Source organism: Gobius niger (assembly GCF_951799975.1).
Source record: "Gobius niger genome assembly, chromosome: 13".
Classification (NCBI taxonomy): domain Eukaryota; kingdom Metazoa; phylum Chordata; class Actinopteri; order Gobiiformes; family Gobiidae; genus Gobius; species Gobius niger.
The window spans coordinates 16,863,386-16,933,542 of record NC_136864.1 but is presented as its reverse complement, the minus strand read 5'-3'; the positions used below and the strand labels follow the sequence as shown (position 1 = coordinate 16,933,542).

The window sequence follows — 70,157 nt, the reverse complement described above, 5'->3', positions numbered from 1 at the left end:
TAACTGTCTGGTAGCTAACTAACAGATTATTTTATTGTGACATGAGACAATGACAATGAGACAATCAAACTTTATTTATAAAGTGCTTTTCATACCGAAAGGCATCACAAAGTGCTTTACAGATTACAACATGTAAAACAAAGCAACTAAGGAAGATAGAAATACATATAAAAATATCACTTATAATCACTTATATATTATAAATTATCAAATCATTAAGACATTTTAAAAAAAAAACATTAAAAGAACTTTAAAAATCGATCCTGAAACACAAAGGGAGCCAAACTACATAATTTACTGTAGTTTGGGTAAAAGTTTCTCTCTCTGGGCCTCAGGACCGATGACTAAATCTTTACTGTTGTCCTGGTTAAGATGGAGAAAGTTTTCTGCAATCCAGGATTTGATATCTAAAATGCAGTAGAAAAGTGCATCCATTGGCTTGCTGTCATCAGGAGACATGGAGATGTAAAAGTGTGTATCATCAGCAAACTATGAAAGTTGACTCCATGTCTCCTGATGACACTGCCAAGAGGGAGCAAATACAGGTTAAAAAGCACTGGGCCTAAAATCGAACCCTGGGGCACACCACATGTAGTTTTATGGGCCATAGAGGAGCAGACATCAACATACGTAACATAAAATTGTGCCAGCCCATTGCAGATTCAGATCTTGCGACTACGGTATATTCATGTTGACGGTGGGATACAGTTAAGAGCCATTTTTCCAAGGATACACTTAGAGGCAAACTACTCACTATCACTAAGTGTCCTGAAAGCAATCCGCCACAATGAACACCCTTGAAATGCTACTTAACCTTATTGAAAAAGAAAATTGACTAAACATCTTCAGTGGTGCGTCAGTCGCTCCCCCTCCCAGCTCTGAGCCATGTATTTATAACAATGACGTGACCTTTTCATTTACAAATCAATCAAATCAATTAGCTGATGCGCAGAATCAGACTCAACTCATTTGCCTGTACAGTGTTTAATGCAGTTCGCCGCTGCACTCTCGCCCATACTTTCTGCTCAATTACTATCCGACGTAAGGGCCTCAAGAACGCAATTTACATTATTGCCTGCACCCAATAATGTATGCAGCTTTTAATTTCCATAAAAATGTGGAAAATCGGGGAGCAGAGCCATCCAGCCAGCCAACCTCTCATTCAAAGTGACAGTCCGTGTGCACACCGAGAGTGATTTTCTGCTCTGTGTCATCATCACTGCTGCAGGAGGATGTCACCTGCACATACAATAATGCCACCGAGAATGCGCCGGGAATGTCACATATTAATATTTCAGAAATATATGGGCATTTTTGAAGATATACAGCGCACTCCTCAAACCTTCTGAAGCAGATAGTACAGAATATGGAGTACGAAGGAGGAAGACATTCATCTCGTTTCACTTCAGTCCACTTCCCCGTGTTCGGTCACACAATGGAAACGGGAGGAGTGGGTCTGTCGATAAAGGGTTTTGTCAGGAAGCGTCTGTTATAAAAATGACCCGCCTCCAAGTCTCTAGGATGAGTCTTTTCTGTGTGAAAATGAATAAAAATACTCTTCGTAAGAGCAGTACTGTACATATACACTAAATGAGAAAAACAGACATGACTTTTTTTCAAGTTAATACTCCATACATTTATGTTTGACCAGGATCATCATTGATTCTTTGGTCCTCACAGGTGTAGGTTTGACCGTTTTATTAGTTGGTTTTAAAGCAGTACTAAGTAACTCATGCCCCAGAGGCCATAAGCGCCATTTCAGGTGTCGTGGAATTTGTTTTACTCATTAACTGTCCGTGACAGTAAATACTTTGCTGACAGAAAAGACAAAGGGAGAGAGGGATATTGTCCATCCAATTACAGAATGGTGATACATTTTTTCACTCAACCTTGGCTGTAAATACTGTTTAAGTGGCGCTTGCCCCACTTAGCTTTGCCCGTTAGCCTGTTAGCTTCTTCTTCGTGATTCAATTTGTGTGTGTTGGTGACTCTGACCTGGTGCAGGGAAAGTTGCAAGGGTGGTTTTCTGACCAGAGACATAAGGGGGAGATGAAAGACCCCTCAATCATCCCATTTATTAAGGTAAACAAGTTACTTAGTACTGCTTGAAGTAGCCACACATTTTTATTTTTTTTTGACAGTGGACGTAATGAAACCGAATTTGTATACACTGGAACAAATTTGAAAAACTGCAAAAGTGTTTGCATCATTGGGGGTCCATTTTTCTTCACAATGTCACATAGTCATATGAAATCGACATATATAAAAATCTATTTATACATTTAGTTATTTTGGTGGTTAATAAGGTCAAACTGAACTTTGGCCTGTCCCCAAATGAACTAGAGCACCCTTGTTTTACATGAAGTAGGACATTTCGTCCTCTGGTGGTATCCCAGATTAGAATAAGGCAAACATAGTTAGGGACCAGGGCTTTCTGCTGAAGAGGTCTTAACATTAATTTCCCCAAAGCACCTCTAATGATCTCCTCCTGATCCTCGTACATACAGCAGTACCAAAACCAATATCCCACGCAGCTCTGGTCCACACCAAATTATGATCTTCACAAAGTAAATTAGACTCTGCAGCAGCCGACACTTCCACCTCTAAAAGAGATCAGAGTCAGCATATGCCCTTCACCTTCAAACACTTCAAACACAAAGGAGTTGTGATGAAAATGGTTCTTCAAACTAATACCTCGAAGCAAAGAGGCCAATCCATTACTCAGTTAACTTACATTAAAGTTGCCATTTTTTAATTGGTCTTCTACGAAGCAACACCTTGAAGTAACATGGATCATAGACACATAGGCAAGGTAATTGTGTAGTGTTAAAAGAACTTAATATGCCTTACAGCAACACCGAAACAACATTTAAAAATCAATACAGTAAAATACCAATTAAAGATATAGAACAAAGATTAAAAACAGCAATAAAAATGTACTAATGAGGCTCTAGCATAACCTTTGTGCTAAACAAAGGAGAGAGATGTAAAGTCTATTCTCTGTACTACAGGAAGCCAGTGTAGTGACCTAAGCACTGAACTATTATGTTCATATTTCCTGGTTCTTGTCAGGACTCAAGCTGCATTTGCATTGCAACACTCTGCAGCTGTCTTATACTGCTCAGTTAGAGAGGCCAGGCTGTTACAGTAGTTCAATCTGCTAGAGACAAATACAGTGTACAGTGTAAATACAGAGTGTCTCTAGCAAAATAGGCTTCCACAGAAACAGCAGGGTCAGAGAGATGTTCACTTTTTTTTATTTCTTAAAGGGATATTTCAGGATTTTTGACATATAGGGCATGATTTCCTAGTTATCCAGAGTTTTGTTGATTTCTGGAGATTTTTATTTTTTATTTTTATTCATGCAGTTCTTATTTGAAGAGATTAGTGGTGCTAGGCTAGTGCTAGTGCATGTCTAGGGTAACTAAGCCTGCATTAAAAACGTCTGACCCAAGCAAAGTGCAACTGAGGCAAATCACTTATAACACCAGACTGCCGATATAAATGTCTGTGTTGACTGAATAATTTTTGAAATAAAACCATTTTGCATTTAAAATATCTTATATTTGAGCAGCATCAGCTTCCTGGTTGTAAGTTACGGCAGCAGAGTGATCTGCTTAGCTACCTGATCTACAGTAGTTTACCTGCGGCCGGCATTACTACACGTGGAACTTTCTACAAATCAGATATGGCAACGTTTGGCAGACTACCCCATGATTTTGAAGAGGTTTATAATGCAGGCTACTAGTTACCATATACATGCACTAGCCTAGCACTAGCCTAGCGCCACTAAACTCTTCAAATATAAGGACTTCATGAATGAAAAAACAAACAAAAAATCTCCAGAAATCAACAACACTCTGGATAACGAGGAAATGAGAATCCCTTTTGTGGTAAGACGGGCTTTGGAGGTCTGTGCTGGGTGTGCTCTTACCTGTCGCTCCATCGCGCTGGCTTGGTGGACTATATAAGCGCTCCCATTCTCGTTTGCACCTCTTTGCCCCACACGCTCTTCCGGGTTCTCAGTGTTGGCCGCCTGCGAGTATATTTTTCCTAGGATAATTGGTAGATCAACCAGTCACAACAAGTCATGAGAGTGAAACGTCACACATACATCAACCAATCAGCTTAACCATGACCCTGCCCAAGCCACTAATCTTGAGGATAGTGGGCTGGTTTTTAAAATAAAAACACTTTTTACTTTTAACTTTTAATCACCAGAGCTCCTTTTAAACAAAAGGTATTCTAATAATAAACAATTGTAAAGGAAATCAACGATTGTAAATGCATTGAATACAAATGAAATGAACTGAGAAGACATGTTTTCTACTAATGCAAAATAAAAGTTTGTAAACTAAATGGAACTGGTGCCTTGAACTCTCAATATACTTACTTGTGAGCCTCTAAGCTGTAATACTTTATTTTCCCCAGAAAGTCTGGGGTGGCGTCAGTGCTTAATTTGATCCCCTGTTTGGGGGAACGCATTCCCCCAATTAAATTTTTTTCAGGGTAAAGGATCCGGGAAATATTTAGGAGGATCCGGCAAAAAATGTATCTGATATAATGGTGTCTAATGAGAGTGTTCCAGCAAATGTTTTGGCCTGTTCCCCCATCCTCCATCACATCAGACCAAAAGTGTTCCTGAAAATACTCATTTACAAATTAAGCACTGGGTGGCGTTGTTGGAAAGTCGAGAACTGTTTAAGATTATAATTCGAATTTATAGTTTGTTAACCCCTCAGCTGCCACAGTTTCATATTGTTACAACAAGACTTAGCCATTGGACACATTCATGCATTTAGAGTTTCTGCAGCATGTCCTGATCAATTTGTTCCATTGTGTGTAAGGACCATTATTGTCACCTTGTCAGTCCATGCACCTTCTCCCTATGGTACGTGGGTCAGATAGATGCAGTTCTAACAATCCAAATTGCTTTATTCTCTGCAACTATTTATAGCATTTAATCCAACCAGAACCATCAGCCAATTGAGGCATTCATAGATTATCTCTCGACACAAAACCTATGCCACAATTTCCTCAAAATGACTGCACACAATGGGGGTGGATGATTGTGGTGAAAAGACCGAGGCCAGCTGTTGCTTCACAAACCCCACCCCAAAGCCCTTTTAATGTGGTAACATAAGCGGAAACCAACATGTGCTCCATCTCCCATAATAACCACCGGGCTATTTTCTGCGCCTCGGCTGCGTGTTATGTGTGTGGTAGAGAACGGGAGGATAAGCTGGAGGGCAGGTTATTACCCCAATGAGTCGTATTCTGGGATTTCTATGTGTGTCTGTCACTATGCGTGGGCACCGTGGCTATAGATATACAGTAAGTGGGGGCTAATCCAATATCTCTCTGCAGGGAACACTTCTTTTTTTTTTTCTTAGCCGTGTCACTTTCTTGGGATATTGGTAAAATGGCCTTTGGTAGCAATCACTATCTGGGCGCATGTTATAGCCCGCAGGACCACTGGACCGTACCAGCTGGGAGTACACAGCCACAGCCCTAAATAGTTGGCAATTCTCAACTGTTAAAGCTTCAGCCCGAGATGACACAAAGTCGCTTCGAAAATCACTTTTGATGAATGCCTTCTCTATATAGGCCCCCGAAGAAACCAATTGTCTCCTTTCTCTTTCTAAAGCATGGGGCCGACACATCTGAGAGAGAAATCCTTTTTTTAAATCACAGCATTGGGTTAATTGCGCTATTCAACCTGTCCGCCCCATCTGCACCTTCTTGCAAAGCGCGACTATCGATTTGTTCCGTCCTGCCTGTGTGTGTAACTTTACTTGCCCATTAGTAAACTTAGAAACTCAATTTGTAAAGCTGAGTGATCGACACGAAAAGGCCTCCCGCCCCCCTTTTCACGTCAAATCAATGGCACCAAGCACTAAGAGAAAGCGTTTAATCATCAGCAATCATGCATTGATTTTAAAACAGAAAGAAAAATATAGTGTTTACATTGCAAGAGTTAACAGGGAAAATCTGATCTCTTTGCCCTTTGTCCCATCTGATTTTTTTTTTTTTTCCCCGAGCCAGTCTTTTGCATAAGTCACGGTGATGAATGGTTTTATCCTTGCTCCTTACTGTCACCGTCCAGCCTATACATTATGTGCAAACAGAAGCCCTTTCATTTCCTCACTGCCAGCCCCCTCGATTCAGGTGAATTTTCATGATATGGTAAAATAAATGGGAGGTTGATGAATGGCTCTGTGCAGCTTTGATGACCTTAGGGAGCTGTCCACGCCACCTACACTGTCGCTGCTGTATGTAGAGTGTGGCTCAGATGACACGCCTGGCCTTATCTTCTGTACGGAAACTGAGGGCAAGACAATCTGTTTAGACTTTCCCTGTTTCACATCATTGCTTTTCTGTAGAGTTATTACAGACTGCAGTGTTTGTGACTTAATTCAATGCTGCCTGCAACTCAAAACTAGAGTAGATAGGGCTGTGCAATTAATCGAAATTCAATTACGATTTCGATTATTACACTAAACGATTACAATAATAGCAAAATCGGAAAATAAACTATATATTATTATATATTTTATTATTATTCAAAAAGACAAACAAAGAATACATAACATTTTCAACAGTTACAATACATTTGACAAACTAACACCAAGCCAGGATTACAAAACAGCACAAATACAGTAAACTGTCTTGACTAGACAGACAACACAGCACTTCAGCACAATGCATTCCAAAAGAATATATATATATATAAAAAAAATACTAGTAGCTTTAGTAAATGTTTTGTTGATGATGAGGATGTTCATCCCTTTAACTTATTATAGAACAAAACAGTTATTAAGGATGCCCTCCCGCTTGTCCATCCGAAGCAATCTCACGAAGCAAAGCAAACTTGCATTATTTCATGCCACTGGGATTATTTTCCCCTCGCATTTCACGTGCCATGGCTCATACTATTGCCTGACATGAAAACAAACAGCGCTGTGTGATGATGTCACCAGGCTTCGCTGCTCCGTTTACTTGCGCAGGTGTGAGGGCGGCACGGTAGCACAGCGGTTAGTGCTCGTGCTTCACAGCTAGAAGGGTTCGATTCCCGGGGGTCTTTCTGTGTGGAGTTTGCATGTTCTCCCCGTGTCTGCATAGGCTTCCTCGGGGTACTCGAGTTTTCCCTACCACTAAAAACATGTACAATAGGTTGATAGACTTTTTTTTAAAGGCAACAGTTTCAATAATTGAGCAGCCATACATGTAGATACTCCTGACCAAGCTCCTGGAGATGCACACTTAAAGATGCCCATTGCTAAGGCACTATTCACCTTATTCCACCCCGCCCACTTTTGCCCCTTTTTTGCGTTGTCTCGGCACTTCCGTTGTCCAGACACTTACGGTCGAGCGCGAAGCCCGTTCATTTTAACGGAGAACGAGGGAAAATATTCTCCGCTCAAATCTGATGTTTAGTCGATTGATTTGTGTAAAATGGTCATTGTTCATTTGCACCAACATGTCAACACTGCACCGTTTCTCTGCGCGGCTGAAATACGGCTTTGTTTTCGTGTAGTGACTGATTTTATGTGGACTTCTCCAGTCCCATGTTAACACATAGGAGAAAAGGGGCGGGCACAATTCATGGCGGCGCCCACGCGAACCTCCGTAATAAGGTGAATACTCCAAACAGGTTTCCCACAGGCACTGGTTAGGACGGGTCACATGATCATATCCTACAAGGATAAATATAGGACAAAAGTTATTTGTGGGACAATAATCTCTTTTTTGACTAACCTCTTGGATAAACTTTATATTATTTTTCTAAACATGCGACTATTTTTCTCAATCTCGATGTAAACGTAAAACATTCTTTTTGAATTGAAAAGGTATCTCATTTCACAAAGGTCCGATTGCTAATGTGCAAGATGTCCTCTATGGTGCAGATCCCTAAGGTGACCCAGAGCCATGCATTTAGACATGAGTGTGCGGGGCCAACAGGAAAGGTGAAATTAAAGGTTAAATTCTCCACAGCTTCATGTCCAATGTTCTGTTTCTCTCATTGGCCATGTTTTTCTTTATTCCTATTTGATTTTTCCTGGATGATTTCCCAGAGGATACGGTCACCTATAGCAAAAACAACCTGCCCACAAAAAACGCAGGCCTTTTCCATTTTGATAATTGTGCTTCAGTGTGCAAACTGTGCGCATCTCCTTATAGTACAGTATCAAGCACAGCACCTTTAAATCCCACCATGAAACGTCTGTAGAGGGGAAATAAATGGGCTATCATAAAGAATTTTCTGCCTTAAGGTAATATTGACTTATGGTCCAAGCTCCTATATTTAAATGTGAGTTGGGAAAATATCGTTGCACACTAACAAATAAATGTCTGGGGATATGAGGGGTCACAGTAGGGCTCATTCACACTCTAGAATTGGATAGTGTCGTAATCACTGATGGCGAGCAGGGGCCAGTGTAACTCTATGGGAGAGGCACGAAAATACACGTTTAACCTGATCTTTATTTGGTCGGGATCAGGTTCAAATTCTTTTCATCTGACCAGCTTGACACAACATATGTCTTTGAATATTTTCACCACTTCTGGAGATTACAATAATAATTTAAAAAATAATAATCTAACAGAGACCTTTCTGCCAGTATGTGTTTCATGTGGATGTAACACAACCACAAACCAAGAGGGCAAAAAAGGGAATATTGCCGGTTATCACAGTAACCATCTTAAACCATGCTTGTTGCTTTAGAATGGCGTAATGTGACAGGAATCTATGAGCAAATGATAAAGACTGCAGAGAGGAAATGTAATTTTGGATAAATATCTGACAAAACTATGAAGTCTGTACCTGAACTGAAATGCATTCTAAGTTTAGCAGATCATATTTTGTTCTTTCACATTTTGATTCTCCTTAAAATTAACTGCAGAAATCACAAACACTGTTGCAGAACAGAAAAAGCGTAATCATTACACAACACTACACGACACTTGCAATGATGTGCCCTGATTTTGTCTTTGAAGAAAATAATCTGATATGACCCTTTCTGGCTGTAGTATATACAGGCATCAATGGCTTCAAATTCTTAAGTATTACAACAGTAAACATGAGTTTGGAGCATAAGATTCTTGTTACACCAACATGGATTTTTTATTTTGTATGAATTAAGCTTTGGCAATCATTTTACAAAATGGGGAGGAGTTGGCAGAGCGAAAACTGTAACCGCCGATGTTGTAATGACTTCCTGTCTCACCATGAATTTTGTGATAAATCATTCTTAAGATGCCAATATAGCCTGTGAAGACCATGCTCCTATTGAAAGCTCTTTATTACTTCTTGTGTTCAATGATTCAGCGAGCAAGGTCGGAGGTCATCTTCAGGATGTACCGAGACGTCAGCCGTGCCGACAATGAGCAGTCTTCATGTCTACACAACTCGTCAATAAGCATATTTGTTTCCATGCAACAGTGCTACAATGGATTGCGTTTTAAAATAGAAGAAGAGTTTCAATTATATACTTCCTGAAAATGATTTATCACAGGGGCTGAGTCATGGTTGCAGCCTGTTGCTAAGTTTAATTTGTTATACAATTTTAGGTACTAATTTATTTTCAAACCAATAGTGGCTGAAAAATGCCCCAGAACACTAATGCAGTCTGTTATATTAAAAGAACAAAACAGTATGTCTTTTTTTAATTCCTGTTCTCATCCATTTGTCTTATGCTAACGTGAATTGACAAATCTTTTTGCTATAGACCAAATACGTGTTTTAGTATTGAGATTGAATATCTAGTAATTGTTCAAATTTAGTTTCCAAGTTTTAGTGACTTTTTACTACTGACACATTGTCCAAGCTGAAATGTAAACTGCCACAAGGTTGTTTCGAGCAATGGGCAGACTGAGGACATGCACAGGTCCCACGAGACACGACTGGCCCCACATATAAAAGAGCTGTAGATTTCTTCCACCGTCGCTTTCTCCAGGATCACTTTTACTATTACTATTTGACATTTTGCTTATTAAAACTTCTATCTATCTAAAACTAAGGTATGGCTTGGGTCGTATAGTTCTCATTAATGTTGCCTGGTTTCACAGTCCATCCACCTCCAAATCTAGACAATCAAGATCAAGACCATCAGCAATACAAACAAGCTCTGTCACATAAATATACCGTCTACGCTCATCTCATTCACTCAGGCTCAGGCAACTCCAAATCATAAACAGTCTCCTAATCCCCATGGAAAACGGTCCACCACCGATCCACAATTCTGGGTTTGACACTCATCATTATGACTTTCTGTTGGGCTTCTATTTTCTAAATGGTGGAAAAGGGCCTCCATACTTTGGAGACAATACATCTCCCAAAAAACAACTGTTAAGAACATTATTGTGTCTAAAGATAGTGTTTCCTCCTGTGACAATACTGAGGGAAGTATCATATTTTCCACCACGCTGGTTTTTGTGCTGTATATATATATTGTTAAAGTTAGAGCCTTGGTCTTTGTTTGACAGGTCCTGGAGAACAGTGGAGGCTCTGCCCGCCCCGTGAGGGCACTGCTTCTCGCCTTTTTGCCCTTTGTAACAACATATAGGGGGAAACTGAGCTACCACAATGGATTCTCTCCCAATTGTATTTAATGCCGTGAATGGGGAGGAGTCATCAATAGAGACAGTATTTTATGCTCCAGAGACCTCGAGACCTGGCGAGACAAGGCTTTGTCCATTGCTGCCCCTAAACCTTCAGGAACTGCCTGCCCAAACCCAATCTTTTCAAAACGGCCTGCAAATAACTGCATTCATTGTTTGATTTTACGTTTGCTTTATTTTTTTCACCTTTTTATTCTGCTCTCGACATCCTTCAACAGCATCGTCTCTCAATCTTTTCCATTCCGCTTCTGTTGTGGTGTGGTCCTTGCCAGTGAATTACTATCATTAATAACTCGAAGGTCAGCGATTTGAATCCAGCTCTGACTGTGAGGCATTATTATGATTAGCCCTGTATTGCCTCATGGCCAAAACTTCAACTTATAATGGAAATTGGTTGATAAAATACATGTTGAGGCCAACCAAAAAGTCCTCTTTAAACATTGAGGGGGGTTTACTTAACATAATGCTGTATTTTGTTGCTAATATTATGCAACAGCATGAATAATAGATGATACCTGCTACTGTTCCCCATTTTATAAAATGCACATGGGATAGCAATTCTTCTGTAAAATCTACATGGCACTGGCCAGTAGTTTCTGTGGTAAATTATATGCACCATTTTTGTACTCCACCTTGCATTAATCGGATGTTGTGAGTGGAATAAAATGTACCTAATTTAAATACTTCCATAAGTCTCCACAGTTCATAAAGTTCTCCAAAGTTATGTTTCCACAGCAGAGGGGCCACAGACTGTTTTCAGTTAACACATTTTCTAAAACTTCCTTGATAACGCACTCATAATATCATGTCTGCAGTAATCAGCTCTCAGCAGTTCTGCTCAGAAAGAGAACAAAGCCGTGGCTATGACAACTGCCCTGGCCCGCACAAGCAATTATTCAATCAAGTATTCAGGAAATCTATGAGAAGAGCATCAACTTTGTCCACAATGGGTTTATTAATATGAATATCATATATGGTATGAAAAATAATTGTGTAATACTCAAATGGAATTTAACAAGCAGAAAACTGAAATGCAAAAGACCAAATGTTCCGATGGTGTAAGAGACAGTTTTTCCAGTATTAGACAGAGCACAAAACAAGATAAGCAAGACGTACCAGATGGCAATAAAACATTTGGGCTATAAGATAAAGACAAAGTCAGATATTGTATCATGAGACTAAAGTCGGAGATGCACTAGAGGAGTTTGAGCCTAATTTTGAGTCTGATTTGCCTTTCCCTGAGTTTGGAAAGGCAAAGCCAGAGTAACGCTTCTCCCATGAATGGACATGCAAATAGACACAAGTCAATTATAGCGTCATATGTAAAGTAATTCAAGGCAAAACGTATTACCGCTCTATTCAATGAAGTAATCAAAGTTTATTCACGCAGCATTTTACTGCAAAAACTGCCTAATGACTAAAAGGAGCCTCAAAAGAACAGAAGCATTTTTATTGATCTCTAAAGAAAGTCAGGATTGAAAACCAATGTAGCGCAGGGTGCAAATTGCCCCGCACATAGTTGCAGTGGAAGCTTACGGTCAGCAGTGAAAGACGTGCCCCACAAGGACATCTCCAGCGGGGTAATTAACAGACTTATACCTCTGTGCAGTGGAGCAAAGACAGCACTGAGTCTGCCTATAGGTACTTTATCATGATCAGGACAACTTAAGTCAGCAGCACATACAGCAAAGGACTAGCCCAATGAGACCCTTATGGAGTACACTCAGGATAATGGTATTCTCGAAGTCTTTTTATTGTTATGGGAAGTACAGCGCTTTGTGGAACTTGTGCTCAAAAAGATAAAATGTCATACTTGTCTGGAAAAGCAAGAGGCTCCTTTACAAACTGATTTAACCCAGGAGAGACTTGTTATTGAGCAATGAGCCATCTATTTAATAAGCACTATAACATGCTGATTTTTGGGCACTGTGCCACAATACATTTGTGCTTAAATCGTCTGTGATGCAATGAAGTGAGTAAAAAAAGAGTGGTGGTGTAAAAGCGTAATACCGGTATCCACTGCCTAACCTACAGTGGGAGGAAAATGTATGTGAAAGCTTAGGAATTTCTGCCTAAATTGGTCATAAATGTGGTCTGATCTTCATCAAAATCATAAGAATAAATAAACAGTGTCTGCTTAAACTAATACCACCCAAACAATTACACAATTACATGTGTTATCATACTTTTAATGGCCATAATATACAAAACATTGACAGGACAGGGAGGAAAAATTAAGTGAATCAAGGAATCTCGCTGAACTTATTGCTGCAAAAGAAGGTTCAACCAGCTATTAAATACAAGGGATCACGTACTTATTCCACACTGTTGTGAATGCAAATGTGTTTTCTGCAAAATAACTTGATAAACTTGTGAATTCATTTTTCCATTGATGATAAGTTGTCCAGGCCCTGAGGCAACAAAACAGCCCCACACCATGATTCTCCTGCACCATATGTCACAGTGGGGATGGGGTTTTAAGTTGATGTGCTGTTCCATTTTCCTCCACACATGACACATGTTGTGTGTTCCTCCCAAACTATTCAACTTTGGGTTAATCAGTCCACAGAATATTTTGCCAGTAGTGCAGTGGAGCATCCAAACCAAAGTCCTGTGAATGTTTACATATTATGGCCATTAAGAATATGATAAAATGTAAATGTTTGGGTGGTATTAGTTTAAGCGGACACTGTTTATTCATTCTTATGATTTTGGTGAAGATCAAACCACATTTTATGACCCATTGAGGCAGAAATGTTAGAAATTCCAAAGCGTTCAGACATTCTTCGTCACACTGTTCTTCATTCAGTGTTTAGGCTTTTAAGGTTTTACAGGACACACTTTATTTATCCCACTGTTAGTTAAACACAGACCTTCAGCTCTGGTGCTCGTATTGAAGAGTGTGGGGTGGTGCATGCCACAGAAACATGATCAAAACACAAGCACATGTCGTTGGGCCCCCACCTCGACACCACAAGTATGTGGAAAATAAATATTCAAGTCTGTGCAGTTTAGATTTCATAGAGTGCCCCCATCCGCATCAAAGTCTAGTCTATGCCCTGCGTTTAGAGACACAAGATTGGGCCCAATGTGTTGCTGAACTTAGACCCCTCCATCTGCAGCGACTCCAGATCATAAAAAATGTGTTTGGTCAGGCAGTGTATCTGTGTTTCAACTTTTATTGATCTATCAGTCAAGACTGGAAGTTCAAAAAGCATAGCTGCCGATCAAATATGTCCAAAATCCTTGAAAAACTCTTAGATGAACAAAGCAAACGCTATGATATCATCTATAGGCAGAAAAGGCCCTACGGATATTACCTGCTGGCCTCGTGCTTCTTTGCTGTCCCATCCCATCTCTCAGTGAAGGCATCACTGTCAAAGCCTGCTACATAATGAACGCGGGGGTTCCTGTCTCTCACCCCTCCACCCGTCCCCTTGTCTCCCAAATCTTAATCAGGAAGTAAACCTATGGGGACGCAGTGTTTTTGTGAAAGCGTTATTCGAGCTGACAGGGAAGGTCGTAATCCCTGTCAGTCAAATGTAGATACACGCACTGGCCTCTGCCAAAACTGTACATGAAATCAGGCTTGGACGAAGCACTGTTAAAATAGCTCTTGAGACATACCACCATTTACATGTGAGGTGGTTTAGGGCAGGGTAATATGACGCTAAAAACACTTATAAATCCATCTTCATCATGCTCCCAGTAAGTAACTTTTAAACCAATAATCGCAATATAAAGATATACATTGCACTGGAACAGGTTATTATGTAACAGGTTATTATGTTCATGAGTCTGATACAGAGGTATTTGGGTCTTGTTTTTGTTCATGAGTCTGATAAGAAAAAACTGTTCATGTGGCGGGAGGTATGGGTCTGAGTGGACCGTAGCCTCCTTCCTGAGGGGAGGGGTTAATAGTCCGTGTCCAGGGTGAGAAGGGTCTGCCAATCCTTCTCCTTCTCAGCAGCACAATGCAATGCAGTCAATGCTTGTCCTGGTCTGTTGCGCTGGGGTACCACACGGTGATGGAGGAGGTGAGGATTGACTCAATGATGGCCGTGTAGAACTACACCAGTATCTTGGTCGGCAGCTTAAGTTTCTTCAGCTGAAACTGAAAGAGTCCATGATGGAGATGGGGGTCTACTGTCTACTAGGCGTTTAGCTTCAGGTTGTTATGGCTGCACCAGGACGCCAGCCGGTCCACCTCTTCTTCTTCACCGTCCAAGATGAGCCCAATGTGGGGGGGGTCGTCTGCAAACTTGAGCAGTTTTACAGACTGGTTACTGGAGGTGCAGCCTTTTGTGTACAGGGGGTGAAGAGCAAGGGGGAAAGTACACAGCCCTGAGGAGTTCCAGTGTTTGTGGGCCCGAATGTCCAAGACGATCTTCCCCAGCCACACATTCTGCCTCTGGTTACATCAGGAAGTCAGTGATCCACCTGCAGAGGAAGTCGGGCACGCTGAGCTGGTAGAGCTTGTCTCGTAGCAGTCCAAGGAGGATCACTACACTGACGTCTGTCAGTGTAGTGACCTAATGTAATCTAGGCTCAAATCATGATATGAATTTATTATATATTATATTATATATATATAGGGTAGCAGGAGTTGACAAGCACAATGCAAATAGGAACTGAGGAGATTTATGAATGAATGAAGGAAAACTTGAAGTTGTTCTGGGAAAAGAGCCAGAAAAATTTAGGGTTCGATGGATGGAGACAATCATGAGTGAGAAATTTAGAATATTGTGTATTGCCTTTCTTTTATATACTCAATAAAATGCCTTTTGTTTCTTGGTAAAAACAAAATCACTCTAATGTCTTATTCCACTGCACTCCAAGATGTTCATTCATTGCTCATCGATCCATCCGTCTTCCAAATCCAATTGTTCTCAAAGTGGAATTCGTGAACCCCGCTTGTGTCGGTGAAGTACTGCAGGTTTTTCGTCAATAGCTGTCTCCACATCAAGCTCCTAAAATGAAATTGCCCTTGTTAAAACACACTAAAACATCTTTCTTTTGCCAACTTTCATCGTGATTTGAAAGAGGGCCTCCTTGCAACTCTATTGTCTACACTCTTCACTCACACCTTTGTCCTGCCTTAATCTCTGGACCCCTTGATCCATAGTGGGCGTCTTGGCTCGTCCACTAACCCCTGATCTAGAGACTAATATTTATGTAGAGGTTTGCTCACCTGAGAAAAGTAAATGTTCCTCTCCTGCTGCTCTGTCGTAGCACACATGATTGGGCAAGTTAATTAAAGCCGTTTCAGTCTGTTTCTTTTTATATCTCCATCCGCTGCCCCGAAAGCCATCAGATAGAGAAAGCACTATTCAGAGATCCCTGCAGAGTTACCAAGATGATACCCTCTCTTCTGTATGCAATCGGCGTTGTGCATATGATATTCAATGCTTTGCACAGAAACATATGGGAGACAGACAAACAGTGCCCTACTTTACCCCCCCCCCATTTGTTTAACTGTGTATTGTGTGTGTGGTGCTGCTAAAATTAGAAATGGAAAAATGAACGCTGAAGTTTTAACTTATCAACACGTGACAGGAGTCCGCCCTTTCCTAGAGCTTACTGCCCCAAATTAATTCTAAAGATTTATATATGTGATGCCATAAAGTCTTGTTCCACCACCTGTTTACCTAATGACTGTCTTTTTCTTCAAGCTTTTCTGTCTGTTTTTTCCCCCCCAGTCCAAGACTACCGGGGTTTGTCCCAAAGGAAGTGATTAGACGTGTCTGGAGTCCCGGTGGGAAATCACCAGTGTGGATCTCTTGGTATGTCGGTAGTGACAGATTTGGCCTATAGGACACACTGGCTGCTAAATTACTCTACAGAGATGACCAGGACCAAGGGAGGAGACGGGACGGTGGGAGGAGATGGATGGGAACATGTGGTAAATGCACGGGAGAGGTGAGCAGTAACAGGCTGGGGGTACGGGACAATCGTACAATAGAAGAACAGAGGCATGTTGAATAATGTCCACAGACTGACAGGCACACACTGTTATTACACACATAAGGAAAGTGAGATCTTTTATCACATGTCAGAATAAAGCATGAAAATCCAACCATTATACATTTGATATAGAAATGCATGTGATGCAGACGCAACAAGTCACTTTCTATGTCCAAAGCCTGAAGATAATGTGACTTTTTAATCAAGGAAATAGCGGGAAAACATGTGCGGTCTGAATCTAAAATGAACAAATGTTTGCTTGAAGATGATAATATTGTATGTTGAGCACAATGTGCAGGATCAATGTACCAAACTGTATAAGCGCACATCAAAATATCAGGAAAACTACCACCTTTGATAAATAGTACAATCCCCAGACTCAAAACCAAATTTTCAACAATGCCTAAGTTGAGCTTGAGTTGATTTCACTCATCCGTTCGACGATTACTGTGGCAGAGCTGTAAACCCGGGAAGACTGTGTGTGGAAACCAATTGCTGTACTGTGTGACTGTTGATAAGATGACATTTAGTCAAAACATGTGTAATTATGGCATACAATAACTCCTTGTTCCCAAATGTCTAGTTAAAAATGAATGAAAGAATGGTCTCATCAAGAATGTATATTGCATATTGCATATTTCTCTGTTCTCTACTCGGTAAACCCCATGAATGGAGATGTTTCGGGCATATGGGGAGGACGTTGGTGTGTGGTTAGTCAAGCTCATTGTGTTTGTAGTCAATTTATTAATAGAAATCTCAAGGGTTTTGAGGTTATTTTATCTGTTGGATTTTAAAGTCACACATTTTCTATTGGGTACAGCAATTGTTACCAATGTTTAATGCCTTGTGCATTAGAGGAGACAGTTGGTCCCTTAACACCTGGCTGTTCAGATTCATGTCATGATTCCTGTATGTCTCACACTGTGTGTTTTGTCTCCTGCTGTGCATTGTCTCTGACAGCATTTGGGGTTTGGCTAAATGCCTTTGACACATTTGTTTGTTTGCCTTTAAGTATAAAGTATGTGGCCCTCTGTTCTTTTATCATAAGTCCATTCATCTCGGCAGCCTGTCGTACTGAGACCTCCCCAGACAAATCACTTCATTCATTTGTTTCCACATAACAAAGCCGCGCTGCCTGTTACTCCACACTCTCCAATAAACGCTGTGTGTATTAAACAGCAGACGCACTCCCTCGAGCAACATGATGGGTAATTGCATCACATCACAGATTTGTGCTTCTTCAGCCTGTCACTTTGAAAACTAATGTTGATATCTGATGTTAGGAAGAGCAGACAGGGGAACCTGGCCCTGCCTATTAATGCTTCCTACACTCACAGCTTTTCATCCTGCCAAATAATGGCTCCAAATGAAAAGATCATTCTCAACTCGCGTCGGCCGTCCAGCCTAAAGTATGTATGACAGATTGGACTATGCTATTTAGTTTGAGAATTTCCTTTCTTTGCTTTACACTCTTTGTTTTACAGAATTGCCCAAATGGAAATTTTTGTTTCAGTTTTTTTGTCCAAACACTGCTGCTCTTCAGGTCTTACAATCTGTGTCCTTGGCCAATCAGGAGGTACTATGTTGTAACAACAAAACCTTCTCTATCCCTGTCATCTCTATGAGGATTACCAAATGTTGTTGTTTTTCTATATAAAAGAAACAGCCTTCAAATATGACTCTGACAATTATGCTTGGAGGCTAATGTTGTTTAAATTAATTATTGGAAATGGGCACAGACATAAGTGACATAAGAAGAAAACAAATAATCCATAAATGTCACGATACTGTACATGAGGGGCTTGAGTGAGTCCCTTTTCAATCCCCTGGAAAATGGAAATCTCCCTCTCTCTATGGTCCTTCGAAAAGAAAACTTTCAACTTTTCTTCCTAAATTGCCCATTTATCTGCTGATGATTTAAGTCTAAGTCATAAATGGAAAAATGTGGAGACCTGTTCTATACACTATGCACTCAAAAGAGAAGGCACTCCCACACAAACACACGACATTGATTCCCTGCTTTTAATGATGGTATCATTTCACTCAAGATGGGAAAATATGAGTGTCCTGTGATGTGCGGCAAGCTGAGTGTGCACAAGTAACCGTGGGTTTATTGACAGAGGCCAAAGTCGTCCCGTGATCATGTTACTCCTGATTGAACTTGTGTGTCAGCTGTCTCTACGTTTCAAACTATACAGCAAACCAACCCAGGCACATTTCTGTACACATGTTGTTTTTCACTTTTTCACAGTTCCAGCACTTTGCATTTTCAATGCCACCGCAACAGAAAGAACAGCAACCATATGGCCCATTGGCGCCTGGCTGTAAAAGCACTTCCCACCACGACACGTTAGCTTAAAGTACACAGACAATGAACAACGCGCCACTGAGTTTATTATAGAGCTGATGGACCTGGCAGGGACACACATGGGGGCACAGGGGAAAGGAAAGGTTCTACAACACAGGTGGTGACGGATTGAGTTATACAGCAGCTTCAGAGAGTTCTCAGTCACGTATAATATGATGATATACAGTGCATTTCTTTCCTGTTGCTAAACATCTGACACTTTACAATGATAGCTGCATAGATGTATTCAGTTTGTTGAATGAATACTTAAAAAAGTGAGTTTAGGTCTGAACATAGAAAAATGCATTAAACTCTAGATAGATGGTACATTATTTGGGAATAATTAAAAAACTTAAATACATTATAAAAACATATGAATAAATAGAGACTAAACTCACTGTAAGTTGAGCTGCAGTGGGATGTGGTTTCATAGGTGACGGAAAAATGACTGTGGATTCTGAGCTTGTAATGATGTTGATGAGATGGGTGAGGCTCAACTCAAAGCAACGTGTCTCTCTGTTTGCAGTTTGCATGCCCCACCCCCCAAGACACTGATGCGACGAATAAGATGGAGGCGGCTAATACAGGCGGGCCGGGTCAGAGATGAGGGCAACATGATGGTTTTATTGCAGATTGTAAAACAAACGCTCACATTTATAGAGCGATTTACTACCTCCATGGGGCAGTCAAAGTGCTTCACATCGAGGAACCGCTCATCCATTTACACACACATTCATCAGTGTATGCAGACATTGGAAGGCAAGGTGCAGTTAAGTGTTTTGCCCAAGTACACAACAGCAGCATACAGAGCCTGGGATCGAGTCGCCAACCTTTGGATCATGCTTTATTTTGAGCCGCTGGAGGGGAAGATGCATCAGCCGGGTTGATGATGGGACCGAGGTGAGACGGCTCGACTGCTGAGGTGGTGATGGACTGTATTTTTATAGCCGCAGTGCCAAAGACACATTTCCGTCTCTTGTCAGGGTGGATAATAAAAAATGAGATCTTATTAAATATGGAGGGGCACAATTTTTCTGAGGTTGAAGAATGATTCTGGGTGAACAAATGCACAATTGAGAAGAGCAAGATGAGTGTCGATGAAATAAGGCAGGGTGCTGCTGCGTTGGTGACGGGGCCGAGGATAATGGTGTGGTCATTTCTGGTCTTTGCTGAGCACTGAGCCTTTTTATGGGTCTTTTATGTGCTTTGTCACATATCCATAAACTTAATACAAGCTCAAGACAGACACACTGCTTCGCCAGCACTGTTCTCCTGGCGTAAAACACACAACTGCTCTGGTGGTGTAAAAATTATAACATGAGGAATTTTGCATGACCAATTCCAAACAGCGAGCAATTACATCCTTTCAGCTGAACCTGAAAATGTATTGTAAATTGATTTTAAACTGGCTGCTAACGTCGCGCTGCTACAGTAAAACTCATTGCATTTGCACCATGTTTCAATTTTGTCAGAGGTAACATTGCTGTGCATTTACATACAAAAGTGTGCTATCTTGAAAAACACAGCGCTCCTTGAATCTGAGACCAGACGGAGGGGTGCTTGTAGCTGATGAAAATACGCCGAAACACTGATTAAACTTAAAGCTTAATTATGCAGACTTATTAACATGCCGCCATCGCTGAAGCTGTTTATGTTTCTACATCTGGCTCTTTACAGGAACACAAACAACAGAGGAAGTGTTGTTTTTAACACATCACTGCAGTCACCCATCAAACACTGTGACATTGCTCCTATAAGAAAATAATGCCATGGGGATTGTTTCGGATTTATATCTTGGAGACATATTTAGTCAAATTAGATTTCCACCTCTTTCTATTTTGTCTGTTTAGTGTGACATTTAAATTCTTTGTAGCTTAACATTTGCAAAGTTTTATATGAAAATGGCACTTCTGGAGTCACCGAAAGAGTGAAGCAGATGTAATTCATCAAAATATGATGTGGTCGACAAAATAAGTTGATTTGCAGCACAACTCTGAACCAGTGGAGGTGTCTATGTAGGTTTTCGCATATGCTTTAGTCTTTGTGACTTTGTAACTGAACACACACATGCTTTTATAATTTTGCTCTGCCTTGTGCCTTAAGGTTTTCCTTTTATTTTTACTTTTAAGTGGCTTACTTGACTAAATTGTTAATTGTTTTCTTTCATGATGGGCAGCACTTAGGTCTTTTGTTGATGGAAAACGCTTTATAAATAAACTTTGATGGATTGATATCACTTATATAATAATCTGTTTGAATTAAGTGAAGGAACGTGTCTTCAAACAGCTTTCATCTAACAATATGAAAGGTTCATGCATTTCTATTCTCTACATTTCTATTTACAGCAATACTAAGTAACTTGTTTACCTTTCCGTAGTCCCTCTGGGGGTAATACAAGTGTTAATGGGATGATTAGGGGGTCTTTCATCTCCCCCTGGTGTCTCTGGCCAGAAAACCACAATTGCGACTTGACTGTCACCGGGTTGGAGCCACCAATACACACTAATGGAATCACGAAGAAGAAGCTAACAGGCTAACAGGCAAAGCTAACTGCGGGCTAGCACCACTTAAACAGTATTTACATTTTTTGTGGAAAAAAAAAAAGATCTCCATTGTGTAACTGAATGTACAATATCCCTCTCTCCCTTTATCTTTTCTGTCAGCGTAGCATTTACTCTCACGGACATTAATGAGTAAAAAAACGCAACATGCTACAACATCTGCAGTGGCGCTTATGGCCTCTAGGGGCATTCAATCTGGAAAACATATCTGCAGTGGTGAAGAGGTCTGGGCTAATTCTACACCGTAGGACATTGCTGGAACATGTAGGTGGAGGAAAATACATAATTTTAAACTCCATATAGTCCCTTTAAGCCCCTCTGTTCACTGGCTCGTTCGTTTCCCATCTGTGCTGCGACCCTCCTCCGCCCCTCCTCTGCCTGGCCTCTCCTCTACTCTGTTTATCATCCACTGGCCATGTCCTTTACCACCACCAGTGTCCAGACTCAGGGGGGAAGACTTCTCCTTCCTTCCTTCATTCATCATGCTCATGTATATTATTCAGTTTATCCACAGTCAGTCGGTCTGGCAGTCTTTTCAGGTTGAAATATATTTTTGTGTGAAGAGCGACATGTATTTCAGTGCAGAACTGCTTAAGTCTCACTCACTTTTCTAGGATCTTTAAATGCATCATCAACCAGTTCTCCATTCATGTCAGAGCAACGTAAACAAGAGTTTATTTCTCTTGAGTGGCATCTGAAAGTGTGTTTTTTTTATATTTGGTACAGTATGACGAAGCTTTGAACATTTACCAAGATGGAAGGTTGCTTGCCGTTCTCTCAGTATTTGAGGATGAAGTGACGCTGCCGTCTCTGCGGTTTGTATTCAACACTTCATATGATCTTTGACCATGATTAGTCTACAAAATACTGTTGGAAAATTGTTCAAAAGTTGAATTCTTTGGAAAAACTCATCATAAATTTGAATCCATGCTACAACGTAAAGTTTCCCTGTAATTCAATAGTGGGCTCTCAAAAACTTGTCTGTCAAACCCCTGTGTCAGGTCAGTCATAACTGAAGCCAATTATTTTTTAATACAGACTTAACTGACCGGACGACGAGACCTTATTATATTTAAACAAGAAAATTGGTTTCTGTGTCATGATGAATTGCTTTTAGTGTGACGTGGGATTCAGATGTAAAATGTGCCACTTGAATGGATGGTCTTTGTGTCAGAAGCCGAAAGATGATTTGATGGTATGGTAATTGGTTTGCGGCCTTGTGGAGAGAGACAGGGGGGTCTTTAGTGACAGAAGACACTGTGCCCTAACGCATCCGGGTCACCTCATTCAGACGGCACCTCGATGAGACAGCAATTAGACGCTCTAAAATCACACAAGATTCTTGACAGTGGAGGAAGTCACACTGTTATGTTACAAGAGGCCATAGAACACAGTTTATTTGTGCTGCAGGAAAACTAATAACTCACCGACATGATTTGACCTGTGAACAGCTTTGTCAATCTTTACTCTGTTGCCACTCTCAGAGAAAACACTGCTTCTTACACAGACTCTTTGTTCGCCTTTAAAGCATAGATTTTGAAGGGCAATCTTTTGAGCCCCTGAGAATGCAGGAGGACTGACTTCCAATATTGAGACAGAGGGGTATAATTTCATCCCGGTTAATTGAAAAACCTCAGCTCTGGCACAAATATGTGAGTAGAGCCATGTGAAAATGATTCAAATATAAAGGCTTCCATTCTCATACACATGCATACATATATCACGAGCAGCATAATTGAATTGAATAGATTTTAATGGAAGGAAGCGTTTCTATGCTGCTCATACTCATGAAGAAAGTTTGGAAACTTGGCAGGAGGAAGGAGTAGTTGAGGTACAAACATAAAAAGGCTCTTTTTATCATTGAAAACCGATTTACTCAGCTCTAAGGAAAAACGTGTACTTTTCGTGGGCAAATTCTTCTGCCAAATTTCATTTTTGGGATTAGTGAGTAAAAATAAGCTTAACACGATGTTACCAACATGCATAAAAAGACAACCAGCAGATGATTTTCCCCCAGGTTTGTTTTTTACCACTTGACAGTCTTTTAAAATCATGTTTCTAAGTAAACTTGGTGGTGAAGTCCACTTTTTGCCTGTAGCTGATATGCTGAAGCTAACGGGACATTCAACTTGACGCATGCTGTTAATTTGACACCTATCCATCAGACTCACAGAGCATTTCCCTTCACCCCTCCCGTCCACCGTCCCATATATATTCCACCAGTGCATCACATCTTGACAGGCAATGCGTCAAACATTTAAAACATAGGTTCGGGTGGCACTAGGGAGCTGATAAGTAGTATGCTGCGGTGGTTCCTACTAATGATGCATCAATATGAGCCACTGGTGCTCCCCGTTAAAGCTCTTCTTAAAAGCTCTGGTTGCACTATGTTGCACAGTGATGTGTTAGAAGAGACCGTCTAATGAGGTCAATGTCACATGTGGGTCAGAAGTGGCCTGCTGCAATATTTAGTATGACTGATGAATGCAAATGCCAAGTGTAACCAAGATTAGTTTGTCTATCTTTGTCTTTGTACTGGATGTCATGGATTTTAGTTTGGTCTTGGTTAGAGTTAGTGAGACTATATTACAAACTGCTAAAGACTCAAATAGTTTGAAATATAAAGGATTTCTTCTGTCATCTTCTTAAGAAATTTGCCTCAGACCTCAAAAACGTACCTATTTTTGTTGATATCACTCTCAAATGGGGGGAAAAGTCTCTGTTGCCGTTCTCCTATTGAGCAGCATGTGTGACTTATGGGCAGGGGTGGTCCAAAACAGGAGTGTGATGGGAAAAACAGCAAAACATTTGTTTAGCACAACCAAGCAGCTCATGTCTGTTGACCTTTTGTTGCTGTTTTTGAAGGGGCTCTCTCCGGAGAAGCCGGTGCGCTCCTTCATTCTGGGAGCTGACATTATGTTTCCTGTTGCTGACAATCTGACAACCAGGCCACTACTTGCACACAAAGTTCTGCTGCGTGTGCTCCTCACGGGCTGTCTTTAGATGCAGCGTTGAGCTGACACCTTTCACCTTGAGCTCCACACCTCTCCAAAAGCAGTGTAAAAATACCAATGTGACATGTTCCCATAATTCCTTGCAGGACAGGGGGAAACAATGCACGTAGTTCATTCCAGTCTTGTTGTTTTTCAAGTTAAGATAGTATTTCCCACAATATCCATGAACTAAAATCCTCCTCATGGTTTTGAACATGCAGAAGAGGTATTCTCTTTAAGAGTGATGAATATCAAGTACTTGCATAATCTTGAATATATTAAACCATGCAAAGGCTACATGAGGTGATATTCTATTATAAACCATCTGCATCTCAATGCCATAGGTAACCTACCTGCATGTGAAGAACCTAATTCAAAAGCAGAAAAAGTACTGGATAATGTCCTTGCTTGGGAAAGACTTTTCATCAATAGAAGAGTTTGTTTGGACTCAAGAGTTTGTTTGGACTCAAGACCAAACAGGTGTGAAAATGATCAAAATCAATCAATGTCTGGCCACAGACATTATATTAAAGGAACATGCCACTGTTTTTCCACACTGACGACCTGTATGGTCTTGCGCTCAGTCACGCAAAAAGACATTATAACACCTTAGGCGTCCACACAGGAATATCTTTACTTTACTTCATGAACATCGAAGAGCTCCTAAGATGTTATTACGCCTTAACATATACCCCTTTTTGTGTTACTAGACTTGTAGACTACGTAACCGTATTTAATTAGAGAAAATATGACCAGACACAGAAAGTAAGAACACAAGTCGGTTCTGGAGCATTTTGAGCTATTCACAGATTATGAAAGTGTACTCTCCAAGCTTTCCAAAGATGTGTAACACATGGAAATCTGATCATATTTGGAGAACCTGTGAACATTTGAAGCTAACCTCGCAGGATATTTCTAAGCAGAAAAATCGGCCTCTAAACTTTTGGGCAGTTCTCACCTCTCTCTGCTGTTCAGAGTGACAAAAGGGCTCATTTACATCTCATTTAGCTAAGCCATACCCACTCCCCCCTGTAACAATGTAATGCACAGGGGAGAGAAACAGGTAATATATAAATAAATATCTCTTGCATAAGTTCACTTCCCATAGAGCCAACCTCTACAGCAACTAGCAACACAATGACAATGAGCAACATTATCCCAACACACACATATTTGACCAGAGGGAAAGAAGAACGCACACAGGGTCATGGTGCCACGGACAACGACTACATTATATTATCCGTGACCTGCACACAGCTTACAACCAAAAAACCACAGCTTGCAACCAAAAACAAAACAAAACACATCCAATGAACTGAACACATCACGTTAGCTTACAGCACAACAATGGCCTCATCAAAAAGCAAACAGACACGATGGGACAGCGACCACAAGCGGAAAAAAAGCTTGGTCCCTTAACTTCATCCCCGTTTGGCTAAATGCTAATAGCATCTTTGGTCTTTTTGCGTGACTGAGCACACACACAAAGCCCAGACAGGTACACATCAACTCGTCTAAGCTCAGGTAAGAACATATCTCAGTATGCAGAAACGGTGGCCTGTTCCTTTAAGCCAGGGGTGTCAAACTCAAATACACAGTGGGCCAAAATGTAAAACTTGAACAAAGTCGCGGGCCACCATTGAACAAATGAACCTTTTAATATGGACCCAAACAAGATTTGCTTTAACATTGAATATGGAACAAGCAACACTTATTACTATACAATATATAACTTTATAGTCCAGATATGCAAAATCTGAAAAAAAAATGTATAATACCGGTGGGCCAGCTCGAGTAGTCATTTGGTATAACCTCGCGACCCCAGAGTTTGACACCTATGCTTTAAGCACACAACACTATAGCGATTTTTTACCACTTGATAGTCCTGTGTCTGATTTTTGAAGAATGGCAACATGGTTGTTAATTTACCTGTGTTTTATAATCATTTGCTCTTGTGACAAAGCGACCGCATAACCTTCAATGTTCCCGCCGAGGGGCTTTGAAAGTCGGTGGTGCAGGAGGTCATGAGTTCGGCTTCCACAGCACCTGAACTCCAGTCTCAAAAACATGAAGGGGTATTTATCAGTAACTGCCACAGCGTTGCCCGCAGTGACCCCTGTTAGAAAGGCTGTTTCTGAAAGCGATTTTTGACATTTACTCCCAAGATTAGGCCATTAAGTTTTAAGGGCAAACCGAAAAGCAAACCGGAAAACCCACAATGAGCTGAAGACATGATGAAACTTGAACACTGTTTCCTGTTTCCTGTTCCCGTATTTTGGGTTGTATTAAACTAATATGTTTTACATTCCTCCGGGGAAACGTAAACCACTGTCTGACAAAAGCGAGAGGGTCAAACGCTGATATCCTCAAGAGCCTTAACCTTCAAATCAGATATATCTCTCGCTTTGTCCCTCGCCTTTTTCTCAGTGCCACAGTCTATTTACTTCAGCGGGTCCCCTCAGTGTCTTGTACCCTTTTCCTGACCCGCTCCAAACTTCTTTTTTAGACTCTCACTCATTGTCGCACTCTCGTTCTGACAAAAAGCCTCTTTTTTTTTTTTTTGCTCTCCAAGACCAATTGAGCGTATATCCAACCCTCAGTCTTCTTTCCTTCAGTCCTTAATACATGGCTATAGCAGAGACAGCCATGTACGAGCACCGGAAAACTGTTGAGTGTCTTGCATGCAGCCATCTTAGACGATTATAGACAACAAAAACATCTGCATTACAGGAAAATTACACATATTCTCGAGATGGCTTTTTAGCCCCATTTGCACTTTTTCTTCCCTGATATATTCCCAGTGCAGTCTACAAGTTGACCTGGAAATACCAAGTGACCAGTCCCTCTGAAATCACTTCCAAGGCCAGGTATTCAGATGTCTTAATTCAGCCCAATTAGAAGTCTGTGTTGGGAAGATGCTGTCAGGCTAAATGCCACTGGATACCTTTTTTCACGGGTAATTACCTCGAACCCGTCTGATCAGTTTGGCGGCAGGGAATTCACATTATGTTGTTGAAGGAGTTTCCGTCTCGTGCTCTAACCTTCCATCCGTGCGCAAAGTCAAGTGCATATTGTTGCAGGGGCATGCAGTTCAGATGATTTTGCTTTTTTTGCTTTATTGAGACTGTGGCGTAATTAGTTTTTTGACTGTTGAGGAGCTCGCCCTCTCGAGAGGTCCACATGTGTGTCTAGACTTTTACACCTCATCAGTCTTGACAAGAACAAAACCAATTTCCCGAATATCTACTTTCAAGTGAAGTTTTATGAAACTGAGTTTAAATGTAGTGCCTTAATAGATCACTGGAGATTACGACATCGGGTAGATTTCCAAGATTATTTTCTTTATGCTTTATTCGTGTCATCTAAAAAAGATAAGAAAATGCTGGTCATAGTTATAGTTGGAAAGACTAAAACAAAGTGAACATGAACCTGGTTATAATGTCATGAATGAAACAAACACACAGTTTGATAAACCGAGTAATCAAAGAAATCAGATAATAACCTGTTTTGATACGGAACATTTTGGATTGAATTGTAATATCATTCAGAGTGCATTTTACATTCACATTGCTGCCACCCTCTTTGCTGCAGTGTTGGGCAACTTACTTTGAAATTGTAATATATTCTATATTATTAGTTACAGCGGTTTGTATTACATATTACTGTTTCAAAAATGTAGCTGGGTTGCACTACTTTGAGATACTTTTGAGTTACTGTTGGCAAAATATAATCTGAAAATAGTGATAATGCTACTGGGCAAAAGGGTGTTTTGTTTTGACGACGTTTGCTAAACACAACTGCAGATCTTTTACGCCAATGTGCAACTTGATTTGGTGCTTCATTTTATCTGGGGGGAGTTTGGCAGTCCTCCATTCATACATCAAACTATTTAAATGTACTTTTAACTTAAGTTACTTGAATTGCAATGACATTTATTTCCACATTTTGTTTAACAAATATGTTTCTTAGTTACTGAAAAAAGTAATATATTTTTGTAACTGGTTACTTTTGTAGTAAGTTACCCCCAAACACTGGCAAGCTGCTTATTTAACCATTCCCTTCCCTTAGGTGGACTATTGCACACCAAAACTTTGGCAACAGTCCCTTTTACCTCTAAGCAATCGCACACACGCACAGTCATGGTTTGGCAAACTGGGTGGTCAATAATAACAACATCTACAACTAAGCTACTGCTGCCCCCAAGCAAAAACCTTTACGCAAATACTCAACTAAAATGTAAAGAAGAATGTAAGACTGTGTGCACTTCCAGAAACACCACCAACGCTGTTCTAGGAAAGATAATTTGATCCCCAGGGAAGACAGTTGGGAAGACAGTCAATAACGTGTCAGTTAAAGCATTTACCGTATAGACATCAAGCACGTTCAAGTGGAGGGGCCGACACCGGAGCAAAAAAGGCAGTATGAATGGGAATCAATTTGTAACATATAACAACCATGCACTAATGGGATTCTCTGGACAATAGAAATCTTTTCATTATAAAGGGTTCGCACTTACATCGTTCTCGGTGTCAAAACAAATGATGACACATTTCATAATTAAAAATTGACACTCATTTAGTTTCTGATGCTATGCAGTTGCCATGTTGCGACCTCATTTGCATACCATTTGTAACATTCCAGGCAGAGGGAAGATGTTTAAAAAAATGCTCTAATCCATGCCCTTAACAGACAAAAGTCATGTGACCAAAACTCGCTAATCGACAAATACAGAAGCGACATCCTCCACAGAAAGCCCATATATGTGCCAGTTTACAGTGAACCCAAACGCATACAAAGTAGATAACAGGCTGTTGTGTGATTGGTGGGGTGTCCAGGGTTCACAGTGGCAGCAGCTGAGTGCTCTCCGCAAACAAGGAGGCGCACAGCTCCCCCTCCTGCTGCAGCACAATGTATGGACACGTAACGGTGGATGTGTGACACTTAGCATTTCCCTGTTCCTCATTATTCCAGCCTCCCCAGAGCTCCTGCTTTCAGCGCCGGAGTGCAGACAGGCTGGGAAAATGGTGATTACATTTTGCGAATGGAAAGAAGAAAAAAAAAAAGCAGAGAAAGGGATAAGAAAAACGCAGGAAAATATGCTTGAATTTTGTCTTTGGAGAGGACTGTGCAACCAGACCAATGTGTAAATATTTGCAGGCTCATTGACAACCACAATCGCCTGCTGGGTTTGGTGGTGTCATCACTGGTGCTGCATATTTGTATTCACAAGTCTAGAAATATCTTGGCATGAGTCAGTGCACAATTTCCTTAATTCAATCGCCATAAGAAAGGACACAATATTCTAAAGTGAATAATAAACTTTTAGCAGTTCTCGTTAAACTGGTTTTCAGTACTTAAATATATAAAGAATTAAATAGATCAATAGAAAAGGTCTAATAAATTGAGACATCTTGATTCAATGGACTTTTATTTTATCTGCCTGCATGTGTTTTTTACATCTTTTTATATGGTTTAAACATGAATCATTGCAAATTATACATCCAGGTCTACCTTCTGTTCCAGTGCCTCAAGATATATTTTGAACTTGAAATATTCTTAGACTGAGACATCAAATCTGTGGAAATAATGTGCGATAATCAAGTAGACAAATGAACAGACATTTGAGAATGATCCTGATTCCAGTAAAGTTGGCAAACACACGGTGACCTCTTTGTACACTTTATTCACAGATTTGTGCTCTTTGTCTGAAGTCTGTGTTTATTTAGGCTTTTGCTTCTCTGTTGGGAGGGCGTGACAAGTACAGCACTGCGGGAGATCTTAAAGCTCATGCAGTTTTCCAATGTTTCCAACCATGTTTCCGCATTTCTCATGGAAGGAGCCGCTAGTTCAGTACCACGGACAGCTACTTTCAGCCGCACGCGCTCATTGGATGCGCGTAAAAGCGCACAAAGAAGAGTATCCGAAAGTTCGAGGGAGATTGAAACGAGCAGCGGTTGGCTTTTACGCAGCGCGGGGCTGAGCCACATGATGATGAAGATGATGAGGAGGAGGATAATGCTCGGTGCTTAATATACAAACTGAAGACCATCGCGGAGTGCGTAAGTGATTTAAAGCAGGACTGAGACAGTGGCGGACAAGTCCAAACTCTTGCCTGTATCGTTTAGTTTCCACAACACAACAACTTCACCAGAGTCCGCACGTGGTGACGAGCTTTATGTTTCTACTCACTCACGCGCTAGACACATGGCAGTCACAAATTATTAAGCACCTTTCCGTGCAGCCATTCATCCAGGACTGCTATGATCCTGTCCAACCTGAGCGACTGTGCGCGGCTCAACAGCGCGCTGTGCTCCGGAGTTGGAGCCTGGGACGCGGACGAGTTGGACGCAGTCCCCGGGGAAGAGCAGTCGCAGCGGAGTACCCTCAGTCCCACAGGACACCTGGTGGTGGCCGTGTGCTTGGGTTTCATCGGCACGTTCGGGCTCGTGAACAACGTGCTGGTGCTGCTGCTGTTCTGCCGCTACAAGATGCTGCGCTCGCCCATCAACCTGCTGCTCGTCAACATCTCCGTCAGCGACCTGCTCGTGTGCACACTTGGAACACCGTTCAGCTTCGCCGCCAGCACGCAGGGACGCTGGCTGATTGGGAAAGGAGGATGTATGTGGTACGGGTTCGCCAACTCCCTCTTTGGTAAGTAGTCGATATAGTAACATCATGTGTTTGTTTTTGAGTGATAGCGCTGATGTGATATTGTGCAGGCGTTTGGATTGTAGCAGCTTTAGTGCTGGGTGGACTAAACGCGGGATTTCAAAGCGGTAATTCCGGCGGGCTTGTTCCGTGAGTGTATAGAAAAGGTTTACAATAGCCTGCACGGTGCTGATAGTACAACCAGCGTGCGTGTTCGCCTCGGGTGAGTCTGGTCTCACTATAGGTGCATGGGTATACGCACAGTACTTGTCCTAGTAATGACTTGTTAAAACATCGTGGGGCAGCGCTGGTGCAATAGTGGCTGGTCCGACCAGGCGTGGACCGTGTGGAGGTGAATCGTGCTATGCGAACCTGCTCCAAACAACTCCAAAGTTTATAGCCTGAGAGATCGTGGCTGAAACCCATAACCCCAACGCAATATGGCAAAAGAGGACTTTTTCATTTAGCCAATAATATGCACATACATATTAAAGGGGGGGAAAGAAGGAAAAAACAAGGAATCAAAATTCTTTCTTTACATTTTGTCTTAAGAACACTGCTAATTGATTCAAAAAGTCTTTCTGTGATGGATACCAGCAATGTTTCCACCTATAAAATAACAGGCTATTGGCTACTGTAACCTGCTGATTTTCCTGCTGACATCCCTAACCCAGATAAGTAATCCTGGTGATCATTTATTTGGGGAAATATGAGAAGAATTCAGATTTAAACTACATCCAGGTCTAATTGTAGAACGTCTCTGCTTTTTTTGGCACCCGTCCATTGGGTCTGGCTGCTTGTTAGTGAACACATGAGTGGCCACGCCTGGGGCCAGCACAGCGCCATCTCTGCTCATTTTGGCTCAATGTGGAATCATTGCAACTCATTTGGCGGGACGGTGCACACAGGGGAGACATTCGGTCGCAGTCAGTGAGCATGCACCTGCAGGTACATCCGTGTTAGGAACAGAATAGCAAATCACCCGCGGGATGTGTGTAATGAGAGAGGGCTCCGCAGGGCTGATAAACATGCAAATGGACCAAAATGACGGTCAGGTTTGGGGTGACGTCAAGCTTGAGAGCCAAAAGCATAAGTTCTCGCTGGGAATCGTGTTATCAAGCCTTCATTCTCATGAGCAAAGCATCTCATACCTTCATTCAATATTGTCAGAAGAATCGCCTAATCATTTGTGAATATAAGGCTGTGTGATCGTCTTTGTATGATACAAATCATTCTAGCTTGGAAACTTTCCCCCGTACAAAACTGTCCAAGTCGTTTCAGCTGATGAAAAACAACTACAGCTTGATGAGTATTGAGCGCTTCTCAAACATCTATGATCCACACCAGAGCACACGGCAGGCTGTCAGTCCACAGCCAACAACCTTATCCTCCTCTGATCAACTTTGTTTGATGCAATAATAAATGTTTTACTATGGCCTCCCTCTGTCTCGCTGCGTCCAACGCCTCTCATCTCCTCAAACAACTGCACTCACTCATCCTGAAAAGAGCCTCTGGGTACTTCACACACGCACATACAGGTGAAGGAGAGTCCTGCCACAGATGGAAAGTCTGATATTTGAGAGAAGAATGCCGTGCATACAGTTATTACATCTGAATAACCTATAGGATTAACACTGATAGCAAAGTCTTAAAGGAACAGGCCACCGTTTTTCCAGACTGAGATATGTTCTTACCTGAGCTTAGACGAGTTGATACGTACCTGTCTGGTCTTTGTGCGTGCTCATGGAGGAGTGTGGTAGCTTCCAACGTCACCCCCGTTTGAAGCCATAGGAATACATTGGGAGAGGCCAAATGCTAACAACATCTTTAGTTGTTTTGCGTGACTGAGCGCACGCACAAAGACCAGACAGTTACACATCAACTCGTCTAAGCTCAGGTAGGAACATATCTCAGTATGGGAAAAACGGTGGCCTGTTCCTTTAAATCTATGAAAACACTACTTGGATAATTATGCAAAGAATGTGGAGAAGTTCACTTTGCCATGACCTCGCCCACTCTTTTTGAGCTTGTCTCTCATTATACTGTATATGATAATGCATTTGGAAATTTGTAATTGGAGGTGCAATAATATCATAGCGTACTTTTGAATGACCCTACGGAACTGCAGCACCGGAGTGGGGAAATGTACTGTAAATGCAGTGACATCACACCAGTTTCTCTGTGAATCCATCTCAGCTATTGTTAAACGTTTTGCTGTGTGCCTCCAACTTAATCAAACTGAAATGCCTCTCTCTCTCTCTCTCTCTCTCTCTCTCTCTCTCTTAGAGTCAGTCAAAAGTTTTTCAATACAGAAATACTCCAGAGCCCGCCTTTTTCAAATTACAAAGTGGGATAGGCTTGTAATTTCCAAAACAAAATGACTGTGAATAGAGCAAGCCTGTAATAACTTGTGTATCCGAATGTGGTCTTGCTGTCTCGTTAACTCAAGTGTTATGCTGCGATTAAGCACGATCTGGAGATGTGAAACACTGTTGTCCACAAGGAGCCAATTTATAAAACTCTCTCTGACAGGGCTTGGCTTGTAAGCGCAGAAACCGGCTGCATACGTGTGAGGGATAGAAGCAATAGCTCACGGACATCATTAGAGCGTTCATTGGTTATGGATGAGTAATTCCTGAATGGGATCATAAAGAAACAAGGCGCAGGCAGAGCGAGGGAGGGTCAGGGAACGGGGAAAAGAGAAAGCCATTGTTTGGTGGAATAATGACTGAGATCAGCCTGAGAGGGAACGACACCATCTCTGACATTGCTTTGAAACTTTGCTAACGTGTTTAAGTGCGAGGAAGTCTGGAATTAATGATAAAAGAGTGCGTCGCTGTGGCACGGCGCCGATAATTGCCTCTTTTAGTCAAAACATCCGACGCTTGTCAATGTCAGATGTGGACTTGACATTGACTTTTGTATCAAATCGAAGGTGACTTGTTTCCTTTTCAGATGTTGAATGAGTAACTTGAGAAAGAATCTCTTTAAGGTTGAAACTTAAAGCGAAAAGACGAGTAGATTATGACGCAAAAGATGAAAAAGTATTCAGGGAGGGCACGCTTTTAATATTGCTATTTTCCAAAGGTTATGTGAACTGGTTAGCATTCAACTGATAGAAAGTTTCCCGCTGTAAGACAGAAGAGAGAGAGAAACTGCCAAAAAAGTTCAACGTCTTCTCTTTCAACAAAAGGAGGAAGAGAAATTATCATTTGAGTCATATTTAGGGCTGGGTGCCGTTAAACGATACCAGTCAGGTCGCAAAGAAAAAAGGTTTAGGTACTAACTGGTATCAAAAAGTAAAAGTATTGAAAGCAGGAACTGAAAAGAAATTTAAAATCTTTATTTTCAAGCTTTGATGCTGTTGTTTCATCAAAATTTAAAAGATTTTTTTTTTTTTTGGAATAAATGGATAAAAAAAAAATATGGAGAAAAAATTGGGACAATTTGGGGCAAAAGAAAAAAGAAAAAAAGTTGGAAAAAAATGAAAATGTGAGAACATTTTGGGGGAAACATTTGGAAAAATTAGAGAAAAACAGTTTTTTATTACATTTTTTTGTTTTGAAAAAATATGGAACATTTGGAGGAAAAAAACATGAAAAAAAAAGTTTAAAAGGTGGCAAATATGTGTGTGAAAATGTGTTTTTTTCAAATGATACAAATGCAAAAGAAATTAAATTGAAGGAAAATTAATAAATTAACATTATTCACTTGTTTTATGGTTCTATATGACTAATAATATAGTATAGGTGTCAAAAAAGTATTGTTCAGGTATCGGTGTCGAAAACCAAGTATCGTTAAACTACTGGTATCAAAAAAAAAATTAACGGTTTCCAGCCCTAGCCATAATATTCAAAACTGGGGGAATTATGTATTCACACAGACATGATTGTTGTCATATTAAAGGGATTAAGGGGGCGACATTGGTGCAGATGGTAGAGCGGGTCGTCTCATGATCGGAAAGTCGGGGGTTTGAATCCCACTGAAAGTGCACACTGTCGTTGTGTCCTTGGGCAAGACACTTCACCCACATTGCCCCCAGTGTCTGCGTACATTGGTGTATGAATGAGAGTATGAATGGGTGAGTGGATCCTTGCTGTAAAGCACTTTGAGTGCCTAATGTAGGTGGAAAAGCGCTATATAAGTTGAGACCATTTACCATTATTATTGATCAGTTCAGTTGTCCAGATCCACACCTACAGCATTTTGACTGACACCACTTTCCCCCCTCGAGTGGAACGTCTGCATCACCAGTGGATTAACCTCGCACCCCGCTCAGCCTCTTATTCCTCCCTGAGATCACGCTCCTCGCTATAATTGAGAATATGCTCGTGCGCGGGGGGAAATTGTAGATGGTCTTGGCAACACCTGGCCCGGTTGAAGTTAATTCGTCATGAGCGGTGGAGGCAGTTGGGAGAAAGAATGAGGAACAATAGTTTACTGGCAGAAAGGTCAGTCAGATAATGAGCCTGTCTCATAAATAAGCAAGTGCTACCTGTATGCCAGATGCATGTCTACTTTGATTACTCCTCCATTGCAAAGCAGGGCTTCAATATTCCAAATGTGACGTACGTATAGTCATGTGTCACACAGAGCAATCCTATAGGTGTTGGATTTGAGGATTTTTTATGAATGGTATATTTTATACAGAAAACGGCACTGCCCGAATCCGTGGACTGTTTTTTTCCCCCGCGTAAATCCTGAAAAACCGCCCAAACTGGCAACCTGCCTACAGATAGTGATTAGGAAGATAGTGATGGTGCAGCGGGGAGGATGGATCTACTCCTGAGGTGGGGATTCGGGCGAATATACAGCGAGGTCGTTCTTCTGCTGAGGTGTTACTGCGGTAGTGTATGGGAGTTGTTTCAATACCTGGGATTTATCTATCGAGTTTTGTCAGCTTTGCAATTATGTTTTATAATCAATATTCAGACAGAGTACATGACAGACAAGTCCAGGAGCTTCATCATTTGAGAGGAGACTGAAATACTCTAGGAGCTGATGCACAAGCCTTTCAGAACATGTTTGTAAAGTTCTGACCGACAGGGTTTTATGTGATAATGGTTGAGAATGAGAGCTCCAAATCAAGTCAGTGGCTGAATTGGTGAACGGCTGCTTTTCGTGGCTCGGGCCCTCTTTCAAAGCTCCACGTACATTTGTTGAAGGAAGAAGTGGGATTGAGTGAGACGACTTTGTTTCACCTCATGTTTCATTCACACAGTGTTTTCCTGGATGTACTGTAACAGACAGGGCATAGTCTGTGCCATGGAACCGAACAGCTCTTTCTGATTCCAGACATTATCAGATCAGAAAAGGTTTCTCTTGGGAATATTAAATTCTGTTGCTTCCTTTGATCCTGCTCCAAAACGGCTACACCAGTGCTGGCTTTTCCGCGTGTATGGCTTTGTATCAGTGTTGAATGGTGAATGAGAACACAATCTAAAAGGTTACAGTTGTGGAATATTAAGTTTATTTCCTCATGATGGCTTTGTATAAGAGTCCCTCGAAGAGAGCTGTTAATTAGCTTTGCAATTTCAAGCGACAGTAATTTGATTTGGATCGTCTTTCAGAGGCAGATAATAGGCGCCAGAGACAGCGGGAAAACATCAGCAATCTCAGAGATGCCTATCAATGCTTCACCTGAACCCACTCAGGGGTTTATATAAAAATCCACTGACTGTCACATCCATGCATCTTAATGACTGCCCTGTGGATACTGTAAAATGCTACCTTGCTGTAATGACCACTTTGGTGTGTGTATGGCATTTATTATAAGAGTACTGCAAAGATTTTGGTCAATCACGGGAAGGGAACGTTGACCATGATGGAGAGGCTTTGATAAGCGGCAGGTTCAGATGTCTCAAACTGCAGCGTGTGTGGCGTCTGCAGTGGTCAATATCTATAGAAGAAATGGTGAACCAGGACCAATGATGTGCAATATAACATGAAGCTAAGCCGATGTCATCTAAAAATCCGGTCGTGGAACATCATCACAACATCCTTGCAATAATCACACTGAAAAAGTCAGAAAACATGGCTTTAGTCTGTTAAAAAGGCTGATGGCTTGATCATTATTTCAGCTTTGTAGGATTATATAATGCCTCAATCAACAAGGAAAATACAATATTTTATGTCATGGATAACACGTCCAGTTCCTATTTTGGGTCGCATCTTATCCCATGGTGACGAGGAGACCTGCAAACCATTACTGTTGAGAACCACAGATCTAAAACAGCAGAAATACAAGCTGTATATCTGAATCTTAAAGCTTGACCTTTGTTGAAACTTAAATACTGAACAGTTATATAGATTTTGTTTTTTTAATAACATCATCCAACGCTGACTAAAAATATTGGCAGTCATGAAGTATTTTGAATAAAAGAATGTAAATCTTCTTAGTGCACACCTACAGTTTTGTCAGATTAACTTCTTTCACTTCAGGCATTAAGCACAACTGCTATATCCCAAGCCCCCTCCTCCTTCACCGCGCTTTATTTCACATTATTGCACTACAACAAGCCAAACATGTGGCAGGCCGTGGACCACCTGTTGTGAAGAAACAGCCGTAGGAGAAATCCCTCACACAGAATGACTAAAAGAACATAAAAGGGCCGAACGAGAGCGGGAGCCACTGAGCCGAAATCTCGGCCGTGTTTGTTGTTGGGGATTGGTTGCCAACAGTGATTGTGTCCGGATCAAACACGACCACATGGAGGTGGTCGTAAACGGGTGTTGACATTTTTATATTGCTCAAACCAACTCATAAAAGGCCAAATCTCAGCAGTCTGTCCGCCAGAACATTGCAACGTAAATGCGGTATCTGGAAGCAATTGAAAATATGGCAGTGGGCTGATGAAAAGTGGGAAAATCCTCCCGAGGACACCAACGTGTATTAAGTTGTTGAGCTTACAGCTGTATATACGTAATATGCTTGTTCCTAGAGAGATTTAAACTGGAACTGAAGGGTTATGAAAAACTAGATAACATTTACAAGCAGTATTTACATGGTAAATGGTGGTTGGGCTGAATTTTGTTTTTGTTTTTTTTGCAATATTTTGCAATTGCAATATTTTTAAGGTCGGTCACCAATAGATATTGAAATAGAGAATATACTTCAATCTAATTAGAGAAAATAGAAAATCATGTTTGGCTTTTTGGCTATGGGGTCAATTCAAGCAAGTAATTTGAATCTTCCAGACCAGTGCCTCACTCTCCCTGGAGAACTGCAACCTCTTCAGACAAAGTCAGCCAGTACAGTATTCCAAAATGACCACAGAGCCTCCCTGCTCAGCCCAAACACTAACCGTGTTGTAAAAACTGCGTGAACAGGTGCATTTCACCTCCAGCATGTCCCGTTGAGCTGTTTTACTTTCACACAAAAACTTTGAATACGCCTGGATCAGACTCTGGCAGAACTCCAAGAGCCCAGAGCTCAGAGCAGGAGTCAGCAGCTAATTCAGTGTTTTCAATTTTCTCCTTTCAGTCTCTTTAGGTTAGGGTTTTAGGTTAAAGTTGATTTGATTCAGGCGCTACAAACCCTTGTCAAGAGTCAACTTGCTACCACGGTTCACAGTGAGCACAGTTAAACAAAGGGTGACTCTTCAAAAGCATGAACCAGGCTAAAACACATCAGAACAGCAGCTGTTCTCAGCCAGTGACATAACACAGGCAATAGATTAATAGCTTTATTGGGAAGTAACTGATTTAGTGGAAAAGCAGGACACAATATTTGCAGCCCAAAAACAGTTAACTACTTTATATAAACAGTTTGTTGTGTTGTGATTGTTATAAAAAGTCTGCTTTTACAGTGGGAGGAAAAAGTATGTGAACGGTTTGTAATCTCCCACATTTCTGCCTAAATTGGTCCTAAAATGTGGTCTGATCTTTATTAAAATTATGAGAATGAGTATAGTGTCTGCTTAAACTAATACCACCCAAGCATTCACATTTAATCATAATGGCCATGTAAACATTCACAATGCAGCGTGGAAAAAGTAAGTACACCCCGGAAATCTTGCTGAACTGCAGCAGTTGTGTAAAGAGGAATGGTCCAAGACTTATCCTGATCGTCGTGAACATCTAATCTGCATTTATTTTTCTGGAGGAAAAATGGAACAGCACCTCAACATCCAAACCCTATCCCCACTGTGAAGTATGGTGCAGGGAGAATCATGGCCTGGATAACGTGCTATCGTCAAGAGAAAAAATAATTCACAGGTTTATGAAGATATTTTATAGAAAGACATTCACAACAGCGTGGAATAAGTAAGTGAACCCCTGTATCAAATAGCTGGCCGATCCTTCTTTTGCAGCAATAACTGCTTTACTGTAGTTGCAGATTAGGATGACTCTTAGACCATTCCTTTTTACAAAACTGTTGCAGTTCAGTGCCATTCAGGCGGTGTACTCACTTATGCCTCCCTGTCCTGTGAATGTTTACATGTTATGGCCAATAAAAATATGATCAAATGTAAGTGTTTGGGTGGTATTAGTTTAAACAGACACTGTTTATTCATGCTTATGATTTTGATGAAGATCAGACCACATTTTATGACCAATTTAGGCAGAAATGTGAGATATTACAAGCCGTTCACATAATTCTTCATCCCACTATATATGTTTTGCTTTTTTTCCAGCAGTGACACAACTCAACACAACTCATACTCCTATTGTTAAAGGGGCTAGATGCATGTTAGTAATTTTATACTCACTACTGCCACCTCAGGTCTTATGCGTAACTGCAGCTTCTATATTAAGCTCGTGCATGGCGGCATTTCAGACTCAAATCAACACCCTTTTGAGTGACATTGCAGGATTTTAGAGGCAATTGTGGTGAACAGGTCTGAGCTCATTCTACATGTTAGGACATGGCTGGAACATGTAAGGGGATAAAAATACTTTTTTTTAATTTTTAAACTCTGTGTCGTCCCTTTAAGTTTACTTTCCTTGTTTTTTTTATTTTTAATTGACTTGAGTTCAAAGTAAATCTGGTCGTGAGCGTCACATCACACCCTCTGGTGATTGTAACCCTGCTTCCCGTCTATTCCTCTGCAGGCATCGTGTCCCTCATCTCTTTGGCCGTCCTGTCCTACGAGCGCTATACCACCATGATGACCCCTACGGAGGCCGACGCATCCAACTACAGGAAGATCTCCCTGGGCATCGCGCTGACGTGGCTCTACTCCCTGCTGTGGACCCTGCCCCCGCTCTTCGGCTGGAGCAACTATGGGCCTGAGGGTCCCGGGACAACCTGCTCCGTGGACTGGACAGCCAAGACAGCCAATAGCACCTCGTACATCATCTGCCTCTTCATCTTCTGCCTTATTGTGCCCTTCCTGGTCATTGTGTTCTGCTACGGGAAGCTGCTGTTCGCCATTAGGCAGGTGAGTGCACCCCCCAAAAGCCCAGTTAGTTTGGTAAGAGTGTTTATGGCAAATATGCACAGGGGGCCGACTCAATGATTCAACGCTCAGTGCAGCTGAGAGGACAGAAAAGTGATAGCCATTTTAACACAGTAAGCAGCATCAAACTGGCTCAGCAAACTTTAAAATGCACCCTGGTGTTTCTTTTTTGATGACACCATATTAAGTGGCACTGTTTTTAATAAGAAAGTGATGTATTAGTCTCACAGCAAAGTGTTTACCATCTAGAAATCACGTTAGCAGAAGTTGAGACGTGAAATATTAAATGGTGGTGCTGAACGGAAGCATTCGACTTAAATTTGGCAATATATATCGACTTTTTTTCAGCTTTTTGCTTCTCGTCAAGTTGAAATCCGCTAAACTTTTTAAATAGGATCATTGCTTAAAAAACGCCTGCTCAGCAAATGTTCAGCCTGTCTCTGCGGTGTTACTTTATTAAGTGAAGCGTGGCACATCTACACACACTCTGAGAGAGGAGAGATTCTACAAAAGCCTTGAAATACCACAAGAGATTTCTGTAAATGGGGAAATTGAAACATTTTGGCGGCAAGTCCTTTTAGCCTTAAGACAGGGAACGCCAGCAATTTCCTGAACAAATGTTAGACTTTGCAGGAATATCCCGCTCAATGCGTGAAACAAGTGGGGCTTTTCTCATCCATTCAAAACATGCTCAGTGGACAAACCCACTCTCCGGGTAGGTTCTCCCAAACCTAGAGGCTAAAAATCTGTTGATGGGTCTTCGAAGGCTTCCCTGCAGAATTGGACAAAGGGATGGGTCAAATGCAAACATGGATTAGGAACTTTGCAATAGCTGAAGCCATGGTGAATGCCATTCCCAAAAGCTCTGTGGCTCAGGCACGGATGACGACTAAAGACTGCGCCCGACAATACACTTTCATTTTATAAACCTGACCGGATTGTGGATGTGCTTCTCATTTCTGCTTTGAGCCAAAATAGCGAGTTGACGCATTCACTTTTATGTAATAGCTTCCTTTTGAGCCAAGGCCAAAATTTCCATTGCTTTGTGAAAAGAATAAGTTTGACCTTTGCTTCGCGCCGCACTGTCATAACCGTACCGTGCAATTCCAACCACAAACTAAAGCTGTTCCAACCACAAACTATAGCGATCTCACGCATCGCTGAAGCCAGTGCCACTCCAAGCCCATATAGAGCAAGTCTGTAAAACCTTTCTCGAATGTGTGAATAGCTTTTTATAAAGGTCAGGGCACTGAGATCGTTTGTTTTTTCACTGGTAAAAACTATTAAAAAAAGCCTCTAAAACCTCTAGTCAGCGCATTTTGTTCTCTGACTGACAGCCTAGAAGTTTATGAGTAGAGACAGAGTGGATGGCACCACTCTCTCCAGGGAGGTCACACTAAAATGCACTCTTGCTCGCTTTGCGAATTCAAGTCCCCAAACATTTCCTCCTCCTCACTCGCTCACACACACACACGCACACGCACACGCACACGCACACGCACACGCACACGCACACGCACACACACACACACGCACGCACGCACACACACACACACACACACACACACACACACACACACACACACACACACACACACACACACACACACACATAAACACGAGAACTTCCTGTCCAGACGCTCTGCTCAGCTGCCTAAAATCTTCCTCTCAAACAACTGGGAGTGTTATAGAAGAGATACAACCGACCCTTTGTTCTAATAACAGCCATACGCTCCTGTTTTAGAGACCCATGTGACCCTTTCTTTCATCCTAACAGCTTAAACTAGTTTCCGTACACAAGTCTTTGATTGGCCCTTTCTGGCACCAATGTTTTCCCGTGTCCTTGTTTGCACCTGTGCCTCTCCTGTGCAGGATTACGAGAACAACAGCAGAGAATTTGAGTGACTCTTCAGGCCTTTAATGGAGTCTTGAGTGAGCTAGCAAATGATGTGAAATGCCATTAGCAGGGCAGTCTGGAGTAGAGGGCAAGTAACACGTCCAGACGGTGTCATTTCAATGTGAGGCATAGTGTCATTTTATTTTATTTCATTTGCGACAGATAACGCGCATGGAACAAAAATTAAACAAAAGTAAACTTTGCCATTTTCTTTGATAGATTAAGAGTTGATTTTCGCCAGATTAAAGCTTGAAGAGAAGTATTTAGACAGGATAAGTTCTGACTTTTTGAACTTTTTGTTGTGCCTTTATATTGCCATCTGCTGCTTCTAAGCAAATGTGCGAGTCTCTCAGAGCATGACGGAGTCGCAGACCAACCAATACAAGGAGTGGGCTGGGAAAAGTCTCTGTATTTGAGCTTAGCACTGCAGCAAAGTCACAAAAAGAATGCAGTGATTTTACCAAAATACCACATTGGGGATGCACATTCTGTTCAATATCTTGAACCGATGAATTGGTTGCTGGCTGTGTCTCATTGTACAATACACTGTATATAAAGAAACGCTTTTCTCCAGAAATAATCATGAACCATAATCAAAAAAGCAGAGAGATTAACTGAAGGCAAATAATAGACCTGTGCATTTTAGGGAATAGCTGCATTAATTCTGTTAAATCTCAAATGGTACTTTGTCTTCTTCCTTCTGCACAGACTAACTACTTCCTTTAAATTGAGTAGAAGATCGATTTATAACAAGGGTACATGAATTATGATGAATTCATGCATGAATTGATGTACCCGTAGTATAAATCGTTACTGTAGATCGTCACAAAGATCCGAGGATAATTCAATAATTCGATAATTCAATATATATTGTCACATTGCTCAGCCCTCAGATGAATGATACATCAATGTGTGCAAATAGAGAAAAATGAATTTTAGAAGGTTTCGTAATGTGTGGACGTAATGTAAGTGGACGAGGACAGAAGAACTATAAAACCATATGAAACCAGATATAAAGTTCTGAGGGTCAGTGTGGTCGTGTGCCCTTGTGGCCTCTTCCACTGCGGAAATTGTGGAGAGGAGATTGAGAATCGAGAGAGAGCTGGTGTTTTTATCTGGGTACATCGAAGTGATATGTGCTTCTCTGTACAGGAACTGTCTGGTACAACACTCAAGAAAATGATCATGCCCATAACACATCCCAGTTTAAATAAAATTCAGGCATTGTTTGAATCTGCAATTTTATTCAACTGTGGATGCTGAGAAGACAATTTGCATGTTTCTGTTGTTTATGATCATCATTCAAAATAGTGGCAACATAATTAATGGTGCTCACCAAAGCTCAAAGCAAGGAGGACATTGAACTTCTGAGAGTATGGGGAAAAATGCTACAATGTATTTGGCAAAATGGATATTTTCTATCAAATTATGGAAGAAATTGCAAATTTATTTAAATTTAAACATCCGGAGAGTTTGCTTTGGCTTCACATATTTATTGGTAATGAGGAACAAAAACGATTTCAGCAGAGTTTGTCTCAAAAGGAAAAATTATAATCAATTCAGTATTTTATGGAAAGTTTTGAGCAAAATACACATCATTGGAGTTGGAGAAACAGATTGTTTTTTGCTAAATCCATAAAGTGCTATAACAGTTCGTTCTTTGTGAATGTCTATCGATACATTACAACACATGTATGTGTCATGGACATTTCTTTGACAGTCTTCCCACATGGTGCTGTTATGGAGCCCCACCCTCCTGGCAAGTTTCCAGTTTGATGGAGGCTACTGACCATAACATTTAAGGGTTAAACTGATTCGATAACCGCCAGTTTCCTAGTCTACTTCATAACATCCTCGCCCTTGGACCACATTCATTACGTGACGCATGTGTCTCTGTGGATTCCTCTTGCCGTCCTTTCAAGTGCTACAATTTTTCTCTAACATCCTGAAGGCTGAGTGGCACCGAGGTAGAGACTGCAGGGGGCTTGAAGGACAGGGACCAAGGGAGCAAGGAAGAGGTAGGAGAGATGAAAGTGTGTGAGTGCTGGTCTGCCCCTGTCGGGGTTCCTCGTTTTTGTGTAATGCCCACATCGAATAGAGTGACCTTGTGCTGGTCATAAAGTAATTTCATTGGTCATAAGATGCTTTTTTCTATGTGCCCACGGCCATTTGGCAATTTCAGGCCTGCTATCTTATTATCCAAAAATAGATTGTGAGTGCACTGGGGGGGGGGTAGTTTTTATGCAAATGAGCTAGTGCAGTGTCAATTAAGAACTGACACTCATGCCTCCACCTATATTTGCTGTCATGCCAAGAGGAGCTTTGAAGAAGTTTCTCTACCTCTTTTATGAGAAGCTGTAGATCTGCGAAATGCGCTAATTTGTGAAGATGGAGGAGGCCATGGACTGAAGTCATGCTTTTATTGCTTATGGTCATCATCTGCTTTTTATAGAATACACTTTGCTTGTCAAGTTCTGCTTTGTTGAGAGTCCCTTCGATATATAAAACATACAGGAAAGAATGATAGAAGATTTTCTGAACTGACAAAAAGAATAAAGAAAGTGTTTTTGTCAGTGAGGACCTTAGTACAAGGTTTTTTTAATGATGTGGATATGGTGGAAGACAACAAAAAGTCAAAGTCAGATTTTAATACATTTTGCAGCCAAGACCAGTAAGGGCCAAAGGAATTACATAATACACCAAAATACGACTTATAGTCTGTATTTTCTAGACTATAAATCACTCCGGAGTATAAGTATATATAATACTAGCCAAAAAATGCCTAATGAAGAAAAAAAAAACAGGCTGAATAGGCGTACAGTATGCTAGCGTCACAGATCAGATAGAGCCCAGGTGGTGCTCAAGCACCTGCCCCTTTGCCCTGTGCCCTTTAAGTGCCCTTCTCAAGACCATTTTTTTCCCTATCCAATATTAAGTATTATTTCTTTCATTGTTCTTAGATGTTTGCCCTACTGAGCCAACATGTGCTGAAAATACAGTTTTAATGTTCAACAACAAATCGCGCTTCATTCCTTTTCTGCCTCTGGAGCCACGGCAGCGCTGACGCTCCTGATCAATAAAGGGCAGCTGTGCTGTCCCCGCGTTTCCCCCGTTTGAGAAGATGGTACAGCCCATCTCTGTGAGACGCGGGAGTAAAGTAAACTAAGTAAATTCGATAACTTTATGAACAAGCCAGCGCGACATGGCGGGATTATTAAAGGGAATGGAAACGAAAGGGCCGTCAGTGCGAGGACATCAGCGCAGCTGCGCATGTCGAGATCAGAAGTTTTCTTCTTTGTGGTAAGAGTACTCACTCCAAACTTTCTTTCTGCTGCTCGATTAGCCTGCAGTTCCCTCTAGCGGCATGTGAAATTATATATTTGAATTAAAAAATATTATATCATATTAGTCACTCCCCTGCCAAACTATGAATAAAAAGTGTGATTTATAGTCCGGAAAATACGGTATAGGTTCTAATGTCCACCCACCGCCCCTGGGACTTTTTTCATCCACAAGCCATTCGGGAGAAGTGTCTTACCCAATGACACAGTGACAGTATGCATTCGAGGGAACTAAGATTTATATGACAACCACCCTCGAACTGTTTCTTCCATACCGTGTGCTGCTAAACGTACACAATCACGATGGAACATCTTTTTCAATCTTAATCATTTCTTCCCCCAACTTCCCCGCTGAACTTTCAAGTACAGGGACACCATGTAGACACATAAATTTACAGACGCCGCTGAAGTCTGAACATGGAAGTGGAGGATGAGACGCAGCTGTGGAAACACTTGTGGACCTCTCTTGGACCTGAAATTGCCACACTTGTCCCTGATAAGAGCACGCCTCTGCTGCTTCTGCTGATGCACACACGACCACCACATGCTTCAACCACAAATGAGTTCTCCATCAGAACAGCTCTGAACTACAAGTGTTTTTCTCGCCGTGTTGGCCGCTCCTTGATTTTGTATTTTATTTTCTTCCAGCGTTCTTCCTTATTTCCCTTGTTGGACCTCTTCACGTCAAACTCTAATTGTTTTCCTGGTGGCATACTTACTCGAATCTGTGCCCAATTTGAGTGCAATCTTTCCTTCTGGGCTCCTCCTGTTGTGGTATTCTTTCTCTATGTCTGAAACAGCATGTCCTTTTTGCATCCTGCTCACAGAATGATGCTTTATTATCGTCAATCTCCTTCACCTTGGCTGTCTCATTTGCCATTATCACTTCACCACCCACCGTCAGCTTCCAAAGTATCCAACACACACAAAAAAAACATGGTGCTTTTGCATAACAATGATATGGATGCACTCTGCTGAAAACAAGCAGATTCCTGGGCAAACAAATCAACCTAAGCATGACGACAGGAAAAAAACTAACTGTGATCTATTTTATGAAGAAATGGGAGATATGCTGCATCAATAAAGCTCACTGTGGGGCATAAACAAAGACTGTGGACCGTTCTTTCTGACTGACCAGAGTCACAATATTTGATTTTGCCTTTATAACATTTGAAACATACAATTTTTAACTATGAATTGCTCGTAGGCTGAGCTCATCGTGTGGATTAAATTTGGCTGTATTTTCAGTGATGGAGTAAAGTGTGTTTGGTGGCAAATTGACAGTGAATGCATTTAACTTTGTGCCAGCTTTTGTTTCCTGTAAGTGTTATACAAATCAGGGCAAAACAATTGCAATTTGACAAGCCAAGGCATGATACTGAGCTGCTGTATTCCACAGTGTAAATCCAAAAGAACTTGTGTTTAAAAAGGCTTGTGTTTATGTTCATTGTGAGAGAAATGACTTGGTATTCATAATTCAGCTTGACACAACCCAATAACTGCTTTCACTTTTAGCTCCCAGTGTCGAATCAAGAAAAGAGCAATAATTTCGTGTAGGAAATTTAAATGAAGGTCTGTTAATAATTTGACAAGGCAGTTTCTCTCCAGTTCAGACGACTCAATATTAAAGCGCAACAAACCTCTGTGGTTTAGTGAATGTTGATTGTGCTTGTAATAAAACAAGGTCACATTTGAAGAATATCAAACGTTTGGACGGGGCCATTAAACACTTCAATTTGTGCACAGTCATGTCCCAGCCAAAGTTTGAATAGTTTTTCCATTGATTATTGTTTGTTTGGACAGGAGAGTAGTATGAGAGGGAGAGGGATTCAGTAATCTGCCTGTCAGAGCTGGACGTCAGTCTCACAATCCTAAGGTCGGCACAGAGCACAGCCCATGCGCAGCTAAACTCCAAATCTAACCATTGATTCTGTTTCTTTGATTATATGACATAATGCATTTATTATAATATGATCTGCAGTGGGAAGAAAAAGTATTCTTATATGTTATATGTTATTTTTATTGGCCATAACATGTAAACATTCACAGGAGAGCATTTTTATAAAGAGGAATGGTCCTGTATTAAATAGTGTCTGACTCTTCTTTTGCTTTCCTGTAGTTGCAGATTAGACGTGCACAATAATCAGGATGAATCTTACACCATTCCTTTTTACAAGACTGTTGCAGTTCAGCGAGATTCAGGCAGTGTACTTACTTATTCCACACTCTCCTGTGAATGTTTACATGTTATGGCCAATAAAAATCTGATAAAATGTAAATGTTTGGGTGGTGTTTGTTTAAGCAGACACTGTTTATTCATTCTTATGATTTTGATGAAGATCAAACCACATTTTATGACCAATTTAGGTAGAAACGGTGTACTTACTTTTTCTTCCCACTGTAACATTCATTCAATGAATATGCTGTGGATCTACATGGGGAGAATGTGGTCCTGTAATTGGAATTGCATAGAAAGATGTGATTAGATGAAAATAGATGTGATTATAAATACTGGTGGAAAGAAAATATGGTCAGATTTGCTCTTATCATATAAACCCAAGTAACTTCATTATATAAAGCTAATTAGATTTCCTGTTCTTACAAAAGAAGATAAATATTCAAACCAAAACTCCCTATAGAAAATAATTATGAAAATGTTGCCATTAATCTATGGTTTTCTTGGCGCCCATGGGGAAATGAGGCCTCGTAGTTGTAGTATCGCTGCATCCTTCAATTCCCTGCAAGTAGCATTTGCCTCCAAACCAAAGTGGGACAACAAGACCTAAAAATATCAAGCCCAATTTTCCACTTAATATGGCTTTCATGTTGACACACCAAAGAATAAATTAGACAGGCGTCCTCATCAAAGTTAACACTAAATGGCTTTCCTCACTGCCTCAGCACCTTATTAATCTCTATGGGAAGCGCGTCACACCCTTGAATGTAAACGCTGGTTTGCCATAGAAATGATATCAAAGATTGCAAAATACACATCATTTCAATCATTTTCTCAGACCTATCTAATCAGTGTAGATGTTGATGACACACTTGTTGAGAAAATGAGTGATCTTACTTTTATGGTCCTTATACGCAGTGTGTAATCCTCAATAACACAAGTGAAGTGGGACACCGCCCGGGGCTCTTTATTAGAGGAGTTCCACTTAATATAAGCTGATGTGATCTGCTTTCAACCAGATTTGTCAACCTTATAAGCAGCACTGACACAACCTATTTTTGTTAACTCTTCCCATACTGTTTGCCTAAAGATGGTACTAAAAATAACCTTTTGCAACATAAAAACATAGTCATAAGGTTTATTGGTTCTTTTGTCAAGAAAATACTGTATGAATAATAGGTGCAACAGGGCCTGTCCAAATATGGAAGAAAAAAAAATTAACTTTAGGTATAGGGGATCAAATATGGTGCCTGCCTTTTTCATGCTGTATTTTCACTTATTTCAGTACGTCCTCAAAAACCAACACATTATCATCACTTAGCACAATTATTCACCAATAAAATGTGTGAGTCTCATCAGCTTACCACGGCCTTTAGTTTTGAAGTTATGTAGAGAAATGTACCATGAATTTAGCCTGACTTGGGGTTTTGGGACCGATCTGATTGGTCAAATGCCACAGTAGTGGGATCTGTGATGTCGGGTGATCTCTTCTGATTGGCTGAGTCAGGACGACATGGTTCTTTACCTGATGTGCAGCAGGGAGGCCATATGTAAAGTGTGCAGAAATCACCAAAAATAGTCACTTGCCCTATAAAGGTTTAAGAAGAACATACAAAATGTAAATGAAACCCAGAGCATTGGGGAAAAGGAACATGAGACACTGGAGAAAAACCGGGGTGTGGGGGCTGGGAGGGTTGGTGAAGGGTCCAGAAAAGTGCCGTTAGGAACAGCAAAGATACTGCACAGAACCCTCAAGGTTGCAAGCAAGATGGAGCTAATCTGCTGAAATTATTATTAAAATTAATTCAAGTCATTTTTAATTAGAAAATGCCAATCAGTGTTTAATTAGAAATGTTCTATTGTACGTGATTCATTCGTTGTTTACCTTTTTTAAATTTTTCTCCAAGACTTATTGAGCATTACTCAAACTTTTGCTTTGTGTTATCTAGTTATCTATAACAGCATGTCGTATAAAATATCTATCAATTACAAAAATTGTAAATACATTTTGTAATTGGTAGATATTTTAGATATTTTAGTCAATGCAATTATATCACAGTTCAAGAAACTTTATTTGTTTGACCCCATCCCACAACCTTTGTTGAATGGGTTATATTCCGTCTGTGACCCTGAATGCTGGGCCCTAATTAAATGTTGTCGAACGTCTCTCTGCTCCTGCGTCTGCCGCCTGTCTCTTGATACGTCAGCCTCATTGTTGTCTCTCATTCAGCCTGCCGTGATGAACGCCGATGTGTTCATTCAATGACAGCAGGCTTTGTGCAGTATTTCATAGGCCTCGGGTTTTTTATGAGGCTGTCTGACCAAAAGTGCCGACGTGTCCCATTCAAGCCTGCTGTCTGTCGGCTTCAGAGTTATGAATCTGTGGAAGTTTGACTAGACATGAAGCAAAAAGCAACTGCATAATTATTTATCCAGATTTACAGGGTTTGTGACATGTTGTACCGTGACCTGTTTGTTAGAAGATTGCAAAGGAATAAGTGGGAAAAGTGTCCAGGCTTTAGGATCTGAGTGAGTTTAGCAACATTTTGAATAGTGTCAATAAGTTGGGTGGATTTATTGTGATATTATATTTTCTCTTCCACCCTTCTCTTACAGCTCCTTGGCTAAATCAGTAGTGAAAGGTGATCTGTTAAAGGAATAGGCCACCGTTTTTACATACTGAGATATCGCGGCTGCCAGTCACGTGATGTCAATCTTAGCCAATCACTTTAATACAGCACGGCATGGTTGGGTCAGTTGTGTGACATACACGTCGCCTTGCGAGCAGCCGGAATGCCAGTCTCCTGTCCCTGAATAAGTCAGGGCTCATTATTGGGGAAACAGCTCGGTGGCAGTGTATTTGTGACTTCTTTAGATTGCTCCCATCTATGATTAAAATCTGCCCCCATTGGTCACAAAACAGTACAGGTATTGCACTGGACTTTACAATCTGTATCAGATCAGTGAAAACCCAGTGGTAAACTTCTGCACAACGACATATAGCATCAGTATATTCATATTTAGACAAGAAACTAGACTTTTAAAAAGAAGTAATGCATTCATAATCAAAGCAAAACAAGGTGTACATGACAGGTCTTATAACAGCATCATCCTCTGACCAAAAGACCTGATTGTATATGCAAATGATTCTGGGCCTTTTATTTTTACCACATTAAATATTCATAAAGATAATTAATAACCGGCTGGAATATGTGGTGCATCTGATTTATTAAAGCAGAGCGAGGCAGGGACTAACGCTAACGATCAGTCACACAATGAGATAAAAGTCGCCACAGAGGGAATCCATCTGGAGAGGTGTGCCTGCTGGTTTAGGCAGTTCCAGGACACAGTGAGCGATGAGCTGTTAGCCCCCCACTGCTGCTACTACTGACGCAACACCCAGACAATACAAACACCGAAAACACACGAAGAAAAGGGCATTCGGCCAACAACCCATCTACTGTCTCTGCACTCTGATCTGGGGTCGCTGCTGTTGGTCAGGTCGAGGTTTGGCAACACTATGTGCACAAAGAACGAGATCAGCTGACAGTGGATTCCTTCTTCCCTGATGGTACGAGCATATTCCAACATGACAATTCCAGGATTTATTGGGCTCACATTGTGACATAGTGGGTCAGGGATCAGCACAAGGCTTCATTTTCACATATGGATAGGCCGCCACAGAGTCCAGCTCTTGACCCCGTTGAGGATGTGCTGGAGAGGGCTTTGCACCGTGGTCACACTCTCCCATAATCAATACAAGAACTTGGTCATTTGCAGAAGCTTTTTGAAACAATTCTAAAGCGAATAAGTGCTGTAATCAAAGCTAAAGTCCAACTAAATATTATTAGAGCATGTGGCCTTTTTTGTTGGTCAGGCAGTGTAATTATTATCATAATCAGAGAAACATTATGTAAACTGATAAAATAAGAAATCAGACAAGACTTCTCTCAGGTGATTGTTGGAGAATGAACAAGAGGACTGGGCAGGAGAAGTTTATTTACCATCGGTGCGAGACTTGGAAACATGAACTCGAGACATATTGCGCTCGTCCTACCATTCAAGTCTCCCTATGCCTCCACAGAGAGAGTACGACTGTACAGCTTGACCCAGTATGATAATATAGCAATTTCATTGTATTTTCTAACACTCCTCCCTCGTGGTTTTGACTGAGTGAAAATAATAATAATCAAAGTAAATCTGAATCTACTCTCTAAGCTTCAGTTTACTTACTTACTCGCCTGTTGTTATGCCAACATTAAAACAGGAAGCGACCTCCCTCTCTCCTGGTACAGCTGAATTTTTTTGCCCTTTTCTGCTAACTGCATTTGTGGTTTCTGTGTTCCACATTGTTTTTCTGGATACTGTTGTACGTCTTTGCCATGTTTTTCTGGAGGTTTGGTGGATTTGTTTACTGTGAGAGTCCGAAATGGTCCTGAAGAAAGAAGCTTTTTAAAGGTTTAAAGCTAGCTTATCAGCTAAACCCATTTGAGACCTACACATTCCTTCTCCTGAGACACTGAAGGGGCACAAAGAGCCCCCACACCTGCAGCACAGTGGAGGCGTCACAAGGGGAGCTGCAGGAAACAAAAAGGATTCAGCAAGAGTTGAAAGAGTTCTTGTATGGCAATGTTAATCAACGGTTTAGTTCATTTTCTCAATCCCAGTTTCCCTAAAAATAAAAACAACATTTAAAAAGGTCTCAGGAGAGCCATCTTGCTGGAAGTGAGCAGATGTTTTGTCCTCACTGTCTGAACCCTGAAGACATCGGGAGTGGAATGAGAACATTGGGTTGCTTCACCTCCCCCTCTCGATTTGAACTCACTTTGCGCTGGAGCCAACACGTACAAGTATTAACCCCTAAAGTACTCTAACCCCAGAGGAAAAGTCTTTTCAAAAGCGTACAATCCAATAAGTCAATTGAGCACCTCTTTTGTATGGCTTTGCCTCTGCCAGGAGTTATTATTCTAAATGAAAATGAATGTCCCAATCTTGCCTATTCAATGCAGCATTCCCCGAGCAGCAAAAGAAGCGTGCACTTCATTTGATTCCCAATGGCCTATTTTAGAAAAGGGTCACCAGTGCAAGTGCAGCTGCGGACCAACTTGACTCTGATTTTTTTTTTCAATTCAATAAAAGTCCAAATCAAAGTGTGTGCTCCGCGACAGCTACAGAACACAAGGCTATGAAGAGAGGACTCAGTGGTGTGTGGAGTATTCTGGCTGAGAGAGGTCCTTTGATGGGCCCGACAGGCAGGCAGAGCGGCTGCAAGCACACAGAAGGCGACAGCAATGGATCGAACCAATGCAACACAGGCAAATCCAGCAATCAATCATGTTCTGCAACTACTGCACACGCACAACATCCGCCGGAGTCAGGAGTGTGAATGAGGAGGTACACCAAGGCAGGCAGAAGTGCTGTGCCCAGGGTTTCTATTTATTTAATGTGTGGGAACCTCTGGAAAATCTAAAGGCCAAGTTTTAATATAGCGATGATAAAGAATGTTCATGTTACTATGTTAATATTCTCTATACAAGTCAAAGAAGAGTACCTGAGCGCTGCATTAGAAAATAGATTTCACACAATTATACAAAGAAAAAAAACAGCAACCTTTAAACCATTGGTTTTCCTTCATCCAAACTGTTGCTTCATTAATTTCAGGCAGGTTTGAGTGATCCTGCTTACTTTGTTGTGGACTTCATCATAGAGCTAATAGAGCTAAGAAGTTTTTCCATTCTCAAAGCCCATCAACGGACCTGTTCAGTTCGTTCTGCACTGTATTTTCTATGTAAAGGCATTATTTTAAAAATACCGTGTTTACATGCATAAGAGAAATCTGAAAAGTTGCTCATATCCCACTATAACAATTTACAGTTTAAAATCTTCACATTCTGACTGCAGTGGTTGTCATTTGGATTATATTGCACAATTGCATGATTAAATTTTACTTGTGGTAATAGTTTCTTCTGGCCTAAATCATAACTTTCTTTGCTATTAAAGTAAACATGTTTTTCAGCTAAGTGCAAAAAGTGCATTAGTGTAGAGTGAGTTTTTGAAGCATCTTTTCCAATTCATGCCTGTTTCATGTGACTCGAGCATAAGGCAGATGTCTGTACTCTCTGCCTGCAGCGTCGGAACACATGTATCTGTTTGAGATGGAGATGCTGTAGTGCCAAAGGCTGACACCGCCTTTGATTTTATAAAGCACTTTCTGCTGTCAGTGCTCTGCCAAAGAGCGCAATCACACACGAGAAATATCCAAACTAGCTTGTAGGTTCAGGCCTTTCCAAGCGGCACAGTGTCACTTTGATTCGCTCAACTTCCCACATTCTGGAGGCAGTTTTGCCTTAACAGACTGAGATATTTAAAGAGGCATGATATATTCATATTTAATAAATGAATAGAGGAAGAAGCTACTTCCAGCATGTACGTCAGGATTCAAGGGCGATATTTTCAAAAAGAAGATTGGCATTCAATTTCCCAAGTTCCCCTTCATTAAAAGGAGTTTGGGGGAGTTTTCCCGGCAAGATCGCACCGCTCCCATTCCAGATAACTTTTGACTCGACTCAATTCACAGACGCAGCTGACTTCCAGAAAGGAAGTGAAGGTCTCTGTAAAAGATCGAACAAGACAAAGATCAAGCATTTACAATGAGACACCTTCTTCTTATCAAAGTTCCAAAAGCAGAACTAAGGAATTCTCCAGTGTAAATAATGTGTTCACACTAATATCATGCACTTCGGCAAAATAATCAATGCTAAAAATGTTGACATCTCAGTATGTTGTGCAACTCTCAGTGTGAAAATATGTCAATCAAGTGATACACCAAATCACCTGACTTAAAATTGAACAGTCCTAATAACTTTCAGAAGATCTTTAATGTTACCAATAAGAGCACAGGTAGTGCACAGGTTAAAGCGGCACTATATATTTATGTATTTGTTATTTGACTGGGACAGTTCACGATAATGACCACACATGGGACTCAGCTCATGCATGTAAACATGCCACGGCAGATTGTTGCCATGGGCTGATCTGTTGTATCTGTTGTCCCACAGTCACATTCTTCCTGCCCTAGGTTTTTAGTGGTAAGGGAAACCGTAATAAGAGACAGAATATTCTACACATTTTTTGAATACCTTTTTACAAAACCAAAAGTTTGCATGCATTTAATTAATATTTGGTAGAATTGCCTTTAAACTGTATTTTTTGGGTCAAACTTCTTTCCACAAGCTTCTCACAATAATTGGCAGGAGTTTTGTTCCATTCCTCCAAACACAACTGGTGTAACTGAGCCTAATTTGTCGGCCACCTCATGACCACTTCAAAACATTGTTTTTGTTGTCCTTAAGCCACTTTGTAACCAGTAAAGGCAGTATACTTTGGGAATTGTCCATTTGGAAAACTCATCTGCGCCCACACTCTCCCTGGCTGATGTCTTGAGATGTTGCTCCAATTTTCCACAGTGTGTTCTTTCTTCATGATGTCATCTATTTAGTGAAGTGCACCAGTCCCTCATGCAGCAAAACAACCCCACGGCATTATGCTGCCACCCCCGGCTTGCAGGATTCTCCCTTTTTCCTCCAAACGTGGTGATTATCATTATAGCCAAACTTTGTTTTTGTTCTTGTCAGACCACAGGATATGTCTCCAAAAAAATCGTTATCCTTCTTTTATTTGAAAACTCCAAATTGGCTTTTTTGTGTGTCTTTTGGAGTAAGGGCTTCTTCCTGGCAGAGTACCCTCTCCGGCCATGTCAGTACAGCACTTGTTCCACTCTGGATGATGACAAACTCTTACCAGGTTCAGCATCTTCACCAGGTCTTTTGCATTTGTCCTTGGGTTGACATTCATATTCCAGACCACAACACGTTCATGACTGGTCATTTCCATCATTGTTGTAACCAATGAATGTGGCACCTTTGGTGTCTTGAAATCGCACCAAGGATGAACCAGACTTGTGCTACCAAGGTCATGACATCATCATCTGGGCGTTTCCAAAGTATTTAAAGATATAGTCATCTCACCGCATGAAACTTTGGTTTTGTAAAAAAAAAAAGAATTTAATTCTGGTTTCATGTGAGACAGTGAGACAAAATGCAAATGTGTCTTTTTATGAAGTGTATGTAAACATATGGTTCTCTCTGTACCCCAGCACTCTGGAGTATCATGACCTCAAACAGTCCTCTCTGTAGCTCACGTTGGTTCTTCCTGATGGAAATATTCACCGTCTCTCAGCAGCCTCTTCAACACCCTGCACCCCAGAGCCTCTTCTCACCTCTGAGTCTGGCTCGATGTCTATCAGTGCCATCATCTTACAGAACAGCAATAACAGTCTGCAAAAGTGCATTCTGGGACACAGATGGGGCGCAGCTGGTAACCCTGCACCTCAGCACTGGGCACTGAAATCTATTTGTGTAATCCACTTAACGGCCTGAAAACGTCACGTTAACTGATTATGTTTGGTTAATTAGGAACACTTAGAGGGTGTTTGTGTTGTGTGGGCAGCAGAGAAAATTGGAGGAGTTGACAGCAGGTGGTGTCATGGTGGAGTTACATGAGGTCAGCATGGACTAGAAGAACGGTTAAAAGTTTACAAGGCAGAATAAGAAGATATATTCCCAAGAACAGGATCAGTTGTGTTTGCTCTCCTGAGAAGTTTTTACCCCCATGTAAAAAACACAGAAGTCATAACCTCCTAGATTGTAGAGTTCTGAAACCAAAAGATGGAATAGAGGGAATGAATGTCAACATTAACAGAGCATTGCAGTATAGAAATAGAAAGTAGTACCATCTGTTCTTTCGGTGATATTGCTAAAACCTCTAAGTCAGACCCGACAACACACACAGACACCTTCATTTTGAAAAGTGCAGTGATAAACCGTCATCGCTCCCAAAACCTAAAAGGCAGCGGTGCACTCTATGACCGCGTGGATAATGCCAGTGAGAAAAAAAGGCACAGATCGGCGAGACGGAGCGAGCTGGAGGACAGAGCGAAAGCTATTTATCAAGTGCAGGGATGTGTTTTGGATGATTGTTCTTTTATAGGATGGACAGATCTTTGGGAACATCTCGTCTGTCCTCTCACAGTGTTTGGGGAAGGGGAAGTGGCCCGTCCTTCACCCACTAGATCTCACTTTCACACCGCCGCCTGCTGTCAAAAAAACGTATTCACGCGTCTGAGGTACACTGACAGCCAATTCAAAATGCTAGCTCGAAAAGTTGACAACCCTTGATGTTTCTGCGTCTTACTGTCTGAACAACTACGAGATGGCAGTAATATATTATGACACAAGAGAGGCTAATTCACTTATGAACTCAAACACAAATTAGATCAATGTGTGTAAATATAAATACTGTCATTTCTACAATGCAAAATGCTCATGATTCTCAGATTCCCCCGAAACTGCAGAAATAAACAACCTCTAAATGTGATTGTGGAGTAGGAAGCCTTCTCCTTGAACCGGTCTGAAATATTGATGTGTTGGAGACATGTGCGCTTCTCACTGCTCCAGACCTCTCCATCATGAGTGACAGGCTCCGACACATGCAGAGGTCCAACACTGTCACACTGAGACTTCTCACCACTGTTAGTCTGCCCTACTACAGTGTCCATCAAACCACTGCCAGCCTTTGGACAACTGCTACAGCTGCTTCTCAGTTATTCTACACAATTCACTTCTCTTTGCGCTCCCTTACACCAGCAGAAGAATAAAATGCACATATCAACAAGCAATGAGAATTTCCCATTTACCACTTTATACAAATACTCAAATTAGTTTTGGACTTTGTTATGACCATACACATATGAGTCTCCGTATTTTGTTATTGCTTGAATGCCAAACAAAAGCATGTTTCAAGGCTCCGGATAACAGAAAATAAAATACACCTTTTGCTTCATTGGTAAATCCTTTGCCACATTTAAAATGCCATCTCTGTCCTTGTGCAAAACCCAAAAAAACATGGGCTTTTTGTTTTGTTTTTAAATAACATACAATAATAGTGTTGAAATAATACAATTTTACTTTGTGCTTGAGTTTGCAACTTGCAAGTAAAAAAGTTGTGCAGCTGTGCTAGATGCAGGATATGTGCCAGGTATATTTCTAAACAAGGACTATATAGGATGCCCGCGTGGTTTTATTATATATTCTTTTCTGCCTGTTCAAAACTGAACAGCTCTGGCTGTTACAATAAGTGATGTTTAATAAGCAATGTTAAATAAGCAATGTATAATAAGCACTGTTTAATAAGGGATGTTTAATAAGCAATGTATAATAAGGGATGTTTAATAAGGGTGTTTAATAAGCAATGTTTAATAAGAAATGTATAATAAGGGATGTTTAATAAGCAATGTTTAATAAGGGATGTTTAATAAGGGATGTTTAATAAGGGATGTTTAATAAGCAATGTTCCAACTTCCAACCCAAATTTTCTCATTTTGGTTTGACATACAAAGGGTTTAATAAACTATTTTCCAATCAGGCAACAACAAGTGTCAATTTCAACAAGAACACAAAGTAGAGTCTGCCGTCAAGCCTGCGGTAAATTACATAGATCATTATTCATGACGGATGTTCTTTCTTGGAACCAGCTATTTTGCAATTTGACAAACAAAGCACTCCTGAAAACATAACTTTTTAAGCGTGTCCAATAAACAAAGAGTAAATGTTTTATAAGGAAGTGTATATGCATGCGGCCCACGCAGCACCCGTCCTCTCATGTGATCCAGTGGCACTTCAACACATAGGCACATATGACAGTGACCTGTCTCACACTTGTCAATGTGGCACAAATAAACGTAGGACTCAGTGAGTGTGAGGCCTGGACACAGCTGACATGTCTCTTCATGTCCATGTGTCACATGGGACACAGTCTCTGTCACCCTCTGCCCCCTCACAGACACACTAGATTAATGTAGGCTTTCACCCACAGCTTCATAATGCCCTGATCACTTCAATCCATATTTCCATAGCTGACTATAATCGTATTTGCACCACAAAAATATGATGAATTGGTAAATTGAATGCCAATTTGTCAGGGCTGGCTTTGAGTCAAGGCAGTTAAAATATGCAATGAGTTTACAATGAAAGTAAAGTCTCTGGGTGAAGAAAATGGATGGTGTTTACAATGATGTTATAGCAGTATTTGCTGTTAAAAATATATGGGGTACAGTTTTGCACACATGAAATAATGTATGTGTAGAAGACAAACTAATCTTAGCACAACAGTAAAAACGGTGGCCGGTTCCTTTAAAATGATGAACCAAGTGGTTTACGTTCTTCCATTGATTGGGACTGCATTGGAAAGGAAACGATCCTTTCCCTTTTCCCTTTAGTCGCCTCCCCAGATGTAGTGCTGTAATTGTCAGCTTGCTGAGACTGTGAATGTGACAGTGCTCCGTCTGTTTTAGGATCTTTAACTGAGGGCTTGTTTAATTTATTCGTTGAATCACCATCTCCCTCTGCTCTCTCCATACCCAACACTCTCCAGCTTTATGTCCTTAAACGATGATAAAAATCTTACTATGACATTTATTATTGCACTTAATTTGACATGACGTAAACCTTCCACCACAGGCTTAAATGTGTGTATTTTGCTTCCTGTCATAATTTCCATGAGTGATGCAACGACTAACTCTGATTGCAGAAACTAGGCACGCCGCCTTCATTGCCTCAATTAGTGAATCTGCAGCACTTCATCGATGTAATCCAATCAGCTATCATAAAATAATATGTCAACAACTGTGGGAATGGGGAAGGGGGCTGAAATATAAGTTTTATTGGAATGTTTTTGATTTGTCAGGATTGCTTCAACTTGCTCAGTCCGAATGTCCGAATGAATGAGCGTGCTTTTCCCCTCTCGCTATTTAAGCATGCAGGTGTAGAAATGCTGGTCTAAATAGCTCATTAAGCGTGGCCAAATATGTCAAACTTGCTGTAAATAAAGCACCACTGAACACTTCACTTCACTTGTTTGGTTTTCCTTCTGGGGACCAAGTGGACCCACATAATCCGCCAATCGCCAGTTTGGCCTAATTACAATGTTATTTTCTCATTTGCACAAACACATAGGCAGTGCCGTATGCCACGCTGCCGATAACAGGAGTGGATTCAGCCCAAGCTTGTATGTACTGTGGGTTGAATAATGCAGGAGAAGTACTGTATACACTATAGGGTTTTGACTACTCCACTGAGGAGGGAGAAACAGTGTGAAGCAACATCAATATTGTATCTGGGTAATAAGCCGTCATGAGAACAAAAATCACTCAACTACTAATGTGATGGGCATGTACTGCATTGCCAAGCCGCTCTCTACACAACAATGACAGCTGTGCGTTCATGCAAACTCAAAGTACTGTATGTAATTATGTCATAAACTTTACATACCTGTGTCTCCAGATGAAGTAAACATGTTCAAATCAGCTATTGATTTCACTGATAACAATTACAGTGTTGATTTATTCTCCAGTAGAAACATCTTGCACATCAGTCAGAAAGCCCACGGAGCCCACGCGTCAGGCTGCCAGATCCTGTATGGCAAAAACCAAGCTGGCAATAAAAGAAATATAAGGCTGATTAAGACAAAATGGCTGCTGTTAGATGACTGTGCAGCATTTTCAACTCAAATCCGCGTCATGCATATTCTGTGTCCTGCATTTGCTGTACAAACTATATTTTCATGCTTAGACGTAGAGAGCCTCTGCCTGTGCTATGGTTTTCTCTGGCTCCACAGCTTACTGTGAAAGCCAATAACTGCCAACTTAGGGTTAGGGTTAACAATTATGTATATCCAAATCTCAAAGCATATTGACTTGAGAGTTTACAGCCTATATGCCAGTGTGATACCTAATTTGAAAGCCAAGACCTTCTAGTTTCTAAAAAAATATGTGTGAGATCTGTGTAAGTGAAACACAACTTGCGTTACATTTGCTGTTTTTAACCCTAATTATGTCCTGATTAGGGGTCACTAACCCTAACCCAAAACCTAGCCCCCTGATCAGGGGAGATAGCAGGGCACAGGTTAAGATGTTTATGATTGTATATTTTACTCTACCAGATCCATACTTTTGAGGAGGGGAAACTTTCTTTCTCTGTTTCACAAATATAATCAGGATTGTGAATGTCTGTCATCTCAATATAAAGTAAAACAGATTCCAGAGTGTTGACCTCCACTCAGAAAAGCTCCATTTATCCTCTGTTTAAGTCTCCAAAAGGCCTGAGGCTTGTCTAAATGTTATGTCTAAACTTTTGCATGCCACTGTAGACCTTTTTGACCGGAGTGAGCACAGGTCTGCTTGGAGAAGTAGGGGCAAAGAATGTCATGAGAAGAACATCTGTCCAAATGCTAAACATGGGTAGATCAGCCATTCTTTGGGGTTGCATTGCAGCCAGTGGCATGGGGAACATTTCATGGGCAGAACAAATAATGCATTCAATTCAATTCCAACAAATTCAGGAGAAAAATGTCACACCATTTGTGGAAGAAGCTGAAGTTAAAATCAAATGGCTTGTACAAATAAATAACGACCCTAAACGCACCTCAGAATCCTCTAGTCCAAAACCAGGGAAAGAGGAAATGCTTCTCTATTCACATTTTAAGACATTTTGATTCAGAGTGCCTAATCAAGTAATACCTTAATAATACAAACAAACCTTCACTCCCAGATACTTCCACAGTTATATAATGTGTTTAAAAATCTATGTTTCGTACAGTGAGTTTGCAGTGAGAACTCCAGGAACTGCAGGTCATGGCTTACCAACTTCGCCTCTCTAAAGTTGAGGCAAAGGGGATTATAGTTTCTGCTAACTATGACGCAACAGACCAGTAACAATGCGATATCTGGAGAAAGTCTACAGCGCTCCCGTGGCTGAGAGAAAAAAAACTGAATGAATAATGTATCGCGCAGTTTAACGCTCATTTGACTGAGTGTTTTAATGTCTCCTGGCGGCACCAATTATGAGAGAAATCAGCCACCTTGTATATGCCAGACACTTCATGTTCCTGTCTGTGAGATCCAAACTTCAGGAAATCAAATGGCGCTGATAACAAAGGGCTTAGTGTCTCCGTGCCTGCGTATTTTTCCTCTCCTTTGTCTCTCTCTTCATTGATCAGTCTTTTAATAGGTTTTAAGACAGATTTCTATGAGTGCACTAAGGCTGCAAACCACCTACAACGCAATAACGACATTCAATTTAAAAGAAATGTACATATTTGAATCTTTTTTTCAATATTGCAAGGATATTTTCTGGAGTTTCAAATAGAGTAAAATACATTATGTGCATTTTAAACATTATTATTTACTTCCTTCCGACAAAGACAGCGCCAGGCAGCTGATATTGCTATTTTTGCTCATTTTGAACACAATAAATACTGTACTTGTGTCCCTCGTCTTGCCTCCTTTAGGTGAGTGGCATCAACGCGTCGATGAGCAGGAAGCGAGAGCAGCGTGTCCTGTTCATGGTGGTGGTGATGGTCGTCTGCTACCTCATGTGCTGGCTGCCGTACGGGGTCATGGCACTGTTAGCGACGTTTGGTCCCCCAGGTCTGGTGACTCCTGAGGCCAGCATCATCCCCTCTATCCTGGCCAAGACCAGCACGGTCATCAACCCCATCATCTATGTCTTCATGAACAAACAGGTGATTCAGCACTGGCATCAAACGGCACAAATGATCCATCACAAGGACCGTCTGTGAGCGGTCTCCACTTTTGGGATGTCTCAAATCCGATTTAAAGGAACAGGCCACCGTTTTTCCATGCTGATATGTTCTTACCTGAGCTTAGAGGAGTTGATGCACACCTGTCTGGTCTTCACGCGTGCGCTGAGTCACGCAAAAAGACCAAAGATGTTGTTAGCATTTCACCTCCCGTCCTCTCCTCTATGGGCCAAACGGGGGTGAAGTTACAGTATAAGCGACCAGGCTCTTCCATGTTTTCCCTATTTAAATACAGATACGTGAGTAGTTACACGATCCAAGCATAGTAACACAAAATTAAACATGTCGATTTTCTAAGTGGATAAAAAGGGGAACTATATTGTGAGCCGTAAGGAGCACTTCGACGTCTTTTTGCTTGACTGAGCGCACGCACAAAGACCAGACAGGTGTGCATCAACTCATCTAAGCTCAGGTAGAACATAATCTAAGTATCAAAAAACGGTGGCCTGTTCCTTTAAGCTGTGCAATGTTTAATGACAATGGAAGAGTAAAGACACCATATGGTCTGTGCTATAGCTGCCAACCAACATAAAGTACTTTCACGTAACGCAGCCAAAAACTTAATTTTGTTTAACAAAAAATCAACAAATAGTATTATATGTCTGATTCTTATAAGGCAACAGGTACAGTACCATCCCAAAATAGACAAATAATGATTTAAAATGACTTTAATTAAACGTTTTGGGGCAACCCTGGCATATCACATGGCAGCAAGAGGGCACTTTTTGTCCTCCAAGTGCATGTGTTAAAACAAGCACAGCTCACATGAGAGAGAACCTGTAGTGCTAAAAAACAGACCCTCTCCAGCAACTAGGACAAACTCCACCGCTCCCCCTGAAGGTTCAGGTTTTCTGGGAAGGCTGCTGTATATAATACAAACAGCCAAGGCCTCATTCACCTGCTTCAGCAGCTGCGAAATATACTTCCCCCCGAGGAATTTGATGTCAGCCATTTTTTGTAAAGTCAGTAGTATTTACTTTAAAATGGCAGTAGGACCGTACAGTGTCTGAAGCAGAGTGTTGTCAGCTACCTTATGCTCTCTGACAGACTTTTAACAGTTGGGTAATTACAGTCAGATCCATTGACTGGGTTTAGGAGCTCAGGGAAACAGCTTGCACCATCACAGCAAAGTGCTCCATATCCTTCGGGAGGAAATCAAGATTTTTAACCCCTAAAAAAGTGAAAGATATCATCAGTAGTTGTAGTTTGTTGTATATCAGGAAGATGCATTTGCCTGTATCTGCCCTGAGCAATTTTTAATAACATAAACCTTACAACATTGTCGAGGGTTACACCTTTCCTTCACTGATAAACTGAAGTCCATCTTGTCATAATGATTAGATTTAGCATTATGTTAAGATCGAGAAAAGTTATTTTTTCTTTCTTTCTTCTACTTTGCACTTTTGTACTTATTAAGTTCATTCCTCAAACTAAAACCCCGTGCTGAAAACAGAGCAAGACTTTCTTTGCCTTTTTCTTTCTCTGAATCACACAAGAAATAAACCCTCAGATAACATAGATATTTTGTTTCACTTGGGCAAAGTGATAACACTTTTCTTCAGTGTTATCCGTATCATCTATTAAATAAAACCAAACTGCTGTGTAAGGCTTTAGACAACAGTACAGCTTGTAGATGATGGGATTGTGTGCACACCTCAGTGAATTAAATATCATATAGCAGCGATATAATGAGATTTCAAAACTTTCATTTTGCTGTGAACTTTCTTTACAGCCTGTTTTTCATTTTATATATTTTGTCTAAAGTTATAGTGAGAATCAAGATGACTCAATTCAAGTTGTGAGAACTATCTCTGTCCTAAGAAACATTATTGCCTCAAAAGAATAGAATAAAGTTTGTTTTATGTATCAAGTAGCCTATAAATGACTTTGCCCCACACACAGTGAGACACCTCAGTCTCATTTGTCCCACACAGCTCTGACCTCCCACAGCCACAGAGCGGACACCCAATGTCCTGTATGTCATTTTCAGTCTTCAATTCCTCCCAGCCCGTTACTATGGAAACTGTGAGTTGAGGCGAGTTGAAGACTAAAAATGCTGTACAGATACAAGTAGCAGCAGGTGTCAATTCCTTCCCATTCAGAAGACTGGACCATGTGAGACATCCAGCAGTGTGGGTAAGTTCAAAGGTTTACTTTTATTACTCCTGGGCCAAACCAATATGAAAGAATGTGAATGATGATATGCTGTTGGCAAAAGAGGATCTTGGTAACGAGTTATGAGCACCAAGATCTCCTTATATACCAGTACATGTACAGTATATAAGTTTAAAAGAACCAGTGTGTTAAGACTTAAAACTTGTTAACACTTGTTAAACTGCCTGTGAGTGATGGGGCTCATTTCAATATATAGGATATAATGATACCGATTGTCTACAATCATCTTAGAAGTTAAAAAACGTTTCTAATTTGCAGTATTGAAGAGTTAGTCCCACATGTCTCATGGCCAAATGTTTTGTCAAATCAATCCTGAGAAGGAAGATCCTGCAAACACTCCAAACATATTCTTTATTTACTGCACTGTACTCGTCAGAAAACAACACAGTTTGACAATGAACTGAAAAATAGACTGCTCTTTCAAATCAAAAAGGCAAAAGGACTCAAATGTTTCGAGGTCTTGCAGGATATAGCTTTACAAAACACCACATCTTTTGATAACAGTCTCTTACTGTCTAAGTGCCTCTATTATCACACACTGCAGCAATTCTGAAACATAACAAATCAGACAGTAGTGGCTTAAAGCTGGCAAAGCACTATTACTGTAGACACAAACAATGTGTACTAGCCCCAATCGACCTCATTCTCAGCAATTAAAGGAGACAGCAGCAACAAATATTAGCCCTGGGACTCTCTAATCTACCCACTGAAGAACAAGATAGCCTTTCAACTCACTACACTGTGGATCTAAGACAAAGTTTGAGCAAAGTTGTGATCGGTGGTAACGATGGCACACAAGGCTGACCTTAGTTAAGTGGCTATTAATTTTAATTTGCAATTTGACCAAGGGCAATAAATGGCCAATGACAGTTTGAAACACATTTAATATAGCATGCTGGGGGACCTTACATAATACACCCAGCTGCAGTGTTTTGAACATATCACGCAGACTAAATCGACCTGTGTCTTTCTCAAACTTGCTTAATTTTCTTCCCTTTTTCATCTACTTATGACCCTAGTGTGCCTTCAGCCTCCTCCATTTGTTGCCTCAGCATCGCCTCTGCACTTCCCTTCAGTGGTGTTTGGACAATTGGAGTGTTCGGGAGCAAATAGCATGCAACAGCACCCCAAACAAGCACTGCTTTATTAGGCCCAAGCGCCATCAGGGCTGGCAAAGGGGCTCTTATCATCGCATAGCAGCCCCCAAAGTGAAATAATCGAAGCTATTTTCATTTTTGTCATCACTCTTTGATGACTCAGGTGACAGGCTGTCTAACAAGCAGTATACCGGGGTGACAGTGGCACTGATGGTATAAAGGTAGTAGTTAGTGCACACCTATTACTACTGCCTTTGCTGTTATTGTTTTTTTTATCACGAATATAGTTTTATATTGACCTCTGTCTGTTTAGTGTCTATAACTGGCCTTGAAAAATTCCCCCCAAAAGTATGAGATGATTATCATGAGTCCACCATCAAAAGACATGGGTTCCTCCTCCTGCCCACTCAGCCTGCCTCAGCCTATCATCATTCAGCCAACTTGATTTATACGGGTGGCTCCTGAGCACCAATCTGCAATCAGTTCTCCTTCACTCTAGCCCCGTTCCTTCAGGATTTTCCTCATCTTCTCATCTTCACCATCAGTCTCAAGATTCCACGGGGAGACAATCACAAAGCTCCCTTTAAGCAGCAATGATGTTTCCCAAATTTGTTCTTTGCTTTGTCTCGATCTAAGTCTCTCCAGGTATCTCCTCTCTCTCTCTCTCTCTCTCTCTCTCTCTCGTTCGTTTTAATCAGCACTGAGCCTGGAGATATGCTGTAATTTGCATCTTGTGAGGAAATGTAGTAGACTATAAGTATACATGAACGTGAACGTATACTAAGTATACTACGTTTACTCAAGAGGGGCAGCTTCAGACAGCGGTCCACACTGTGTCTTTGATGTGAAGTGTTGTGATATGGATAGAAATGCCAAGAATGTCAAGTATAGCCAAATGCCCAGAATGCATTGTTATGTTTTCTCCCTGCTGCTGGGGTCCTCTATAATTCATAATGTGCCCATCAGCCAGACATAGATACCGGCCTTTGAGTCGAGGAGCATTGTTGTATTGAGTCAAACAGAAGGATCTGCATGAATGATGACCTCCTGGCCCCCTGATCTGCTCCCTGATTGAAAAATGCATCAAGGATTTCTTTCAGTATTAATAACACCATGACAAAGGCTGTGTACATGTCCATCCCTCTCTGCACCTTCTGACAGCATCTGCAAGCGTACACAAAAGTTTGGAGAAGTCACTGCTTTTTCAACAATTTCAACTTGTCAACATATGAAAGATGTCCTGTATAGGGCTGTGTTTTCTGTGCACTAGGGCCTGATATAGGGTGTGAGATTGCTAAAGTGGTCTCTATAATAAAAGGCTTCAGTGCAGACGAATTTTCACATCAGATTTTTTGACACACAGTTTTTAATGATCAGTCAGCTGCGACATGCTACAAGATGGCGTGTGCTAATTTCACGTAGTACTAAATTTAGTGCCTGGCTTAGTAAATCAGGCCCAAATACTCACATCATTTTGCATGAGTCGACTTAAAACAGGCAAAACAGGCAAATCCTAGTCCTAACCAAACCCCATATCTCTGGCCTATCCCTTGTGTGTACAACCAGTCACACACTACTCTAAGAGGATGTCCCAGTGGCAGTGAAGGGTGGTTCAGATGCAGGGGACAAATTTCACACGGTTAGTTAAAGCAGAACTAAGTAACTCATGCCCCAAGAGGCCACAAGCGCCACAGCAGGTGATGAGAGGGACGACAAAAACGATTGAGTAAGGTAAACAAGTTACTTAGTTCTTCTTTAAAGTCACTCCTGGTTGAAAAGCATTTTGTCAACTCATTTGTAAGTGGTAACGTCTGTGTTTTTGTGTTCAGTTTTACAGGTGTTTCCAGGCGTTCCTAAACTGCGCTGTGCCGAGAAGGGGCTCCAGTGTGAAGAGCTCATCCCGGGTCGTAACAAAGGTGTTAAAAGGTGCGCCAGGCGCCCATCGCCGGCATGACCTCCTCTTCATGGTGGCCTCTCTGGGTCAGCCGCCTGCTACAATGCCCCAGCTGGGACCCTGCTTCGAACCCACCGCCGACATCACGAAGCCACCCTCTTCAGACACCAACATCAACAAACCTGTGGTGGTCTCTCTAGTGGCGCACATCGATGGCTGTTGATTGGTTGAGGGGCCGAGGTCAAATTATTTATTTAGACACGCGCCCGATGGATTTATGTGGAGAGAAAAAGAAATCCAACGTTTACACCGCTACAAATCAAATGAAAAATGTGTACAATCTGGATGTTTCTCTCCAAAAGATGATCAATAGTTCTTAACTCTGGCTTTAACAAAGGGAAAGTCAATATTTTTATGCTGTTGGATATCGAACTTATGCGAAGAGGATCACTTATTTTGTCCATAATGTAAAACTTTGTACAGTTTATTTTAATAAAGCAAAAGAGAACCTATTAGAGATTAAAGAGGAGTTTGTTTTTGAATTTGTACTAATCAGTGCAAGAGACATTTACAGTGCAGGAATGAGCACAAAGGAAAACTTTTTTTAAGCTGTAAAGTTTGTTGTGTTACTGCCATTGCTTGTTTTAGCATTGCAGAACTTTATGTTAACAGACACTAGCAGCATAATCAAGTCACTCGGGCCGAGACTTCCCAAACGGTTAATGCACCTGTGGCCAGAGACATGCTTTGAGACTGTTTATGCACCCAGTTAAAAGACAGCATCTATGAATGTAGAACTGTTAGATTTGGTAAAAGCCAAAACAGATGCTTCTTTGTGTCGGAAAGTTTCTTTCTGCCTTTTATACATTTTATAATAAATGAAGCAGATGTCCTTGTGATACGGTGTTGGGCTTAACACTACTCAATGTTCAGGGTGCCCTTCTGTCAGGTGCCTTGCCCCTGAGCTCCTCATCATGGTGCAACTGTTTACAAGTTTCTATTTCAGAGACAGACCGCTGTTTCAAGGTGCATTATGCAATTTTTATGCAAAAAGTGAATGCGTTGACCTTTCAGTGACCCTGCGGCTGTATGGGTGGTCAGCATGCCGCCTTTGCTTTCCATCCCGGTGGCCTGTAGGACGCTCCAGGATTGGGGTTTTTAGGTTTCTGGTAGGTTTTCAGTGCTGATGGATCTGTCTCCATGGTTACTTATACATTCCATCCAGAAAACCGACCAGAAATCCCATAAACCTGAAATAAAATCAGTCCTGGATCGTCAACGAGGCCGTCGGGATGTAAAACAAAGGCACCGGGCTAAACACATATGCCACTGCGTCACAGAAAGGTCAATGTGCACTAATACAGTATCAACCTTGCATAATGAACCTTTAACAATACATTTGGAAACAATATTATTTGCATCTTTTGGCAGTATTTGATTTATTATTGACTAGATCAACACTGTAGAAACAAACAATTCAAACTTCACCAAAAGTCTGTGTTTATCAGTTTAGAAGTTTACACCTGTACGCTGATGTGGATTGATGTCCCGTAGCAGACTATCTGAACTCAGAAATTCTGTTGTTTGTTATTATTATTGTTCTTATGCCTGTTTTGTCTGTTTTTTTTTCTTTTTAAATACAGTTGGCATTTTGCCTTTGACCAACTCATCTTCTTGTTTTGTGTTGTATTCATGAATGCAAGTGACACCAAAGCTAAAATGAACATTGCAAAGTAGTAGTTTAATAAATGTCTTTTTACAAGGACTCAAATTTTGACTCTTAATTGACTGACTGTGGAATCCTTCCGCAGTCAATAAATGGTTCCCGTTTCTTTATGCTTTTTATTATAGCACATTTTTCCGGATTTTCTGCAGCTTTCAGCACTTGCTTTATGCAATTTCTGCAAGTTATGCATCAAAACGTTCCGCATGTTGAGGAGAATCCTGCTATTACTTTTGGGACTTCTGCAATTTACGTTTTTTCCACAATCTGCCGAAATATCAGCGATTTTTTCCATTGACTTATAATGGGGCTTCTGCAAATTCATGCTTTTCCGCATCTTTCTCTGCATTTTCTGCAATTTCTGCAGTTTGTGCATGTTCAGCTTCCACAACTTGTGGGTTTTGAGAAAAAAATCGGCCTTCTGCAGTTTTCCAGTTTTTTTTATACGGGAATTTGACATTTTTGCATTGGTGTGTATGTGGGATCTGAACCATTAGTGTGTATGGGGGAATCCAGCCAATGCATGTTAATAGGATTTCAGAGACTCCAGGTCTTTCAGCCATTTGTGCAACTTCTGCCATTTAAGCACTTAGGCCATTTCAACA

The 70,157-nt window shown here is 41.0% G+C and overlaps 1 protein-coding gene across 1 annotated transcript; it reads left to right on the top strand.

The window, feature by feature from the left end:
* The first annotated feature begins 30,205 nt into the window (after nt 1–30,205).
* LOC306972597 (vertebrate ancient opsin-like) lies at nt 30,206–68,869 on the top strand. Its single transcript, XM_079569259.1, has 4 exons — nt 30,206–31,136; nt 40,188–40,516; nt 62,352–62,585; nt 67,765–68,869. Exons 1-4 carry the CDS (start codon nt 30,746–30,748, stop codon nt 68,050–68,052), a joined length of 1,242 nt encoding a protein of 413 aa, XP_079425385.1. The 5' UTR covers nt 30,206–30,745; the 3' UTR covers nt 68,053–68,869.
* Nucleotides 68,870–70,157: the final 1,288 nt, after the last annotated feature.

Bases quoted from the DNA above. Each gene is read 5' to 3' on its own strand.
- LOC306972597 (XM_079569259.1), top strand. From the start codon at position 30,746: ATGATCCTGTCCAACCTGAGCGACTGTGCGCGGCTCAACAGCGCGCTG. The intron at 31,137-40,187 runs GTAAGTAGTCGA...ATTCCTCTGCAG, and splicing joins GTTCGCCAACTCCCTCTTTG to GCATCGTGTCCCTCATCTCT. The intron at 40,517-62,351 runs GTGAGTGCACCC...TGCCTCCTTTAG, and splicing joins TGCTGTTCGCCATTAGGCAG to GTGAGTGGCATCAACGCGTC.